We start from the raw sequence: 62,761 nt of genomic DNA, 5'->3' as shown, positions 1-62,761 counted from the left end.
CAAACAGAAATGTTTTGACTCACCAGTTTGTTTCTTCCTTTTTTTTCCTGGTAAGGTTCAGGTTTTGTACCACTGCAGAACTGCAAGAACACGTTGGCAAGTCTGGCTGGCCCAATGTGCAGACTGAGCTGTCAGGGCTGCAGCAGAGAGAAAACCTCCTGAGCAAGCCCTTCCCTGCTGCAATGAGCAGTCGGTGCCACTACCAGGGCTCAGGGAAAAATCTAACCAGGTCTGTTGAAAGCCCAGCACAGATCAGTACCAAAACCTAGGAACCTGTTGCAGGGTTATACTTTTATATTTGCTTTAAAATAAATTAGTTTCAAAGTTCATAATTAGATTATATTTAAAAATGTATTACTTACATGGAATAAATGGATTACATTAAAAATCTGATTACTGCACTTCAAAGTGGATTACTTTTCCAAAAAGTACTCACACTTGAAATCTGAACGTCCTTAAAAGAATCAGAGGCTGAAATTGTGACCAGATTACATTTTTCAACTTTTTTTTTGATTGCTCTTTAAGACCTAATCCAATTTCTTGTTTGTCTATTCCAAAATTTGCATTACATTTAAAATATTCAACATGTTTTCCCTCTGTTCTGACTGAATGGAGAGAAAAGTTAATCTTTCAGAACAAAGCTGTAATACAAGAAAAGGGAAGTTTAAAACCCTGCTGCAGCCAGACTTGAGCACAACCTTATTTTGTTCACTTTTCTTCCAGTAGAATCACATTAAACAAACTACTTGCTCTCATGGGGGATTTAATTTTCTACACTCACTAGAAACCTGTGAGACTGTGTTTGAAGATAACTGTATTTTGGATTTTAAGGACTGTAAAGGAACCCATTAAGAAATGAGCAGCTGCTGAGCTCTGTTGCTCTGCCACAGCTGACGGAAGCTCAGGCAGCGATGATGAGTTCTGGTCTGCATCTTAAATGTCACCTGAGTGTGATGGCCAAACTTGGCAAATTACCCCTTCTCTTACTGATCTTTTCAATAACAAACCCTGAAACAGATAAGCTTACATACATTTCATTTGTAAATTGTGTTAGTCTTTTATTCTTACAGGATGGCTATTTAGACCCAGATCAAGTATTAGCAGAAGAGTTGGTTTTATATCAACAATCTGAACCTTTTGAATAACTAAACCCAAACTCACCTAAAGGCTGCTCTGTTTTTCATTAAAGCTTGATTCCAACTTTTGGTATTGTGGGAAAGGAGATGAAGTTGTAGATCACTTATAAAAGGCTCCTGCTCAATGGACTGGCTAAACTAACACACGCAAAGTCACAAAAATCACAATCCAGAAAATCTGCAGGACCAAGTTCCAAACCCATTCTGGAAATGTATTAAGCATTTCAAGACGTAAAACTAAATATTAACTTTCTTACTAATGCAAGCAGAGCAATTTTATGTGCCAAATGCATACACAAAGCATATATTTATACACACTGTATGTACGGGTATGTGCAACATTAAGCAGGTACTGTGAATTTCTACAACTTACTTGTTTCTCATGATGCATGACAGCATCATCTGTAAAAGGATTATTTCTCACATACTGAACATAATTCTCATTTCATTTACCTCAAAGGGGTTTTAAAAGCAAAGGATGGGATCTTATGTTCATATCTACTTCAGAATAGTTTTCGGTATAAATACATATTACTTGTGCAAGTCAGTAGTCTTATATTGTCCACAATAACATACCTCACAGTTTAAAAACATGCCAAATACTTCCAACCTTGCATTGAGAATTCCACTCCTGGCTAGTGCTTGGAAGAGACAAGATGCTTTCAAAAGAAAGGACACCTACACGTGGTTCTCATCCCACCACCAAAACCGTGGATTTTGAATCTATCCAATAAAACTGCTAATCCCCCATCTGTAACAATGCTTTTCCAGGACTTTTACTGTCACTATCCAAAACCAGAAAAAAATGTTCTTTTGCAACCTTTTCATAATGTTGCATTTTTGGAACCCATATAGCAACCATACCAGTCCCCATATCCTTTCCATAAGCTTTGGATGTCAGGGTAAACCCTCAGGAAATAGTGAATCAAAGTATGTGTGACATAGAATACCTTTTCAGATGGGGGCGTTATCTTTCCTGTTGTCTCTTGAGAATAACATCAAATAGAAGCTGGGCTCTAAGAGGGATGGTGAGGAGGTCTCAAAGGGAAAGGCTATTGAAGTTGTCTATTAAAAATTTTATTTTTCACCCAGAATAATACAATTCAGTCAAGTACTGGCATTGGAAACTCTGCAAGCAGGCACAAATATCACATCTTGATGTTACCTGTAGTTTTTGATGCTCAAGCATTTAACAAAAAGAGATCAGAATGAGGGCAGTTATAGTAGTGAAATTTAGATAGTGCTAATGGAATGAAAGAAGTTTTGTTAAATTCCAAACAATGCTATATCCGTCCCCACTCTTTGTCTCTTAATTCATTCCTCTTGATCTTCCCAGTCACTGTCTTTGGCAGCTCTTTGACAAATTCCACCTGGATGAAATAAAGAGAGAAAGCAATGCAGCGTGTTCTACAGAGCTGGTTTTCCAAGACTCGCTCTCAGCACATGTGGAAAATGGAGAGGACTCCCATCAGTAAGAGCTGCCTGCCCCAGATCCAAGCCACACCAAAGCAGCACATTGTGCCCCTTGTGAAACCTTCTCTTTGGCTGCCTGGATGGCCAAACATCTCTACAGCTGCCTCTCAGCTCACCAAGCTGAGTACAGTAACTCACAGCAGAAGGGTGAATGCCTGCATGGTATCAGAGGTCTGAGATGAATGACAAAAAGAAGAAAAAAAGGATGTTACAGCCCCAAAGTCGTTAATGGTTCTTAGTTCTGTGAGTTCTGCACACATGAGCTAAGGCACTGCAGTAGCTCTTTTCCTGTGGTGCTGGGATTACTAAGAAACACCAAGTGTATCCTCTTGGGCTTGTGTCTATTTGTTAGTTGTGATGATCAGTAGTCAAAAACTTATTCAGGTTCAGTCATGTGCTACCCTAAAGGCACTGGCAACTGCTTGTTTGAAGGTTAAATACAAACCAGAGAATTAGGATTGTGAGTCTGACTTAGAATATGGAGATCTAACTGGGATATATAAAACCTAGAAAATTCTGAGAAATTTTAACAAGTACTTTGTGCAAATGCATGAAAACCAATGTAAACTAATGTTATTTAGGAAGTTATTGTTAATGGTATTCTGGAGCCAGTGCTCTAGATGAATCTTTACTGCTGTCTCTTTCAAGTGAATCATGAAAATCTAAATGGCAATTCTCCTGAGACTTAGGAAGGGTGCTCTGTTTTAAAGTTTCTCCTCAGAAGTATTTACCTTTCTAGGGTATTTATATGGAGCAGTAGTTTTCTTGACATGGTCCTGCAAGTCACGAGTTAAGCTCTTCAGGTCAGTGGATGAAAAGGTTGGGGACAGAACCACAAATGCTTTCACAACCTGCAAGGTAAAATCAACAAAAGCAATCTGACACCATCTGTTTTTAAGGGCTGATGTGCAGGTTACCAGCGAGCAGAGCTGCCAGAGTCACCACGGTCAGGAGAAACACAGAAACCAGCACATGGTAAGAAAGGACACAACTTCTGCATGTGTACATGCAGAAGGGAAAGTTTAAAGCATGGGTTTTGTGCCCTCATTACAAATAAGAGCCTTTGCCCTTTTTTCTCAGCGGCAGTCAAGAGAAAGGGACAATAAAAGGTGTCTCTGGAGTTGTCCCTGAAGCTAAGGGACATTTTGTTTCTCTCTGAAGTTCACGCTGAGGACAGTAAGCCCTGTTATCCCAGCACAGGACTGTGCTTCCACCACACCTGCAGCCCATGTCTAATGCTTGGGCAGGTACAGCACAACTTTGGCTGCACCAAGAGTCATAAATGACAATTTCAGTGAATAGACAAATACTTAAGAACAAGGGCAAAGTAAACATCACAGTAATGCTCTCCACAGAGGACACCTGGGGATGAAAAGAAACTCAGAAGAGCAAAGGCACATAACTGGGAAGGGATTTTGCTTGTCAGCCCCACTGGGATTATCCATGATGGAAGTAGATGTGGTGCTTAGGTTTGTTTGTGGACCTGACAGTGCTGGTTTCATGGTTGGACTCAATGATCTCAAGGGTCTTTTCCAGCCTAAACTATTCCATGATTCTAAGATGATGTTATTGCCTTAGAGTACGTTATTCAGTTAAGTAGAAAACTCTTTATATCATTATGTATTTGGACAAATGCATTGCTTCTCCCCCTCTGTTCAGCATTGTTACCTCTCCTCTGAGGGGGTCTGGGCTGCTGACAACAGCTGTTTCTACCACAGCTGGGTGCTCTATCAGGGCACTCTCTACTTCAAATGGCCCGATGCGATACCTAGGCAAGCAAAAATAAAAATGAGATTTGTCTCTTATTTTTTATCTGGAATAACCAGTACCAAATGTTTTTTAATTGTCATGTTGAAGAAAAAAGCCAAGCCAGAACAAATTGACAACCAACTATGGAAGCTTTAGGCAAAAAGGGAAAGCTGGCTGGGTTAGAAGCAGCAGCATTTCATGGTGCTCCTGTGGCAGAGGACTGCTGGGGCTGTGCATCCTTCTCCATCTGTCCTCTCTCCTTGGGGCTCTTACGCTGGAGCTCCATCCCACTGCAATTGCAGCAGCACCTGGTGCCATATTATGATATCACATCGTACAAATCTTCCATTTCAACATGTTAAAAATAAATTGTTTCAAAAGCTCTTTGAATTCAATAGAGAGTCCTTCAATTTTAGTCAGAAAATAAACTAGATAAACATCCCTCCTTTGCCAGATGGACTCTTGATTCTTTGTTGAAACACATGAGAGGTTGCAGGGGAAATGGATGCAGCATCCTCACCAAGATGATCATCATACTGTGGGTCTGTGAAAAGCTGATAATGACAGCAAGTATTCCAAAGTCAAGAGGTCAAAAGATTCCTATCACAGCACTCTGATGTCAGAAGCTCACCAGGACATTCAAGACTATACAAAGGCAGATTTAGAATGGGTGTGTGCACACTGACCCTGAAGAAATGATGATGTCATCGTCTCTGCCAATAAACTGGAAATATCCATCTTCATCCATAGTCCCTCTGTCTCCAGTGACATAAAAATCCCCACGTTCACTTTCTGCAGTTTTCTTGGGGTTATCCTTAAAGTGGTTTACAAGCAGCAGTTTAGATTTTAAACAGGCATTGACTGAACATTGTGCTGTAACACCCACAACATCAAATGCACTGGAACTTAATTTTTCAATCAAGGATGTTGATATTGCTATAAAATACAATAAAATAGGTTTAAAACAATTTCTATTCTTTAAGAAAAAATTTAAATTGATCTTAAATTATTTTCTTTCCTTTTCTAACATCTACCAGTCCAAATAATAACAAATAACAAATAATAACAAATAAACAAATTACTCTGGTAATAAATAATAAAATGGTGGAAAATGTTCAACATTTTGGACTACTATGCAATTGGAGAGATTTTGGGGAGATTGGTAGTGGTGGTGAGGAATAAAATAAAGTTCTTACTAAATATTCAGAGAAAAAACCAAGTGGCCTTATAGGTTTGCTTCTGACAGCAATTTCCCCCTGTTGTCCTGGAGGCAGGATATTGGCATTTTTGTCTATGATCTGGAATGAAAAACAGCTCTTATTTTAGTCCAATGGAAAAACAATCTCCAAACACAAATCCAACCAAACAAATAATCCCCTATGACAGAATCTAAAGAGCAGTCAACAAACCTGAACATCATATAGGGGAGCTGCCTTCCCCATTGATCCAGGTTTAATCTTCATTCCTTTAAAACCACAGCAGATTATTCCCTGCAAAAATCAAAATCAAAATCAAACCAAAGTTTTGCAGTAGAAAATCACCACATTCACACTCAATTCATTAAATGTAGTTTCTAGACTAATTCCAAAGTAAGGAATTAAGGTTCATAGGATCCTATATGTCAGTGCTGGAGAGTACAGATGAGCAAAATGATAAAACTCCCTAAAAGAATCCTGTTCCATTATCTGTGGAAAATTAATGTCCTCTACTAACTAGTCTTCTTCTCTTAGATTCAAACTCTGCCCTCTTGGCTGTCACTGTTACTTGGAATTAGCTTAAGGACATTTGTGGAGATATTACAGCACATTCCCTCCCAAAGCCCCGTGTTTCTGGCAGGTTCTGTGAGGAGAGCTGTGAGAGGGAGTTCTTGCAGAGGTTACCAGGGAAGGGGATTACTGAAACATTCACAGAAATGTGAAGGAGGAAACAGGCTGTGCTCCTACAGAACAAACCTTGCAGCAAAAAGGAATTCCAAAGACAGAATAGGCTATGGACCCTACAGATGTACCGTTTCAGTCTGGCCATACACTTCGTGGATGTCCAGCCCTGTCTGGCTCTTCCACTGCTCCATGACTTCAGGGTTGAGCGGTTCCCCTCCACTCCTGCAGTACTTCAGGCTCATGAATTTGTATCTTCACGGGGAGTTGAAAACAAGAAAGGCAATACTTAAGTCTATAGGGTGAGAGCAGGGGCAGGCAAGGGTAAAGACCACGGGAGAGCTGTTTGCTGAGAGGGTTAGTGCCATGAGGTGGGGAAATCAGGGGATCCCTGATCTTTCTGCTCCCCATACAGCAGCAATATTGGTCTGTGCTCAACACTCTACCTATGAGTAGTAGCAGTCAGGGTTAAACATGTGAAAAATAAAATTTTTGCTGAAGTCAGCTGGGATTATAAATAACCAAGTACTGATCTGCTGAGCCAGGGCCCTGGTTGCTGACCCTCTGCAACAGGCCAAGTGAGAAAGTTCAAGAGGGAAGGAAGGAACAATGGCAGGCAGTGAGAATTGGAGATGGGGGTGAGGTACAACTGCCACAACAAATAGTTCCCTCACAGTTATGCTGACATGCACTTTCTAGGATGAAGCCCTTCCCAAAGTATGGACAATTAATGTGGTAAACAAAAATTAAGACAAAGTATTTAACAGACTCTCAGTTTCATACTCACAAGTTCAGTAGCAAATAGAAAAAGTCTCAAATTTCTGAGGGAAAACATCAAGTTTCTCTGTTTGATCAAAAAACTCAGCAAAACTCAAATTTTGCTTGATGGTCTTCTCATGAAGGATATTTTAAACTGAATTATTGCCCTATTTTGGGTCAAGCAGTTAGATAGGGAGATGACTGAAGTTCAGTTAGGGTAAATTAAACAGAAGTAAATAATTTCTTGACGTACTTGGAGAGATCATTTTGCACCAGCATGCGGAACAATGTTGGAGCACCGACCAGGGCATCAATTGGGAATCTGCAGAGAGTCTAGAGGGTTAAACAACAAGATGGACCTGTGAAGCTCAGACAAGAAACTGCCTTGGGAATGTGCAGTAAACAGGTGACACAGAAAGGAGAAGTACATTTGCCCCCTGTGTGAAAGCACCACACCCTCTGTTGGGTGAGGAACCCTCCTGCAGCTGGTGCAATATTGTATATTGTATATTTGTATACAAGTTTGAATATTTGATTGGATAAATCCCATGCTAACACATCTACCTGACACCAGGACCCCACAGCTTGGGGCATGGCCAGAAAAAGGATGTCTCTGCCTACATCATGGGGAAGTTTTCACTTTAATCTTGGCCAGTGTGGGCAGAGATACACCTCGTTTTCTACATTAGTATCAACTGATACTGCTTCCACAGTCACTAGAATGAATGGCAGGCAATTAGCGCTGCTTTTGGATGATTTCCATTCACGTGCTCACCAGCTATGAGCAAAATGTATGAATGGATTGCATGTTTGTCCCCTTCTGGATACATTAAAAATGAGAGCAGGGGCTTTACTCAAGAAATACAGCATCTCAAACACTGCTATAAACACAACCCTCATGAAATCTGTGGATGCTGTCAAGAATTGGTTTTGGCACCCTTTCTGCAGATGAATACATTTCCAAGAGTTTTTCCCTTACATTTAGGATGACTGCTGATTCAGTCTGTGGTAGGTGATGTATAAAGATGCATGATCCAAAAACCCAGGGATCAAAAAAAGATGCTACTGAAGTTAGTATCCATCCTGTGTCTGCTGTGTTCCATATCATGTCAGAGGGAGTCAAATCCAACCAGTACCTGATAGAACAGAAAAAAAAAATAATGAAAAGATACTGAAAAATACCCAGAAAGAGAGTAAGAGTTATTAACTGGAAGATGGGGACACTAGGGATGATCCTAATCCCTAGAAATTTGATGGGGTTTTTACTCTGATTTCAAAGGGAGAGGGACTGGGGATGTAGACTGGTATTTCTTATTCAGAAATGTTTTACAATAGTTCTGCTGTGCAATTTCAATTATCTTATGTTCAAGCAGGTTTAAGTCTTTCATACCTTTCACTTAAAAGGGGTCTGAAACCAAGACTACCCTGGGAATGTTGAGTCATCTTTGGAGAACCTGTGGTTCCACTGGTAAAGAAGATAATCATTGGGTCTTCAATCCTGGTTTTGATGCAGTCATGGTCAGCAGATTGTTTTCTGTAAAAAGGAGAATGCAATTATGACTTCAGTGGTTGTAGTTGGTGTCAATGAGTGCTTGTGGGAACAGGTCTGCTTTGTCCTCGTGACTGCAGTGGCACTAAGTCACACTCACTGGTACAGCTCAGTGAAGTTCAGCCATCCCTCCCTGCTGCTTTTGGACACCATTAGCTTGGTTTTCAGGAGCTGGCACTGGGATGCCACCGAGTCCACTGCAGGAGCCAGTTTGTCAGTGGTAATGAGGCACGTGGCCTTTGATGCCTGGAGTCGGTACAGTATGTCTTTGGCTGATAACTGGGATGTTCCTGGAATTACGACAATTCCTGGAAGAGTGATGAAGTTAGTTTGTGTTGGCATTTTTCCTGCATCTGATTCTTTTCTAAGAACCTAAATTAACTACTCTCAAACTGACCTCGGATATGGATTTGCCCTGGTGTTCCCCAGCCAAACAGTTATATCAGATTAATGCAGATGCCTGTGCTCTCCTGTCAGGAGTGAAATGTGGACCTGTCTGGTGACTCCCATGGCTCTTCCAAGCCTTCTGGAATCGCCTTGTCTGCTGTACAAGCTCTGTCTCCCATGGCCCCTAGTGAAAATCCTTTGGGACTGCCTGGGGGCTAGGCCGCTCACTGGGTTGTTACACTACTTTTCCTTGATAAACCATATCCATTCTTGATCCTCTCAGCCAATTTGCAATGATCTTTTTACCTCACTGACCTGCTCGCATGCAAGCCACCTTGACCAGCCACCATTCTGGAATTCGTGGTAGGACCAGGATAAGCCTGTCCCCCTTCTGCAGTCCACAGTCTTTAGTCAGCACATTGGCCACTTTCCGGGACAGGAACCCCAGCTCCTCAAAGCTCCACTTCACTTCTTCTCCTTTGCCATTTATCCACCAGAAAGCAGGGTTTGATGGCCTCTTTCCAGCCTAAAAAACACAGGGATTCAAACACAAAACATTTTCTTCTGAAAGACCATGAAATAATAACTCACAGACATCTGTAAATTATGGAAGAGCTGAGTATTTGACAACTGGCATATAAGCAATTATTTTTCTCCTGTCCTTAAAGGATCAAGATTTGCTATTCATCAAGCTCAAGTATTCCCAATAGATTCTTCTTTTCTGAACCTAAAATGTTTACCAGCCTAATTGTCTCCAGACCCAAGTCCTAGTCTGGATCCTATTTCAGTTTAAGCCTTACACTGTGCATTAGTGCTCCTCCAAAATAACAATAAATAAAGCAAGCAAGAATGAGCTTTTGTATAATTTCCTAATGCAAATATGGTTTGGCAGCTGGTTGCTTTTATAAAGAAAAAAACCTGACTTATTCCAAATGAAATTTAAAATTAAAGTATTTCATTGGCACAACAAAAGATCACCTACCTTTTCAATCTCAGACCACTTGTCCAGTACATCACTTGCGAAGTTGAAGTACTTTGGTATTTCCTGTTTGCCCTGTCTGATGGACTCATACTGGGAATGTACATCAGAGGAAAGCAGCCTGGGATGTCCATGGAAAGTCCTATTAGGAGGCTTCAGAGTCCACAAGAGTTTTAGACTCTGTAATTTAAACAACAACTTCATGGCAGAAGATTATGTATGTAGGTGCTGTAGACGATATAAGAAAATCAGCAGAATTGTTGCTATGAATCCTGCAACAACAAACAACAAAAACCAAACAAAAAATAAAAATAATATTGAGATTAACCAAAGATAATCTAGGTATGAATTAATGAGTTTTTCATTAAAGTCACTTAAGCCAGACAGAGCCAGACTGATGATTTTAACCTGCTAATTACATGTTAAGTTCCCTATCCTGCTTTCTAAAATTTTTAATTTTTTAATTAATTGCCTACAACCCTCCATAGGAAAACACAAAAACATCAGATGTTATTGTTTGCATTAGAAGAACATTCCTGCTTCATACATTCAGTACCTAATTCTCTATTCCTTTTTCTTTCTGGGTTTTTCCAAACTCCTTCCAGCAAGAATCTCATTGCTTTAGCTGCAGCAGTTGCTGACTGATCCATTCACCACATCAGTCCCAAGAACCTTCACTTCACTACGTAGCCCCCGAATTTGATAGAGACATTTCTCCTCATTTTCCTGACCTGGCTGCTGTGGGCAGGAGAGGCTGAGAGCTGCTGGGGGAGATCCTCTTCATTCACTTCACTCACCTGTCAGGACGTTTCCCATACGAGGCCCTGTAAAGATCAGTTGTCCCCTGGAGATGTGAAAGCCGGGCACTCCTTCATAAGTGTTTTGGAGTGAAACCCTTCTGGCTTTATTGCTCACTTCTTCTGGAGTGACGAGAACAGAATGTGCCACAATACAGAGCAAGGAGCAGAACTCTTTCAGTGGCATAACCTTTTTCTTGTAATCATTTACACCACTGGTAGCTGTGCATAATTTGCAGTTAACCTAAAGCACTTTGGGTCTTCTTTTGCCTCGACTTTAGCCATTTAAGTAGATCACAAATTTATCAAGATGAAGAGAAGCATTAAAAAGAAATGTCTTTTTCCTTCCACTCTGAAAGAGTTTGAGAATGTTACAGTGGTAGTTTTTGAAAAGAATATATCAATGCACTGCTGATACCCACCACAGGACAAAGACTATTTTTATTAATTTCTCATTTATTTGTATGTATCTAAGAGTTATAGTTACCTTTTTTTTTTTTTTTTTTTTGTAAGGAAAGTATTTATACAAATTGCAGTTAAAAAAATTTGACCTTTGTATGCACTTGGGACTGTCCTTTCTCATATTCCATACTTTGAATTACTTGCACTTCTTCCTGAAAATTTGTAGGTCGATGGCAAAAGTGGTTCCAATACCACATACCCTCAAACCATATGAGTGTTTTATCCTTTTTCTGCCATAGATTGATTTTCCCAATGTTTCCAAGAGTTCTGGGTCATAAACACATGCCACATTTGATGTGTTATGGTTGGTACAGGTGAGGGAATATTTCTCTCCTTGCCTTCCAGATCACTCTTGCTCTTTTATATGCTTGCCCACTCTTTGCTCCTTAGAACCTTTCTCTGGATTTTCCCAGTTGCTGTCTTTGGCAGACCCTGAACAAACTCCACCTGAAAGGCAAAAATAAATTCTGGTTAAATTCCCAGCTGAAGGAAAGACACGCTTTCATTATGGCTGGGGGTGAAAGGATGGGAAGCTGCACAGCCAGGGCTGGGATGATGAAATATTGACTGAAGGCCTTGCCTGTTTGAGGTGCTGTGAAAACCCCAGTACTCCATGAAAGAAAGACTGGACACTCATAAAGTAAAATTTCATGACCATTGCCTCCCTCTGGGTCCTTTCTAGCACACACAGACAACCCAAGGCTACAGCTGCAACAGACCCCGTCATCTGCTTCTATTCCATCTAACTCTGCCTGGAGTGTTTGTCAGAACGCAGTCGAGAAGCAGCTGAGGCAGGGCAAAAAATGCTCAGTTTCTGGTCCAGTTAGAGAACCTGTGGTTTTGGGCTGTACTTACCTTCCTTGGATACTTGTAAGGTGCAGTCACCTTCTTGACATGCTGCTGGAGCTCGTGAGTTAATTTTTCTGGATCATGTGATACAAAAGCAGGAGCTAAAACAATGAAGGCTTTGACCACCTGTGCCACAAAAAGGAAGGGATTCCATTAACTTCCAGAGGTGGGAATAAAGGGGTACATTTGTCATGTAAAGTGAGTGTCAAAATAGAGAATGCCCAAATTGGGTCTTTTTCTTTAATTTCTCTTTTCATTGGCTGGTTATTACAGAATGCTGTGCTATGAAGGACTGATTATAGAGCAGAGGATGTTTTCCATATTTCCATCTTTATTTTCCCCTTAACTTTATATCCTACTGAAGCTGAAAAGCTCATCCCTGTTTCTCAAAGAAATGTTGCAAAGTTCGAAAATATAAAACAAAAATGAAACACTCTGGATGTCATTGGTGCAGTGCACTAAGGGATGAAACAAGAAATAATCAAAATTTCCTTGCTTAGAGAAAAACATGTCATGATTAGTCTGGAAAGCCAAACTATTTTTCCACATAAAACCTGCAAACAAGGAAATAGTTCTGATATTCTAAGATCTATTAAGATGTGGATTGAAAAAACTTTAGCCCACTTACTTTCAAAAATCTGCAACATACTGAATTTCAAGGAAGCCTAGTACATACAGGGATACTGATGCTTAGAATAAAGGGCATTTCTTACTACATCTTTGCTCTATTTTCTTTTACCTCCCCTCGAACTGGGTCGGGGCTGCTGACAACAGCCACCTCGGAGACTGCTGGGTGCTGCAGCAACGCACTCTCCACCTCAAAGGGGCCGATGCGGTACCTGGGAGAGCACGAGCAGAGGTCAGCCCCAGCAGGATGGGCCAGTCCATTGGTGTTGGCAGGCTGTGGTTTATGAGGCAAATCTAGAAGCAGATGCCTTACCCAGCAGAGTTAATGATATCATCAGCTCTTCCAACAAACCAGACATACCCCTCTTCATCCATAACGCCTCTGTCCCCCGTGACATAAAAATCTCCACGCATAGAGGCAGCAGTTTGCTCTGGATTATCCTGGCAACAACCAAACATTTCAAGAGAAGTTTCTGATTCTTAGTGAGACATAACACATTTACTTTGCAGTGGTGCTAAAAATTATCAAAATAAGTTATTAAGGTGTTCTTGAAATGAGTATGTTCAATACTGTTTTATATTTCCTGGTGAAAAACCCAGAGCCATGTTAATTAGCAGTTTGATGGCTGAAGTATGTGACAGGTGGAAAAGAGAGCTACACACTAAAGAGTGTATGTAGAAATTTCTGTTCTAGAGGGAAAAGGTCGTGCTCTATCAAAATGCCCATCCATCAGAGCAAATATGTAACCCATTCTGTTCAGGGAAGTGATTTATCATTGCAGGGGGTTGCCAAAATAACCTCCTATCAAAAGTAACTTTTTACCCTTAACTGTCAGGACCAAAACTCAGATGAGGTGACCTGCAGAAAAAACTTCTTTATTTGCCTTGACCTATAGGACCTCCACATCCTGTTTAACCTCTTGGTTACACAGAAAAACCACTGACAACAGAAGACAGTGAAAGCCTGAAATTACAGTATTGAACCTAAAGAAGATTTTTATCACAGAGTGAGCAATTACATTTTACAAGTTGTTGTTTGATGATGCTACAAGTATCCCAATATTATGGGGGTTCAAAAGAGGATTAAAAACATGGATAGGTCCCCTAAAGCTTGTTCAATATGAGAGTGTAACTGCAGGGGAGAATATCTTTAGGTTACTTAATTCTACTGTTTTCTTAAGAATGTCCTGCGCCTCAGCACCACCACGCACTGACCAGGATCAAAGTCGTCAAGCAACCCAGTGAGACCTTCTGAGGAGCCTGCATGAAATTCTGCTCCTGGCAGAGCCTTGCCCTGGGTCTCTCCCAGGTCTCTCAGCAGACACAGGCACAGCAGGTCGGGCTCACCAAGTACTGGGAGAACAGACAGAAGGGTCGTGTGGGTTGCACTCGGACAGCAATGGTGCCCTCTTCTCCTGCAGGCACAACAGCCCCATGGTCATCCACGATCTGCAGCAAGGACAGACACAGCAGCAGTGCTTTGATCAGCCCAGAGGAGCATCTGCTCCAGCTCAGTGCAGGGCACAGAAGGGCTGCAGACAGCCCTGCCTTACTCTTCTACCCACAGCTGCCACATTTCCACGTACCTGCACATCATAAGGGGGAACAGCTTTTCCCAAAGAGCCAGGTTTAATTTTCATTCCTTTCATATTGGCACAGATTGCCACCTGCAGAATAGATTTTTGGGGTTTTTTTAAATTGTTGCAACATCTTGTGAATGCTATTATTGTTTGCATTAGGCACCTTCCCATGACTTTGTTGTGACAAGGGCTGAATCAGGACCTGCACTGGGGTTTTTGAGAACATCAGAGAGGGATTGAGAGGCATTTCAGGTCAGACCTGTGTGAGGTTGGTTTTGCTGAGTCAGAGCCAGTGGGTTCTCCTGCAAACACTTGACTCTGCAAGACAGCAGATGTGAAATTATTACAGACCTTACTTCAATAATGGGACGATTAATTTGGGACCATTTCAAGAGCAAGATGAGAGAAGGCCTGAGATCTGATCCTTAATAGTTTTGTTAATGTTCACTTACAGAGAAGTCTGGGATGTGAGCTGGTTTAATATTTGCCATTAAAACCTTGGAAAGGCAAATTGATAGCTGGAGCAAATTATTTTTTAAGTTTTCTTTTGAAGGAAAGATGACAACTTATTTGATCTGAAGTGTCTCTGGAATGGTTTTTGCAGGGGTCTAAAACATCAAAATATGCAGATTGCTGATTCTGGAACTATATAACTATAATTATACAAAGTATTATATTTTTAATCATGTAAGTGATTCTCACCTTTTCCATTGATTTATCAAGGACATTGTGGCTCTGGTATTGTTACCTGTGAATGGGTATATTGCAAGAATTAATGCACACGTACTGTTTCAGTCTGGCCATAACCTTCATGGATATCCAGCCCTGTCTGGATTTTCCACTTTGCAAACACTTCGGGATTCAGTGCTTCCCCTCCAGTTACACAGTGCTTCAGACTCAGGAACTTGTAGCTCGAGAGGAACAGAAAATGAAATAATTGTCTTAGCTCCTAAAATGAGCAGTGAATGGCCCTCACTGAACAGCCTCCCTTGGCTTTCCAAGTAAGTACCCCTAAAACTGAAGGTAAGGCTGAATAGGTACAGAGAGGCTGAGCTCTGCTAAACCTGGGTTGGCTTTTGTCAGGTTGAAAGACCCATGTGACAAGAATAAGTACCTTACCAAAGATGTGAAAACTCCCTGCAAACCACTTCTCACAAGCTGGGTATTTTACAGAGTAACAAACTGGGGAGAACAGCTGCCAAATAACTCTCAGGATGTGAAGCTCCTCTAACTGCTCCCTTCATTCTCAAGCATGTGACAACAACTCCACCACACTCCAGTAGCTCCCTGATCCAATGCTGCCCAGTTGATTTAAATTGAACTGGGAACCCTAAGTTCAGAGGAAGTGACAACTTAAAAATGTCTCCTTTTTTCCCCTCTGTGCTGTCTATTCAAAGACCCAGTCCTGAAGCCCAGGTGGCCTACCTGGGCTAGCCCTAGTCATTCTCACCTTTCAGAACACAGCCTTCTTTTCTGAGAGCTGGTTTTGCTAATTAGATTGCCTTTAACAGAAAAAGAAATTAAGGAACCTGAGGAACTAAACCTCCAGGGCTGTCCCAGCATTGTGCCCCAGCCTCCCTCCCCTCCCCTCCCTGCAGTACCTGCTCACATCGTGTTGGACCAGCATGCAGAAGGCAGTGGGAGCTGTGCAGAAGGTGGTGATGGGATATCTGGAGAGAGTCTAGAAAAACAGGGAGTTATTCTGTTGGAAATGAAAGTGTGATGGTGGCTCTGACCTTGTGAATGTGCAGGTGATTAATACAATGTATGTGCTCAAATGTCTGCAAGACGAAAACCATAAAAATGCTGCACCAGTCAGTCCAACCCCTGTAGAAAATACGGAACTTTCTGTCCAACAAAAGCCACACATATAAGTGAAAGACCACTGAGAGCAGTAGTTCAAATTGATTTTCTTTGTGCTTTCCAAGGTGTGTCCCAGGCTCAAGCCTAATTGGTCATAGGGAACTAGACTAGAGCTTTTCCAGTATTATTCTTGGGAAATTCAGGGTCTCTACCCCATACAAGAGGCCAGCGTTGAGGAGAATTGTCCAGCTGACTGGTTTTTGAGAAATAGCTGGAAGGAGGAATAGGCATTCTGGTATCTTTGGATTGCTTGGGATATGGGGATTACTCACCTCTGCAATAACTTCTGGTTTAAACTGTGGCATATTGTGTACAAAGACACAGGATCCACAGATCCAAGGTGCAAACACACTGCCCCAAGCCGATTTTGCCCAGCCAGTATCCGAGGTATTCCACATTATGTCTGAAGGAGTCAAGTTCATCCAATACCTGATGAAGAAGCAGAGATGAAAAAATTTCCAGGGAAAGCAAATCAGTACCAAGCCACAGATTTAACCCGAAGTGTAACTTTTAAGATTCAATGACATGGCCCAAGGTTGCTTTGGTTCTCAGGGCAGGTTGGCCCAACATGAAAGCACTTGACTTCCTCTGGTGCAGCTGTAGGGACACTTTCCTTATTGTTCCTCTGCTTTCAGCCTGTGAGTGACACAACTCTGCTCATGATGAGGTCAACTGGGCCTTCACGAAGCTTTTAATAACACAGGTTTCACCCTGAGAGGGGAAAGATGAGGAAAGCACAAATCCTACAGTCACAAATTGCCCACATTCACTGGAGCTTTATGGTCATATGTTCCATTTAATGGTGATCACGTCACTTAATGAGGACCCTGGGAGGAACTGCAAGGTGATACCTGCCAGAGATTGTGAATCCAATCCCGTAACTGCTGTGGGACTGCACCACCATTTTTGGGAAGCCCGTAGTTCCACTGGTGAAATAGATCAGCATTGGCTCTTGACTCCTCATCTTGACACATTCATGGTCAGCAGATGCAACCCTTCAGAGGAAATGGTATATTCTGGTCAGTACACACAGTTTTCCAGCAGGGAATCAGTATTTTTATTGTTTAGGAGTTCAACAGGAAAGTTGCCCCAAATTATATTATCTTACTAAAGAAATAGTTGCATTTCATATCACAGGGAAGAGTTAGCGAACACACTGCCTGTCACAAGTACACTGTGAATCATAAGGCTGAGGAGCAAGAAGAAGCTGAAAAATCTGAACTTATCTCCCAAAACCTGGGCTGGATGAACCTGTACTTAATGCAGTGTAATCACAATGCAGCAGGTTGACAGAGAAATGTAAGTCCTTTGTATTTTGAAAATGAACCTCAAAACTCAGCAATGTCACCTGCCTGGTACAGCTCCCTTCACCTCACAGGGATGATGGTGAAAGAGCTGGATACTCACGCAAGGAGTTCTTTGAGGTTCAGCCACCCAGCCCTGCTCCCTCTGCCTACAATGAGTTTACTTCTCAGGAACTGGCTGCCAGGCAGGACAGATTCCAGTGCAGGTGCCAGGGTGTCACTGGTAATGATGCACTTGGCCTTTGAAGCCTGGAGTCGGTATGAGATGTCTTTGGCCGTTAATTGGGATGTTCCTGGAATAAAGACAATTCCTGGAAAAGAGCAAGAAGCAATTGAGGAAACTCATCATTTCCCAAAAATACCTGATCGTGTCTCTCTGTTGATGCTGATTTGATCCATCATGGATGTTTGGCTGCTTAAAAGCAGAGCAAAATAGATATATTCAATTATTAATGACACTAACTCTGTAAGTTCCTCCATTATACATTCAGTTCCCTTACAATGTATATGGTCAAGCCTGACCTCAGGCTGCAGCCACTGGAGCCTCTCTGGCTTCACCTGAGGATGCCTCTTGACTGGACCCTGTCTGGCACTGTGGTTCCTGGGTGAGTGCTGCCAATCCTGCCTTTAGGCAAAAGCTGAATTGTGCAGGTCACAGCAACATATCCCTGCCTGCATTTTCTTCACACTGATCTAACATGTGGCTTGTAGGCTCTGTTTGCTCTGTCTCTGCACCCCAGGGGTGGGTGAGTCGCTCACCTGCTCGCATGCAGGCTACGTTCAGGAGCCACCACTCGGGAACACGAGGCAGAACTGCCATAACTCTGTCTCCTCTCTGCAGAGCACAGGCCTCACAAAGGACATTGGCTGCCTTCCTCGAGAGAGAGCCCAGCTCTTCAAAGCTCCACTTCACCTCCTCTCCCTCATCACTGACCCACCAAAAAGCTGGATTTGCTGGTTTTCTTCCATCCTGCAGCACATCAGAAGACATTAAACCATGAAGACAAACCTTAAAAGATTTCACTTCAATACAAAATAACTCCCAACTAAGCAAATCATCCCTGGCAATCATTCTCTCAGAGTGACACATGTATTTCTGATGAACAAAATGAAATGGTACTTTCCACTCTGCAGCTAATACTGCCCAGTACCCATGAGGAAAAATGATTTGTATCATCTGAGATTTGTTCCACTGTGTCCTCATTTTGACTGGGATAGAGTCAATTTTCTTACTGAGTTCTGGTAAAGTGCTGTGGTCTATGGATTTAGGATGAGTATAATGTTGATAACACACTGATACTTTAGTTGTTGCTAAGCAGTGCTTACTCTGAGTCAAGGACTTTCCAGTTTCCCACACTCTGCCAGCCAGGATGTGCACAAGAAGCACCTAGACAGGACAGCTGACCTGAACTGCCCAAAGGGATATTCCAGACCACAGAAGGTCCTGCTCAGTTTATAACCTAGGGGGAAGTTGGCTGGGAGGTGTTTGGGGATGGGCTGGGCATTGATCAATGGGCAGTGAGCTACTACTACTACTATGATTATTATTATAATATTTCAGTTCTTAAACTGTTCTTTCCTCAACCCCTGAGTTTTACCTTTATTTTCTCCTGATTCTCCTCCCCATCCCACTGGGGAGTGTGGGAGTGAGATCCAGGGGCTCTGTGGTTCTTAGTTGCCAGCTGGGGTTAACAACACAATGTCTATAAGGTAAAAGACAAATACTACCTTTTCCAGCCGTGCCCACTCATCTAAGACATCACTTGCAAAGTTGAAATATTCTGGCAGTTCTTTTTTACACTGGTTTATAGATTCATAGTAGGAAACAATCTGAGATGTAAGAAGCCTGTTGTTTCCGTGGAATGATCTGCAAGGTGACCCGAGAATCTGCAAACACTGAGGAATCCAGGATTTAATAAATGTTCTCATGATAAATGATGTTTTATCAGACAGTGAGGGGAAGAATCAGGTGCACACCTAAGGAATCAGTCACCTGGAATGAAAGAAAACACATTTAAACCAATCCAGTTATTGGATGCTGTCTCATGTATGACGTTGGATAAATGAATGCAAACCAGCTTGAATAAATAGGTTGATTGCACACATCCTCATTTTATATCATGTTACCTGTATTTTTATGATATGAGTATTTAACATCACAGTATGCAGAAGGAATAAGCACAGTCATCTTGAGGTTAAGAAAATCAGCAGAGTTGTTGCTATGAATCCTGCAAAAACAGCGACAACAAGAACCAACAAATCAAACAAATCTCAGCATTTTCCAGACAATCCAGTTATGAGTGATTCATTGAAGTCACTTAGGCCCACTGCCAGACTGATGGTTCAAATGGTCCAAATAAATGTGAAGTTCCCCATCCTGCTTTCTGGTATTTTTTACCTTCTGTGTTTTAAGGTCTTAATGTCCTGTACTGATCTGTCACCTTGTCTGTATCTCAGCTGATCCTTGCATAGCTTTGATGTGTTCTTTGGGGCTGTTAATTGCCCACAACTTTCCTTCCTCAAACACAACATCAGCTGTAAATAATCCTTAATCACTTAGGAAGATGTTTCTCATTTCTTAGTCTGCTCTAATTCTCTGATTTAGCTGTAACTTGCATTTTTCAGAGCATTACAATGACAATATCTGCACAATAGCCTATGAAGGAAAGAGGAGGGACAGAACACTTAGGAAGAGTTTTCAAGATGAGAAATTATATTCAAGACTGACAAGATGAAACACATTTGAAGTTTAGGATTCCCTAGTGCTCTATGAAAACATCTGCCAAGTTTAGCTGTGAGAGCCTTCAATTTTTTAGCACTTTTTCATCTGCAAATGTAGAGGTGAAAATGAAGACAGAAAACAGAGGAAAAGACCCAGTAATGGCAATTCAGTCCTCTGAATGCCTGCAAGAATCAGAAATGATTATTCCTGATTTAATACCATTTGCTTCTGCTCAGTGATCATCAACACGAGGAATTCGGATAAATAACATTTTCCTGACCTGGCTGCTGTGGGCAGGAGAGGCTGAGAGCTGCTGGGGGAGATCCTCTTCATTCACTTCACTCACCTGTCAGGACGTTTCCCATACGAGGCCCTGTAAAGATCAGCTGTCCCCTGGAGATGTGAAAGCCGGGCACTCCTTCATAAGTGTTTTGGAGTGAAACCCTTCTGGCTTTATTGCTCACTTCTTCTGGAGTGACGAGAACAGAATGTGCCACAATACAGAGCAAGGAACAGAACTCTTTCTGTGGCATAACCTTCTTCTTGTAATCATTTACACCACTGGTAATTGTGCATAATTTGCAGTTAACCTAAAGCACTTTTCCTCCAGTCTAACCATTTACTTAAATCACAAATTCATCAAGATGAAGAGAAGCATTAAAAAGAAATGTCTTTTTCCTTCCACTCTGAAAGAGTTTGAGAATGTTACAGTGGTAGTTTTTGGATGTTAATTAATGGCTGATACCCACCTCAGGACAAACATCTTTTTGTTAATTTCTCATTTATTTGTAATTTTCAAAGTCTTGTAGTTTCACCCATTTTTTTTTTAGGGAAGCTGTTAATACAAATTGCAGCAAAAAAAGTCTGACCTTTGTATGCACCTGAGTCTGTCTTTCTGTCTCCCATTCCACACTTTGAATTACTTGCACTTCCTTCCTTCTGAAAATTTATAGGTCGATAGCAAAAGCGTTTCCAATACCACATGTCCTCAAGAGTGTTTTCTCCTTTTTCTTCCATAGTTTGTTTTTCCTGATGTTCTCGTACTGCTCTGGGTCATGACAACTCTGTGTCATGTGTTATGGCTGATACATGATGGAAATTTTCTCTCCTCATTTTCCAGATCATTCTTGCCCTTGTCGTACTCTTGCCCACTCTTTGCTCTTTAGAGCCTTTCTCTGGATTTTCCCAGTTGCTGTCTTTGGCAGATCCTGAACAAACTCCACCTGAAAGGCAAAAATGCTCCCTGTAGCCAAATGAATTGTGGTTAATTTTCCAGGTGCAACAAAAGATTGCAAAAACACTTTTAGCGTGGCTGGGGATGAACAGATGGGAAGCTGCACAGCCAGGGCTGGTGTGGTGGAATTCCTTACTACACCTTGTAGGTACTGCACAGACCAGACTTGCAGGGAGAAGTACCACAATCTCTAGGAGCTGAGTGCTTCAGCTTTCAGGACAGGGAGTTACTGGTGTCTTTCCTAGTGTGAAGAGATGGATTCCAATCCACTGATGCCAGCAGGAATTTCCCTTTTGTTTTGGCTGAGTGCCAGAGGAGAGCTCTAGGTAGAGACTGGTTGGAGTTGAATGCCTTGTCCTTTTGATCTGCTGGAAAACCCCAGTACTCCATGAAAGAAAGACTGGACACTCATAAAGTAAAATTTCATGACCATTGCCTCCCTCTGGGTCCTTTCTAGCACACACAGACAACCCAAGGCTACAGCTGCAACAGACCCCGTCATCTGCTTCTATTCCATCTAACTCTGCCTGGAGTGTTTGTCAGAACGCAGTCGAGAAGCAGCTGAGGCAGGGCAAAAAATGCTCAGTTTCTGGTCCAGTTAGAGAACCTGTGGTTTTGGGCTGTACTTACCTTCCTTGGATACTTGTAAGGTGCAGTCACCTTCTTGACATGCTGCTGGAGCTCGTGAGTTAATTTTTCTGGATCATGTGATACAAAAGCAGGAGCTAAAACAATGAAGGCTTTGACCACCTGTGCCACAAAAAGGAAGGGATTCCATTAACTTCCAGAGGTGGGAATAAAGGGGTACATTTGTCATGTAAAGTGAGTGTCAAAATAGAGAATGCCCAAATTGGGTCTTTTTCTTTAATTTCTCTTTTCATTGGCTGGTTATTACAGAATGCTGTGTTGTGAAGGACCCATTCTGCAGCAGGGAATGTTTTGGTATTTTCCACTTTTTTTCTTAACTTTATACACTATTAAACTTTCGAAAAGTTCTAGTACAGAAAATAAAGAGAGATTAAAATCTCATCCCAGTTGCTCAAAGAAATGTTGTAAGGTTGGAAAATATAAAACAAAAATGAAACACTGGATATCATTGCCACCATAGGCTTAGTGGTAAATGAGAAATAATCAAAATTTCCTTGCTTAGAGAAAAAACATGTCATGATTAGCCTGAAAAAACAAATTTTTTCCCCACATCAAAACCTGCAAAGAAATAATTCTGAAACTGTAAGATCTGTCAAGATACGGATTTAAAAAACTTTAGCCCACTTAATTTCAAAAATCTGCAACATACTGAATTCCAAGGAAGCCTAGTACATACAGGGATACTGATGCTTAGAATAAAGGGCATTTCTTACTACATCTTTGCTCTATTTTCTTTTACCTCCCCTCGAACTGGGTCGGGGCTGCTGACAACAGCCACCTCGGAGACTGCTGGGTGCTGCAGCAACGCACTCTCCACCTCAAAGGGGCCGATGCGGTACCTGGGAGAGCACGAGCAGAGGTCAGCCCCAGCAGGATGGGCCAGTCCATTGGTGTTGGCAGGCTGTGGTTTATGAGGCAAATCTAGAAGCAGATGCCTTACCCAGCAGAGTTAATGATATCATCAGCTCTTCCAACAAACCAGACATACCCCTCTTCATCCATAACGCCTCTGTCCCCCGTGACATAAAAATCTCCACGCATAGAGGCAGCAGTTTTCTCTGGATTATCCTGGCAACAACCAAACATTTCAAGAGAAGTTTCTGATTCTTAGTGAGACATAACACATTTACTTTGCAGTGGTGCTAAAAAAAACCAATAGAAGGGTCTACAACTGAGTATGTTCAATACTGTTTTATATTTTCAGCTAAATAAAAGAGCCACATTTAGCAGCTTTGTTGTGGAAATATATGATATGTGGACAAAAGTACCTTTTATGTAGAGATTTCTGTTCTAGAGAGAAAAGGCCATGCTCTATCAAAATGCCCGTTCACCACAGCAAATGACTAAAATATGTAACCCACTCTGTTCAGGGAAATGATTTACCATTGCAGGGGGTTGCCAAAATAACTTCCAGCCAAAGGAAAGTTTTTACTCTTAACTGTCAGGACCAAGACACAAATGAGGTGACCTGCAGGAAAAACACTGTCTGACCTTTAGGACCTATATATCCAGTGTAACCTCTTGGTTAGACAGGAAAAACACTTTGACAAGAGAAGACATAGTGAAAAACGCAAGTTATAGTATTGAACCTAAAGAAGATTTCTATCACATAGTGAGATGCTACTTTGTGCAAGTTGTTGCATGAGAATGCTACAAGTATACAAATATTATGGGGATTCAGAAGAGGATTAAAAACATAGCTGGGTTCCCCAAAGCCTATTGAATATGACAGCTCCAACACAGGGGAGAATATCTTTAATTTTGCCTGTTTTCCTAAGAATGCCCTGCACCTCAGCACCACTGCAGATGAACAGTTGCTTAAGATGGACCTTTGACCTGAACCAAAATGTCTTTTTCTGGTGTGTTTTCCTAAGCTGGTTCTGCTTTCAGTGGGTAGAGCATCCCCTTTTGAGTAGTGGTGTTTGATTAAGGGTGTCACTACCTCAGAGCTGTATGATCATCTACACGTGAGGGCCGTGTGCTGTGACTTGTGTTTGTGCTGCTGCTCTTGTGCCCGTGGTCTGTGTGACAGGCACCTGTGCAAAGGTTCCTCTGACTCCAGTGCCTGCTGGAGTGGGGGTACCTCTGACAGGGGTATGAAGCAACAAAATACCTGTGCCTTGGAAAGCCTCCTGGAGCTTCTGATGTGTAAGAGTAGAATTTATGGGCTTTCTTCATTAATGTTTAACCAAAGATAGGAATGGAATAGAGGGAAAAGAGTGGTGCTCTGAACTTGAAGCCCATGGCAACTGCCTGGTACATATCTGGAACAGGGGATCCCCTGGTTCACATGGCATTTTGAAGCTACACTCTGTCAGTCAGTCTGTCCTGGAACTATGCACTGACCAGGATCAAAGTCGTCAAGCAACCCAGTGAGACCTTCTGAGGAGCCTGCATGAAATTCTGCTCCTGGCAGAGCCTTGCCCTGGGTCTCTCCCAGGTCTCTCAGCAGACACAGGCACAGCAGGTCGGGCTCACCAAGTACTGGGAGAACAGACAGAAGGGTCGTGTGGGTTGCACTCGGACAGCAATGGTGCCCTCTTCTCCTGCAGGCACAACAGCCCCATGGTCATCCACGATCTGCAGCAAGGACAGACACAGCAGCAGTGCTTTGATCAGCCCAGAGGAGCATCTGCTCCAGCTCAGTGCAGGGCACAGAAGGGCTGCAGACAGCCCTGCCTTACTCTTCTACCCACAGCTGCCACATTTCCACGTACCTGCACATCATAAGGGGGAACAGCTTTTCCCAAAGAGCCAGGTTTAATTTTCATTCCTTTCATATTGGCACAGATTGTCACCTGCAGAGTAGATTTAAAAAAAAAAAATTAAAATTGTTGCAACATCTTGTGAATGCTATTATTGTTTGCATTAGGCACCTTCCCATGACTTTGTTGTGACAAGGGCTGAATCAGAACCTGCACTGGGGTTTTTGAGAACATCAGTCTGGGGTGTGAGCTGCTTTAATATTTTTCATTAAAACCTCAGACAGGAAAAATTGATACCCAGAGAAAATACTCTTTTTTATTTTTGCTTTTGAAGCAAAGATGGTGAAGGGTTCTACTACCAGTAATTACATTTATTGCAAACGTACTGTTTCAGTCTGGCCATAACCTTCATGGATATCCAGCCCTGTTTGGATTTTCCACTTTGCCAACACTTCGGGATTCAGTGCTTCCCCTCCAGTTACACAGTGCTTCAGACTCGGGAACTTGTAGCTTGAGAGGAACAGAAAATGAAATAATTGTCTTAGCTCCTAAAATGAGCAGTAGGTAGACTTAACTGAACAGCCTCTCTTGGCTTTCCAAGTAAGTACACCTAACACTTCACAAGCTCCTTTGGAAATGAGTCATCATCCTGTTATGCACACCTGGACTAGACTCCTAGATTGCTTGAGCTGCCACTGAAGATGATATTGGTTTATCTCTGTGTCACTAGAAATAGGTTTCTCCGCTGGAAAATGTGTGAGCAAAAGCGTTTCCTTGAGAGAGCTGACATAAAAGGAGAAATCTGAACAAGCACATCAAATGTGTGTGGAAAGCTGAGTTATGTGCCAACAGCCAAGATCAGATTTAACTCAGGGAATTTTCTAGAGCAAAAGGAAGGCTGAATAGGTACAGAGAGGCTGAGCTCTGCTAAACCTGGGTTGGCTTTTGTCAGGTTGAAAGACCCATGTGACAAGAATAAGTACCTTACCAAAGATGTGAAAACTCCCTGCAAACCACTTCTCACAAGCTGGGTATTTTACAGAGTAACAAACTGGGGAGAACAGCTGCCAAATAACTCTCAGGATGTGAAGCTCCTCTAACTGCTCCCTTCATTCTCAAGCATGTGACAACAACTCCACCACACTCCAGTAGCTCCCTGATCCAATGCTGCCCAGCTGATTTAAATTGAACTGGGAACCCTAAGTTCAGAGGAAGTGACAACTTAAAAATGTCTCCTTTTTTCCCCTCTGTGCTGTCTATTCAAAGACCCAGTCCTGAAGCCCAGTGGCCTACCTGGGCTAGCCCTAGTCATTCTCACCTTTCAGAACACAGCCTTCTTTTCTGAGAGCAGGTTTTGCTAATTAGATTGCCTTTAACAGAAAAAGAAATTAAGGAACCTGAGGGAACTACTCCAGTAGCTCCCTGATCCAATGCTGCCCAGCTGATTTAAATTGAACTGGGAACCCTAAGTTCAGAGGAAGTGACAACTTAAAAATGTCTCCTTTTTCCCCTCTGTGCTGTCTATTCAAAGACCCAGTCCTGAAGCCCAGTGGCCTACCTGGGCTAGCCCTAGTCATTCTCACCTTTCAGAACACAGCCTTCTTTTCTGAGAGCTGGTTTTGCTAATTAGATTGCCTTTAACAGAAAAAGAAATTAAGGAACCTGAGGAACTAAACCTCCAGAGCTGTGCCAGCATTGTGCCCCAGCCTCCCTCCCCTCCCCTCCCTGCAGTACCTGCTCACATCGTGTTGGACCAGCATGCAGAAGGCAGTGGGAGCTGTGCAGAAGGTGGTGATGGGATATCTGGAGAGAGTCTAGAAAAACAGGGAGTTATTCTGTTGGAAATGAAAGTGTGATGGTGGCTCTGACCTTGTGAATGTGCAGGTGATTAACAAAAGAGGCCAGTGTTGATGGGAATCAATCAGCTAACTGGTTTTGTGCAGTGCCTGAGGGGAGGAATAGGCACTCTGGCAACTCACTGAAAATTCAGGATAACAGAGCCTTAATTCAGGTTCATGCCATACTCTGATTACTGGCCCATGCTCAGCCTGACCCCCAAGCAGCTGGAAGTCCATACCTGAAGTGAGCTTTAAGCTCAATATTGGACAACACAGCAGTGACCCCAAGATCTTTATATCCTGCATCTTTCTCCAGTTGTGCTCTACACTGGAGCCATGCCACATGGCCTAATCAGGAGGGGAAACACTTGTTCCTTGAGCTGAATGGACATCAAATGGAGGGATGATTCCTTGGGATGTGGGAAGTACTATCCCTGCTGCTACTGAGTAGTGGCACCCATGGATGAGAGCCAGTTTGTTTCCTTCATTTATGTAAAATGGAAGCAAACATCACAGTATAAAATGTTAAGCTTACCTCTGCAATAACCTCTGGTTTAAACTGTGGCATATTGTGTACAAAGACACAGGATCCACAGATCCAAGGTGCAAAAAGACTGCTCCAAGCTGCTTTTACCCAGCCAGTATCAGAGGTATTCCACATTATATCTGAAGGAGTCAAGTTCATCCAATACCTGATGAAAAAGCAGAGATGAAAAAATGCTACAGAGAATGTGAGATACTCGGGCCCAGGTCACAGCAGCGTTCAAGGAAAGGGCAGGAGGCTTCCATTAGAAGATGTGATTAGAGCAAGTGGGGCTCTGTAGAAAGTTTGAGAGATTTGAAGAGTCTTAAACATTCTCTTATTTCCCTTCATTCCCTCCTGCTTAATATTTTGAGCATTTATTTTTCTTGTGAGCAATGCAAGACATCTTTGTCTCGAGCTGCAGAATCTGGATCTAGAGCAGAACCCAAACAGATCATTTGGAGCAGCCTTTTCCCACCTGGTGCAGTTGAGACATCAGCTGTCACAGCTCATTTCTCTAGGAAACTAAACAAGTTACTTCTCTGGACCCTTGACCACCAGCTTTCAACTCGGAATATTTTGAGAAAGGTATCCTTTAACATTCAAAATGAGGAGGATGCAAATCCTACAGTCACGAATTGCCCACATTTACTGGAGTTTGATGGTCATATGTTCCATTTAATGGTGATCACGTCACTTAATGAGGACCCTGGGAGGAACTGCAAGGTGATACCTGCCAGAGATTGTGAATCCAATCCCGTAACTGCTGTGGGACTGCACCACCATTTTTGGGAAGCCCGTAGTTCCACTGGTGAAATAGATCAGCATTGGCTCTTGACTCCTCGTCTTGACACATTCATGGTCAGCAGATGCAACCCTTCAGAGGAAATGGTATATTCTGGTCAGTACACACAGTTTTCCAGCAGGGAATCAGTATTTTTATTGTTTAGGAGTTCAACAGGAAAGCTGCCCCAAACTGAATGATCTCACTGAGTAAGTGGTAACACAGGTAAGAACAGTTAGAGAAAACATTTTCCTTGTAACGATGATGCCCTGTATGCCATAACATTTAAAATATGAGCACCTGCAGAATATTCCAGACTTTGTCTGCCACTGTTTATCAAGGGCACTCCAGGTGCTGATTATGGAACAGCAGGCAGAAATCAGTGTCTGCTTCAACACAAACCAACCCCCAACCTGAAATCAATAACTGAGGTTATTATGCCAAGTACATTGGTCTTTTTACTAATAGTGTATCATTTATGTTCAAGAGACTGATGAACAATTCAGATCCTCTGAGGTGCCAGGATAATAAAGGGAAAAAAGAACTGAGCACCAAGAGCTAGCAATTGGTATTTTCCCATTTAATCAAGAGCCATTAGAATGGGCTCTAGCAGGCATGCTCATAACAATTGTTTAGAACTCTGCTTGTCTTGTGATCACAGTAGAAGCAGAGAGCTTCTAAAAGCTGGCAGGCTGCTAAGTGAGGAGAAGGTGAAGGACCTGAACTTAGCTCCCAAAACCTGGGTTGGACAAACCTCTACCAGTGTAATCACAATGCAGCAGGTTGACAGAGAAATGTAAGTCCTTTGTATTTTGAAAATGAACCTCAAAACTCAGCAATGTCACCTGCCTGGTACAGCTCCCTTCACCCCACAGGGATGATGGTGAAAGAGCTGGATACTCACGCAAGGAGTTCTTTGAGGTTCAGCCACCCAGCCCTGCTCCCTCTGCCTACAATGAGTTTACTTCTCAGGAACTGGCTGCCAGGCAGGACAGATTCCAGTGCAGGTGCCAGGGTGTCACTGGTAATGATGCACTTGGCCTTTGAAGCCTGGAGTCGGTATGAGATGTCTTTGGCCGTTAATTGGGATGTTCCTGGAATAAAGACAATTCCTGGAAAAGAGCAAGAAGCAATTGAGGAAACTCATCATTTCCCAAAAATACCTGATCGTGTCTCTCTGTTGATGCTGATTTGATCCATCATGGATGTTTGGCAGCTTAAAAGCAGAGCAAAATAGATATATTCAATTATTAATGACACTAACTCTGTAAGTTCCTCCATTATACATTCAGTTCCCTTACAATGTATGTGGTCAAGCCTGACCTCAGGCTGCAGCCACTGGAGCCTCTCTGGCTTCACCTGAGGATGCCTCTTGACTGGACCCTGTCTGGCACTGTGGTTCCTGGGTGAGTGCTGCCAATCCTGCCTTTAGGCAAAAGCTGAATTGTGCAGGTCACAGCAACATATCCCTGCCTGCATTTTCTTCACACTGATCTAACATGTGGCTTGTAGGCTCTGTTTGCTCTGTCTCTGCACCCCAGGGGTGGGTGAGTCACTCACCTGCTCGCATGCAGGCTACGTTCAGGAGCCACCACTCGGGAACACGAGGCAGAACTGCCATAACTCTGTCTCCTCTCTGCAGAGCACAGGCCTCACAAAGGACATTGGCTGCCTTCCTCGAGAGAGAGCCCAGCTCTTCAAAGCTCCACTTCACCTCCTCTCCCTCATCACTGACCCACCAAAAAGCTGGATTTGCTGGTTTTCTTCCATCCTGCAGCACATCAGAAGACATTAAACCATGAAGACAAACCTTAAAAGATTTCACTTCAATACAAATCATCTTTGGCAATCACTCTGCTAGAGTGAAACCCATCTTTCTGACAAACAAAATAAAATGGTGCTAACACTATCGAGTATCCATCAGTAAAACTGAATCATCTGAGATTTGTTCCACTGTGTCCTGGTTTTGACTGGCACTGAGTAAGCACTGCTTAGCAACAACTAAGTCGAGGACTTTCCAGTTTCTCACACTCTGCCAACAAGGAGGTGCATGAGAATCTGGAAGGGTTCAAGACAGCTGACCTGAGCTGTCCAAAGGGATACTCCACACCACAGAAAGCCTTGCTCAGTTTATTACCTGGTGAGAAGTTGGGTGAGGGGTGCCAGTTGCTGTTTGGGGACAGGATGGGTGTCAATCAGTGGGCACTGGGCAGTTGTGTTGTACATCATTTGTCTTGTCTGAGTTTTCTTTGTTGCGCTCTCTTTTTGTTGTCTCCCTTTTCATCACTACTATTGCTACTGATACTACTACAATGGTGATAATTATAATTAATATTCTTCTTATTATTGTATTTTATTTTATTTTATTTCAATTCTTAAACTGTTCTTTCCTCAACCCCTGAGTTTTACCTTTATTTTCTCCTGATTCTCCTCCCCATCCCACTGGGGAGTGTGGGAGTGAGATCCAGGGGCTCTGTGGTTCTTAGTTGCCAGCTGGGGTTAACAACACAATGTCTATAAGGTAAAAGACAAATACTACCTTTTCCAGCCGTGCCCACTCATCTAAGACATCACTTGCAAAGTTGAAATATTCTGGCAGTTCTTTTTTACACTGGTTTATAGATTCATAGTAGGAAACAATCTGAGATGTAAGAAGCCTGTTGTTTCCGTGGAATGATCTGCAAGGTGACCCGAGAATCCGCAAACACTGAGGAATCCAGGATTTAATAAATGTTCTCATGATAAATGATGTTTTATCAGACAGTGAGGGGAAGAATCAGGTGCACACCTAAGGAATCAGTCACCTGGAATGAAAGAAAACACATTTAAAAGCAGTTAGTTATTGGATGCTGTCTAGTTTGTGATGCTGGATGAATTAATGCAAACCAGCTTGAATAAATAGGTTGTTTGAACACATCCTTGTTTTCCCTATTATTTTATGTTCCTCCTTTTCTTGTAAAGAGATTGAGCACTGCTTTTTCATTAGAATATTTGTCCTCTACTTTGTCAGCTGATGAATGACTCTCATATCTCCTCTCTAAAATTTCACTTGCCAGTCCTTTTTTCAATATCTTTGTCTTGATTCCTGTAAGTTTTATGTTACTTTGCGTGCTTACAGAAATAAAATGCCACTAGTTTTGAAGTGTTTTAGGAGACTACCACCTTGACTTACAACAGTCTCTAATTATGTTATGCCTTAAACCTGCACTAGATGGCGAGTCACACTGAATTTATGCACCAATAAAACTGATGAATCTCTGATTTATTTTTTTATGAGTTCTCTTTTCTTTGAGGGCATGAAATAAACACAAAATAAACAGTAGGTGAGCAAAGGTGAAATGCCAAAGACTTCCATTTGCTTTGCACTTCAGCTGAAGTGTGCAACTTGGGAAAAGATACATGTAAAATAAACGTGCAAAGAAAGTGCCAACAGTTCCAGTCTTTCCCACACAGCATACAGTACATGTGGAAGAGACAGAATGGAGGATGCCACAGGTATTTGAAGCCCAACCCTGAAAGTCAAGAAAACTGGATTTTCACTCACAGGTGCTGAATCATCAGATAAACTTGTTTTCAGTGTAATGAAGTCCTTAAGGATGTACCCATATTTCTAAGGGAATTTTCCCCCAGTTCAATGGAATCAGCTTTGCTTTTAAACTTTTCTGTGCCATGATGCTGTCCTTATTGAACAGCCAGCACTACATACCTGTCTCACAGGGATACTTTCACCTTTGCATTGTATATTGCAAGTGTAGTTGTAGTGAGAGCTTCCAGTGCTCAATGCCAATAAATAACAGTAACTGGCATCACTCTGAAATCCCTGTGTTTGTGAGGCAAACCAGAGAAACTGAGACAGAAGGTGCACGTGTGAGGCACATCTCAATGGCTCTTGACCACATATTTTACAGGCTGTGAGGGGTAACTAAGCAGAAGTCCCTAGAATATTATTTATCCTGAATCCAGTGTTTCCTGTTGACTGGACTGTGACTTCTGCAGAGGGCAGATTTTCCAGAGCTCTCAAACTATAAAGCACAAAAGGAAAGCCAGCACTAGTTAGCACTGATGAAGTAATGCACAGAGTGTGACCTTACCTGCTCTATGTCTGAAAGAAAACATTGTTCACCAGCTCAGATCCACTAAATCCCACTCCTTTCCTCATTGCAAATCTGTCCTGGCAGGATGGACTGTTGTATCATCCCCTTTTTTCTGCAGTTTCCTTTCAGGACATAGAGGTTAGAAGCCCTTTCCATGATGGAGCCTACTTCCTGGTAGGAGATTTCCAGGAGGGTTTAAAGTCGACTGCAGTTTGTTTCAGGGGCAGACAGGGGAAAACCAGCTCTCTCAGCAAATGGTTTTGTCATCCTGCCTTTGTTCTGGGAGCCTTAGGCTGTGTTCTGATCTTAAACACTGCCTGCTCAGCTCAAACAGGCCTTGTTAGTTTTAACCTGCAGTTCTGAAAGATGCTTTTTAACCTCACTGGCATGTTGCTTGAAAGACGTCTTTGGAAAGCAGTCTGTTATGAAGAGAAAGAGACCACAAAGTCAAATGGGAGACTCTTATCTTTCTGCTTCTTTTTCTCCTTTGGTACCCGATTGCTGAATCTGTATTTATGTGTGATCTTATCTTGCAAGCAGCCTGAATACACAGCTCCTGATTTCGTTAGGCACCCTGCACAAGTACTAATATAACACCTCTCAAGGTGCATTGCAACTCAAAGCTTTTGAGACTGATAGAGGAGAGTTTGCCCCACTCACACCAGGCACGAAAACAGACTAAATTGCAGCAATATGTGCCCCAAGATCCTTCACCCACAGAAAGTGGAGGCTACCACATCAGCCCCCATTACAAACACTCCCTTTTAGTGGTGGCCTCCTGGATAAAAAGTCTGCTAAAGGCACGAGGAGCGAAGCAGCACTTGCTACTCCTCAAGAAGAACAAAGAGTCATTATTGGAGGAATTTCTTCTTGGTTCTACTAATCCAGACCCAGCTGTTGTCAACTAACCTGCGTCCTCTGTGCCACAGAAACAACCAGTGGAATACCTGATCTCTACCTGCTACAGGGGTAAAGTTCACAAATTGCAACACAGTTTAAGGGTCAAAGATGTTTCTGCTACAACTACAGACTGGCAGATATTTACAGAAATAGTAATTCCTTAGTAAATGAAGGAATTCCAAAATCTCAACGTTTCTGTAAGTCCTTTTTTTAAATGTTCTGGAAAGACTGTCTAGGGAGGCCTCACAGCTCACATGCATGGGTGACAGCTATCCTAAGGATGACATGGTACATTTAAAAGTCCCTTCAATTTATTGCACAGAAAATTGTGCTACCACTGAAAACCAATGGTGAAATTTTCTGGTTTAACCCACGAAGTACTATCTTACTTGAGCTACAACTTGGCACTTGAGTGGAGGGGGAGCCTCACAGACAAGGCCTCCAAGACTTACAGGCACTGAAATTCCCTATGCAAAGAAATGAGAGTTTTCCCCTGACTTCAGCACACTCTCAGTCAGATCCCCAATCAGTAGCTCCGTAAGTGCAAGAGACAAGCAAACATTAGGCAGGGGAGCAGCCCTCAAATACTGTCCCAGGTACCTCACCTGCTGCTTGGTGTGCAGCCCTGACAAGAGAAGGGTGTCTAATCACACAAGTGCACTCTGAATCCACTGGTGCTTCCAGTGGTAGGCAAGTGTTTCCTCCTGTGCTCTTTCACCTTCTCCCTGGGGTGTTTATTTCCAGAAACAGTAAACTTCCCCATAGATACTTTTTTTCCCCCACAAGCACTAGTAAAAGTGGGGAAGTACTTAACTAATTTAATCTTCCCATGGAAAGTGCAGTTGGTTCCACTGGTGGTAGACTGTTATCAACCTTATCAGCCTCTTGGTTTGGCTGATACAGCTGCAGACATTTGAGCAGCAAACCCTACTGCTTAATGCTCCTTTGCTTCTTTCTTTCTCAGTATCTGGGTAAAGGCAGGACAAGATGAAGACACATCCTTTTTTCCTTCTTCTCTTGTTGTTTCTCACAGGCTTCCTGGCAGCAGACAGCATAAGCCCAAATGAAGCAAAGCTGAAGAAAGCCAAGCTCCCCAAAATAAAAAAGGAGAACCATGTCCTCTTGCTGAAATCGAGCAACTTTGACAGAGCATTGAAGGAAACCAAATACCTCCTGGTGAAGTTCTGTGAGTATCAATTTCCACTCTCTTACCCTGGTGGCTCTGCAGAGAATGACTGATGTTGGGACACTCAGGAGGGCTTGTTTTACCATTCCTTTGCCCCCCAGCAGTCCTTGTTTGTTTTGGTTTCCTCCATGTATCTATTTCTGATTGTAACTACAAAAGTTTATTCTTTTTTGGGGCAGTTAAACACCAGTCTGCTACTTAAGACATAAGACAGTGATGAGCTGGCATTCTTTGCTTTCACTGCCTGGTTTTGCAAGTATGTGTTTCACAGCAGTGATGGGTAAAACATATTAAAAAAACCCCCAACCAAACAAAAATTAACCAGAGAGTGCTTTTCTCCTTCTTACATTTTCATCAGCACTTTGTATGAGATTTTTTGGATGGCATCTCTCCTCTGGGAGTCTTTGGGTTTTAGGGATTGTCTTTCTACAACATTTTGATGTCTGTAATTGCATTATATTGTTCTTTTTCCCTGAAATGAGCACTTGGTTAGGTAGAGGCAGGTTTGTGGTCCTTGTTTTAGGTTCACGTTTATTCCTCCTGGGGAGAAAACTGGTGGGGTTTTTGAGTAACTAACTTTGTTGTCAGGTCTGGCCTACAAGTACATCACAAGGGCAAAAGCCAAGAGGTGGATTCTTGTGATGTTACCCATCTAAAAGTTCAGATGCTGCATAATTTCCCATGCCACAAACAGGGATCTGCACTGGCCAGCAGCTTGCTGGTAGCAGAAACCCTTTGATCTGCATAAGGCTAATATAATATAATATAATATAATATAATATCTTTAATTATAATAATATGAAAATATAACAACACATACAATATAATATTATGGCAATAAATAAAAAGTGATAATAACCTAAATAAAGAATATAATAAAGACATAGATGACAAAGATAATAATAATATTATTAATAATAATAGTAATAATAATGATTATGATGTACTGTAGGTCAAGCTGAAATGAAAATACTTGTATTTTTCCAACAACAAGACCCAAAATACACTAACAGACTCCTGAAACTAAAAATATGTTTGGATCATACCAAACACTTCATTAATCCTGAAACAATGTTATAAAACTTCAAGTATTTTTAAACTTTCAGAATAATCACATAAGAAAATTATTTGAAACATATTGTTTAAAATTTTTAAATACTTCTGAAAGTTTTGAACTTTGGGAAGATTTTATTTACTAATTGTGGAGGATTTAAAGCTATTTGCCACATTCAGTCCGCAGTTGTGAACGGTTTTATCTCTCTGAAGATGCATAATTTTGGTGAAAAAATAGTTTATCAGAAAAACCTTGGTCATTCTGTATTCTCAGCTTTGTAAGAGCTGTTTCAAAGCACAGGATCTAAATGGCCAGGCCAGAGCAGAGTTTGTAGCCAAACCTTCTTAGTACTGGAAGAGATTATCAACAGTGAGATATTGCAACACACCTCAGGATTGCAAACCAAATATGAACGGAAAACAGATGTGAAAGAATTCATAAAGAGAGAGGAGATGGAGAAAGAGTTGTTCAGAATACAGTAGCCCAGGGACTGGGGCACTCAAAGGATGTGGGAGTCTAAATCAGGCTTTCTTCCCCCTTCTCCAGAGCAGAGTCTTGGACCTCTCTGACATCCCACCACCCTCACCACTGGCTTCTCCAGAAGGGAAGGACAGACACACTCTTCCATTCCCCACTGCATCTTCCAAAATGCAGAGATGAAGCTCTGCTCCCCAAACACACCTTGCTCCAGTGATCCTCATCGCTTGCTGGTTTGGATCAAAGGCCAACAAGTCTATCTGAAGGGCTTACTGAAAACTCATGGACTGCCTTTCCCCCACAAACCATAACGGCATCTACAGTCCCCAGAAAGAGTTTTGGAATCACTCCCAAGAGTGATGAGCTCCACAGCACAGATACATGATCTGGAAATCACTGACCTCAGTCTCTATAGCTCCCTTTGGAGACATGCCACTGAACAGCCTCTGGGGCAGTGAAAAACTATCCTGCAGTGAGGCACTGCCCTGGGGTGTGGGAAACCTGACTCCACAATGCTGAATGAGCTGAATCATTTGCTGTAATAATTTCATTGCCACAGCATAAGGAGACTAAAGATGGGACTGGCACACAAAAGCTATAAAGCCCTAATCTTTTATATCCCACTCTTTAAAATTCTATCTAAATGAACAACCTGTGTTAACAAGGAACTATTAAAGAAACTAAGATAATGTGAGAGAAAACAATATTGCCCAGATCACTCAGGAAATCTGTGGGGCTGCCAGGAATTAGCTTCTGACATTCAGAATGAATGCAGGACCTGAGATCTTTTTCCTCCTTACTCATCAGCAATCACAGAGACATAGGGAGTGGGAAGGAATCCCAGGCTTCCCAGAAGGTGGGACTTCTTCTGGTGCTGTACCGACACCAGAAATGTTTGAGCTACAAACTTTGATTCAAGACTGTGCCTTGGACCACCTATCAGTTCTAAGAAAGCCCCAATGCTTTCCCTGTTGCATAACATTATTTACTTACCAGTCCCACAATAGTTGTCAGGTGAGGTCTGCTTTGATGTCTTCTGCCCAGTGACGCCCAAGTCCTTTTAATACCTGTCAGTTCCACCCTCCCAGAGTCCCAGGTCTGCCTTCCTTCAGGAAGGGTTACTATAAATACATGCTGACTTTCGGCCAGGCAGTGTACAGATCCCTCTGGAGCTGGGCAAAGTTCACAGGGCAAGTACCCAGTGGGGAAACCAAGCATTGACCTGGAAATCCTCTTCCTCCCCCATCCCAGCTGTTTTGTGCCACAAGACATGTCTGAAAAGGATGCAAGCATCACCCAGCAATGTGTGAGCCCTGCCCAGCTGAGCTGTGTGCCCTGCACACGCTAGGAGCACCCCATCTCAGCACTCACTTGAAAGTGCTCTTCTGCTGCAGGCTGTGGCATGTCCCTATCCATGTTAAACTGATCTAAATTCCACACAAATGCTTATGAGCACAGGGAATTCAGAGCACTTGTTGCCAGCAGAAGGCAGACCTTAGATCAGTGCTGCCTGCATGGGAGAGTTTCACTGTTTACACTACACACTGCCTGAATATGAGTCCCTGTGTTGACTTCCACTGCAGGGAAAAGCAAACAAACACCATAAAAGGTCTCAAGCACTCTAACAAATATGCCTATCACAGAGAGAATCAACTTTGTACACTCATGCACAGGAATGTTAAAAACACTGCTTTCAAAGCACAGGCTAACACCATTTCCTCCAACTTATCAGGAGAGCTCAGGAAAAGACACAGGCCCCAGTGAATGCTGTATTCCACAGGCTTCTGAGAATGCTTGCTGCTGTTCTTTGCACTGAAAAGTTTCCAGTTCCTAGATAAACATGGGGATAGCCTAAGGACAAGCACATGAGTGGTGCAGACCTTGTGCTGCTGCTTTGTGTGCTAAGCACGCTCTCATTTGTGAAAAGGTGAAGTTTACCTTCTCTAGCAGAACATTTGTACATCTAGTGAGCCACTGGGTCAGGCACAGTGTTCCTGCAACCTGTGACTGACAGCCTATGCTGAGATAATGACATTTAATAGGCAAGATGAGGGTTACTCTTGAAGACAAACATCTCCTTTCTAAGGCACGAAAGCTGAAGGTGATATTATTGGAAAAAAAATTGCAGTTACCAGCTGCAGAATTACTGACTAGCATGGGTCCCTCATGTAGGTGTCTCTCAACCTGCCTATTTCAGTGAATGCTTTGAATAACCCAAGCTTAGAATAAACCCTGATGTTTGCATAGCAGAAGAGCTCAAATGAACTACAAACCTCAGTTAAAAAGTAGAGAGGTCAGCACAGGAGGTTATGGCCATATCTCACTCTAGAAAAGAATGAGAGAATTCAAGGTTACACAAGCAAGCTTGCAACTGCAGCAAGATTAACATCCTTCCACTCTGATAAGTTAAACATGAATCTATCCTTCATCTCCAGACTCTTCTACAGAGAAGATTATATATCTGTAGTGCAACTGCAAAAGCTGCCTGCACAGAAGATGAGAAATGGGACTGCTGAAATGGTTTTGTGACCATGTCAGAAACTAACAGCCAGGAAATTGTACGTGGCAGGAGAACAGACACATTCACAATGACTGCAGCCATCCCTAAACCATCGATGTAGACAGCAGAGTGAGATCGGAGGCCACCAGCAATTAGCTAAAGGAAAAGTAACTTGTTGTGCTTCCATGTATACCCACTTCAAGAATACTTTAGGGTCATTAAACACATTAATGTGTCAGCAAAACATTTATCTGTCCACATTTCAATGTATTTTAGCTCAGTAAACTGCACCGTGAAAAAGAAACAGCAGCTTACTCAGGTTGTTGATGTACTGAAGAGATAAGAGTCAAAATACAGGATTTCTGGTTCTCTTCCCACTTTTAATTTTCCAACCCTTAATTTCTCCTTGTTTTTATTTACAACACAGCTAAAACTACAGATAATGGAAACATTCTCCCATGTTAATACGATGCTGTTCTTGAGCTGGCAGCCTTTGAAGGGCCTCTTGCTTCTGGCAGATGTGGCACAGCACACTGGTTTGCACAGGTGTCCCACCACCCACACATGCCTTCCCTGGTGACCTTGTCACCAGCTCTCTTGCCTCTTATCCCTGTCTGCTCTTGTACCCTGATGATGCTCCTTGAGTCTGGAGCCTGTGATGCCACATTAGCCCCAGCAGCTGCTTCCTCATCCCACTGCCTGGAGTGATCGGTGTCAATAAAAATCTAAACCAGAGGAAACGAAACAAACCTCAAGAAAAGGCTCCAAATAAAAGGAGCGATGATTTCCTGCAACACTCAAACAACTTGAAAAATAAAGCACCTGGGAGGCAAACAGAGAATGAGTGGAATGAAAAGGAATTGATGGAGAGCTGAAGAGGAGTCTAATCACTCAGGAAAGCAGGGGAAAGGTGCATGATGGATGTTTCCACATGATTTCTGGGTAGTCAAGGAGACAGTTTTTATCTGTGTGATGAAGAAGCCTGTTCACTCACTGAACTTGTGTCTCACAGTTAGCAGGTGAATGGTACTTAAAGTTCTCCTGGTCTCTGACTGCAGATTACTTTTTACAGAATGGAGTCATGTAGTGGCATGGAGCCACTAACTCTGCCAACTCTCATTATCTAAGCATGCTACTTACATTCCTAGTTACCTGCAACTCTGACTACCCAGGTCATTCAGTGATAAGGGATGATTCTTAAAACATCTGTTTGGAATTGAAATATTTCAGAGAAAAATGGATCCTACACCCTCTTCTACCCAGGCAATCTACCCAGATATCTTGTGTCTGAGACCAGTATTTCTTTTTTATTTGTGAAACTTCAGCTTCTGTGTCTGGGCTTCACCAACAGTTTCTTCTGCTCCTTCCCATTTCACTGTGCAAAAAGCATTTAAGCCTCCACTTTCCCAGCTGTGGTAAAACAGCTGTGCAACCTTAGGTTATTAGGAGAAAAATCATTATACTGAAATTGCCTCTGGTGTGAAACACTGACTTGGAATTAGCTGAAAGCTGCTGGATCCTGATTTGCTGTGGGGTTTCCTGCTCCTTACTCCAACTGCACTCTGTCCAGAGCCATACACCCTTCCTCTTGGCAAGCCCAGCCATTGTTCTGGGCTAGCCCTGCCACCTGCAGTCACTGTGTATCAGCACTCTCAAACTGCATCGCAAATACTCCATGTCTTATTGAATAGTCCACCTTTGCAATCAGTTTAAGCAAAAATAGTTCATAAAGGCTCAACACACAGTGTCCCTAGAAGCAGCATAGGGTAGACATGCAATTTTATAGGGTAGGCATGCAATTTCTTACATTGATGGCTCAGCATTGCTGGTTTGCTGCAGTTGCCTCTAGAGCATCTTGAGGTACAACTGGAGACATCTTGGTTTCTTTCTTTTTCTTTCTTTCTTTCTTTCTTTCTTTCTTTGGTGCTAGGAGATAACACATTACAATCCTGTTGAGGGAAAGGTTCATAAGAATATTGTTATACATTGGAAATAGGAAATTAAAGTTTGGGTAAAATTTCTTTGAAAAATCATAATAAATTTATTTGATGAAACACTGATTTTACAGGCAGTTAGAACACAATTCGGATTTGGACTGCTGTCTTAAGGCTCATTTACTTTATTTAGAAAAGCACCTTCTCTTCATCACATGGTATCTGGTTATCCCCTGAGCAGACACTGAGTTTTGTTGTACTAACAGGAACCCTTGGCAAATTAGCAGCTGGAGCAGCTGTTCCAGTGCAGGGGTTCTATGAGCCTCTCCAAAATGGGTTTGTATGTCACTGAATGTGGAAGGGCCTATCACTTTAATATTCTGAGAAAATAGCATTATTTGATGCTAATCTTCACACTTGCTGTAACAGTAAGGTGGAAGAAAATGATTGATGGCTGGGAATCAGAGCAAGGATAACAGTGAATAATGCAAGGCATGTAACTCAGCACTGAGTTAGATTATGGAGTTATCTTTCATTTATTAGAACTCCTACAGAAATGTCCATTTATTTTTTTGGTTATAACCACATTGTGCAATCACCAGGTATGCTGTAGAGAAGGGCTTCTGTAATTTAGTGAAAGAACAAAAGACATTTGTTTGGTTAGAGTTGTGCTTTGGTGCATATGTGCGTGTGCTTGTGCAATTGTATATCTGAACACGTGTATACACAAAGCCACTCGTACACACACAAAAGAACAAACACCATTTTATGAAACCAAATTTAACTGCATGTTTTTCATCTGTTCCCATTTGCAAAATATATCGAAGAAACAAAAAATTTTATGTGCATAATCTAAAGAAAAAGGTTTTGTTCTTTATAATAAAAGAAATTTAACAAGACAGGGTATCTCAATTTCAACCAAAATTTGGGGTTTTTTTTCAACCCAAGTTGCAAAACTGTAAAGCTCCAGGCCTTTATCTCTTACCTGACTTTGAATGCAGAGCAGTTTGTGTGCCTAGGTTCCTTCTCTTGTCCTTTTTTTCATGTTAATACAACTTTACAGCTCCAGGGCCCAGCCTGGGGTGGCCGCTCTCCTTGCACCAAGCACACAGCTGCCGTTGGAGCTGGAGAAGGGCTGGCACCCAGCACAGCACACAGGAACACACTGCCAGCCTTTAAAACACCAGCTCTGCTCCTCTCTCTCCCTCCTCAGTATCTTTTCTGGAAAAGTACTTTCTGCATTACAAAAGTTTGCCTCAGTGAAGTGCTTACAAAAATGGGATCTTATCAAAGAGTCCTAATGTGAGCAATACTTAACTCTATCCTTCACCTCTCTAACTCATGCCCAGCATTGTCAGCCAAGCCACTTTTTAATTGCTCATTGTACTTTCCCAACAGAAGACTATTGTAATGTTGCTGGTTGTTCATCGTGACTGGTTCAAGATCATATGGAGTGGTGAAAAACCAGCATCAATATAAAGAAGTAAATATAATCTCTCATTTATTTCTGAGTCATAGAAGACCTTATTCAAACCCTCCAGCTACCACTTGACACAACAACCTCCACTGAAAGCTTCATGCTGTGGCTTATGTAACCCATTTGCTCTCAATTGGCCTTTTCCAGATGTTACTTTATCTCAATCATCTCAGAATTTGTCTGAAGAATTTGCTGAGGCTGCACGGCAGCTTAAAAAAGAAGCTCCAAGAATCCAGTTTGGCAAAATGGATGTGACACACCAACATGACTTGAGAAAAGAATTTAATATTCAAGCCTTTCCTACTGTGAAATTTTTTGTGAATGGCAGCAGGGAAGATCCCACAGACTGCAAAGGTAAACTGTCTCATGCACTGATAAGATAATGATAGTAATGACAGGATGTACCTATCTATTACACTGCTGAGAAGAAAAATACAGATGCTCAGATAAAAAATACACAAGGTGGAGAGCTGGTTTTGCCCACGGTTTTAAATATGCAATTGCCTCTGTACCAATACAGGAACTTGAATCTCAATTCATCTTCCAAGGGTGTAACTGAATATCTTCTCTATTAAGTTCACACAGCCAAATTAATTACTGGTGTTATTCCACCGAGTACAGAATTGCCCCAACAAGACAACTCACTCCTAATTACTACAGTAAACATTAATGAGTTATGCCAAACAAGAACTGGGTCCCAAAACTGCTCCATTACTCTTCTGGTCCACTGCAATTCCCACGGGCAGCGTGCCTACAGAAGCAGGCTGGAGCAACACTACATCTGACAATGAATTGGGAATTCACAGGGTCCTTAGCATACAGGTAGGCTTCCTAAGCTAAGGAAAATAATTTTGCTATTTAGCCATCAGAGGGAGCTCATATGTGGCTTAGAATAAAACATGGAATAATTTGAAGTATTTTACAGAAAGATACTAAGCAAAGACAACAGCAGACTTTAGCAATCCCAGAAACCCAGGTCTTACGAGATGTTTTCGTTCACTTACAGTGTATACAAGAAAGGGTTTTTTTCATAAAATGAACTTTTACAGAGGTGATAAAAATTGCATGACTTGCAATCTGTTAGCATACTCTGAGCACATACAGGTGAGTCACAAGTTTAATACAACAATAAAAAAAAGGAACCCAGAGTTTGCCTCCTGAGCCTGTACACAACCAAGTGCTAAGATATCTTTAACTGCTGAGCCCCCTGTGGCTCCTGCTGAAACCTGATCTTCAGTATTTTTAGCAACTTGCTCCTCCTCACTATTGAATTTCTTACCAAGTTCCCACCATCCAGACTTGTGCAAACAGCAGCCTCTGCACAAATGCCACTGACAGCGTGACATGCCGTACTGAACTTTTATCAGAGGTGCTGTCACCTGAAAGCAAAAGCCCTTACCTTCAGTCTCTGATTAAATCTACAGCACTGACAAGAAAACCTCTCTTAAACTGGTAAAGGTGGCAGATTTTCTGGTGTGAGCCAGTGAGTACAGAGTATTGCAACAGCACACACATAGCTGCCCTCCAGCAGAGCTGCTGCTTCAGGCACGCTTTCCAGCAAGATGCAGGAATTAGGAAACCGGCTGCTGCTCTGTGCTTTGTAGCAGGCAGATAGCACCAGTGGTTTGGAATACATGTACCACCAATAATGGCTTAAATTACATTTTGTTCACTGGTAAATGCTTATGTGCAACACTGAGTAAAACCTCACGTAGCATGTTTGACTTTTAAACCACTGAGCATTGGCAACTGGAAATGTGCACTGGCCACCCAGTGGCTTCTCACACAGGACTTGGTACATACAAAAGAAACTGCAGACCTTGCTTAAATCAATAAATTAATTCAACTCTTTAGGGAAGATGGAATTTTTGAATGGTTGCCCTGGCAATGGACATAACATGAAAGCCAAATCTAGGCTTTGTAAATCATCATTTACGACTGCATGGTCAGAATTTGGCCAGTACACAGGCTGATTAAAGGAACTCAATAGAAAGATTAATCAAATGGAAAGTAGGTTTAGGGGCTATAGCACTGACATAAGTGACAAGACCTCCATTCTGCATTTAGACAGCAGAAGTCAAGCACTCTGTGGCCACTAGATACTGCTCTGTGCTTTGTTCTGCAGCCTCTACACTCCAGAGCAGATGTCTGCCTGCTTCACTTTAAAGAAATGGTATTTTAAACTATTTGCAGTGCTGTCTGCTGCAAAACTGATGGCAGTGAAATGGTCTGACTCAATTTTGATCTTGTCATTCTGCTAAAATGCACAGTGCCAGGACTTGCATCTCTGATAATCCACTTGTACTATACATTTTGACTCTAGCACTTAACTTCTTCTCTTTCATGTATGATTTTAATTAACCTTTACTCTGATCCAAGAAGGCTGTCTGTCATACAGAGATGAAAGGGCCGAGATTTTAATCGCCTAAACCTCAATTTTGTACCTCAAATTCCTCTGAAAACATCATAGTTTAAGAGCATAATTTTAAAAGAGACTCAATATTCTAAAACTCCTGAAAGCTTAGGAGAATTTACCAAATAAACACACTGACTATAATCTCAGTAAAACTGGTAGTAGTAATTTGGAAACCAAAAGATGGAACAATCCAGAACTAAATGACAACTTTTACACTTCAGCTTTGTTTCTTATGTCTAAACTGAAGTGATGCTATAGCCCCACAGAGGAATTTTAACATGTCTCTGTGCCTATCAGATCCCTCCTGCAGCACCAAAGGAACAATTTTGACACCTAATATAATTGAACAAACAGTTCAATAAAATCTGCAACTGGTTTGAAGTCATTCTGGATTAAACCTCAGGTCGATAGCACTTTATGGCTCACTGTGATTTTGGGACACATGAAATCTTGCAGGACAGGTTTTCTGCCTGAATTTCCTCATCTCTATTCTCCAGGTGTGATTAATCATTTAACTGGACTCAAAACCATTTGCAGAGGTCTCAGAAAACACTGTACTGATCCACTGTTGGTCTTCTGGAGTCACAGTAGTTTAAATGGTGACTAGAACCTGAGGTTGAATTTGGATATCTCAAGCCCCCTCTGAACCAGCTTTGACCTCAGTCCTAAGAAGTCCAAGTCCATTTGTATTCAGCATCCCTCTGCACCTCCACTGCCTTTGTCCTGATTGCACAGAAATTTCTGTCATTCCTTTTGACTTTCATTTTAACTCTCTTTTCCTTCCACAGGAGTCAGAAAAGCCTCAACCTTTATTACATGGGTGAAAAGAAGAACAGGACCTAGCACTGTTTTAATCAACTCTACTGATCAGGCTGAAGCCATCATAAAAGCTGATGATTTGGCAGTGATTGGCTTCTTTAGGGTAATTATCTGGAAAGCTCAAAAGGCTGGTTTCTGTTCCAAATTTGGGATATACTTCTTGCTATCACCACCAAATCCCACACATCCAAACTAGAACTCACCAGAAAAAACCAGACTCTCAGTTTTCTCTACTTTTAAAAAACCATTATCTGCCTCTATCTGTTTTTTCACACTTCCAGACAAGCGGCCCAGGCAGATACAAGAAAATCTTACACCACAGCACATTTCCTTAATCAGTAGCTGGGCACAGAGACCCTGAGAACAGCTCCTGAGAGCACGATCCTTCAGCAGTGCTTGCACAGCCCTGGTTGGTCACAGCAGTGTCTCCTGCAGCCTCAGAGAAAGGGCTTCTGCTAAACCATCCCAAGTTTGGCCAGTGTGAAGAAGGCCAAAAAGTCATAAAATATTACCACTGTAAATGATCCAACACATGTAGTCCTTTCTCAAGCAAATTCTGCCACTTTTCAGAGCAGAATAAGGTTCTTAGGATTTGGGACGAATGCTAGTGAACAATAGTCAAGATATGCTGTCAGAGTCAGTAAAACAGGAACAGCTTTTTCCTGCTTTTCAATTGTGTCCTTGAAATCTTTCATATCTGGAAATTCAATCAAGGATTTTCTCTAACGAAACAGATTTTTATTCTGGTATCTCTCTGCCCAGTTAAAAGCACAATGTCTGGACTCACACCTGAACTGATAATATCCCAAATGTGCTGGCTGCAGTACATAGTCCAAGTTTTGTGGATGTGGAAAACAGGATTCATTACCAAAATGCCCCATGGTAACGGAGCCGGTGAGCACATACAACATTAACAGGACAAACTGTGAAAGTGCTCAGTGCCCAGAACCTTGCTTTGCAGCAATCTGCTTGCAGCCGTTCAGGGAGGAAGGCAGTGTTCCAGTGCTGGGAGAAATTGAGAAGCTCTTTCTATGACAGAGATGCCAGAGAGTTCCCTGAACCACGCTGATAGCAGGTACTGCCTGCAGATGTGTTTCACTGGACACTGATTTCGCTCGGCGGCTGAAATGACAACAGATGAGCATGAGCTAGGGCATGTCAGAAATTTAATGGGTGGAAGCCAACAAAACAGTGTCCAAGCAAATAAAGAACCGTATTTGGCCTTCTATTACTCACAGATTGCTCACAAATATGAGTGCCAGGATGTGTTGGAAGGTCTCAGCATATAAATTACTATTCATCTAGCATGAAATAATTGTCTGATTAAATCAAATCTGGAAGTGCTGTTGCCCTTCATCCTGCTAATTTGCTCTTATTTTGAGGGTGGACAGCACAGTGACTATTTGGTAGATGCAGGAGTCAAGGTCCCTGCCTTGAGGAGCACTCAGTCCAAAGCCCCAAAGGTGTCAGTCAGCTCCTCTCTTGTGTAATCCCTCACCTCCTGCCGGCTGTGCAGGGCGAGCAGCTGGTGGCACGATCCCTCCTGTCTGCAGAAGGCTTTGCAGAGTGGCAGTGCCAGGGGAGGGCAGGGAGGACACAGGGGACCCCACACCATCCCTGCTGACCCAGGCCAGCCAACACAAGCTGGAAAGGGGAGCACAGCAGATGTGTCACAGCACTCCCAGGATCTCCCCTTAGAGGTAATCCTGGCAAGCAATACCCACTTTACAATTACACTCTGCTCTTTGCTTCACAAGCCTTTAGGGGCCTGCTTCACCTGGAGCTCTAACTCCTGCACATCTTAGCAGGATGTAGGGCACAGTCTTAATAAATACTCTTTCTGGGACTAGGAACTTCACAATGACAGTGTGGAAGTTTTCTGTGAGACAGCAAGAGATGTGCCAGAGATGCCTTTTGGGATGACAGCCAGTGAGGACGTCTGTGCTAACTACGGCGTCCAAAGGAACTCTCTTGTTGTGTTTAAGAAGGTAGGAGTACAAAAGTCTAGCAGGCAAGGTGCTGTGACAGCTGTGGGCTATGGAAATGCAGTTTGGGAAATTTTCAGGTTAAATAATTTCCTGGTGGTAATTCAAACAGCTTAACACACAAAAAATAATGCATTTACAGACAAGAGAGACAAGTAGGAGGCAAAACCAGCAACCTTTAGACAAGTGATATTTTCAGCCTGCCTGCCTACATCCAGACTCCTAATTTATGCTTAAATATTTGGATATAATAGCTTTACTTTCCAACCTGCATTCTAATCAACCTTTGCTGCCACGTTCAGTAAGATTTGCAGACATTCACCTCTTTTCTTGTGTGTTGATTTTGACCAGGAATCTTCTTCTAGTCCACAACAGAAGAAGTGGCCAACAACAAACCTAAAACTACACAGGGTAGCAGCAGTATTTAGACTAGGAAGTAGTCAGACCAATGATTTCCTGAGCGAGCACATCTCACAGATAGTGTGTATAGAGGTGGGAAAGATCTTTCAGTATGTTAAGATTACTGAACAAATTAAAACTGTCAGCTGTACCTTGAATTTTAGCTATAATCTTGTTCTGCAATCTAGCTGTGACATTCATTTTACAAGTTACAGAACTTCAGCTGCTGAGGATCATAAAACCCTCACTTTTAAAGCCTGTCATTTTGCTCCTATAGTTGATAAGGCCACCAACCTCACAAACTTCACTATTTGTCCAGGGAAAACCTGTGCATAATGAAGTGCTTGAAGATGGAAGACAGAACAAACTGGGTCTAACGAGGCTAATCAAAACCTTTACCTTGGATTTGGTCACTGAATATAATATCGAGGTATGTGCATTTCTCTGCATTAACAAAAACTACAGGAGAAAGACAGAAATCCATGCAGAAAAAGACCAAGGGAGCTATTCTGCACCTTAGGGACTGAGGCTTTGCTTGTTAGGCAAGGCCATCCTTAAACACATCTAGAAACACCAGCAGAACCCAACACGCAGCTCTTGGTCCAGCCCAGGCCAAATGATGCTTCCCTCTGGCAAGATGCTGTTTCCTGGAGGAGATGAGGAGTGGCTGGTGGAACAGTGAACTCTGAGCATGCAAACACCTCCCTCCTATGGAGCCAACACCAAGGCCTAAGGCTGCTTCTGCAGCAAAAAAGTGGGGTGGGACCCAGCTGGGCCTCCCTGGGTAACACCAACTTTTACTTTTTCCAACTTTTACACTAATTCTTCTGTGTGTGTTACACAGGATATCAGACTAGAAGATCACAGCCCCTTCTGACTGTAAAAACCTGTGAATAATCACGAGGTTTTTCCTGGAACTGAAAAAACCACTCAGCAGCTGCTGATTCTTCTTACTTTATCTACTTTAAAACAGTGAAACAAAATCCGATGGTTATGGAAATGATTGGGAACTGAGTCTTAAAAAGTAAAATCTGCAATAGCAGAACCTAGGGATACTGATATGCTGAGCCTCTGATTCACTGTTCTGCTTACAAAGAGTGGAACAGATGTTGAGTCTTTTGTTTCCCAGACATCTGTGAAGATTTTCGATGTCCCTGTTGAAAATCACATCCTGCTGTTCACCCCAACAAACTCGGAGACATTCAATGAGATTTATGAAAACTACAAGTCTGCTGCTGTAGAATTCAGAGGAAAGGTTTGTAACACTGAATCCAGATTTGCAAATAGGAATGCCAAAAGATCAGTGGAAAACCACCCAGCAACATGACTGGTAAAAGTACACTGCTGTCAGTCCCTCTTCTAAGTCCACCAAACAATTTAAAAACAGTTTCAGTAACTAGTGTTTGAATTTGTTAAGGACAAGCTGAAAGATAAACTACACTTGGAAACGATTCTTTAAAACACAAAGACCGCGAAGAGGAGCACTAATTCCAGCTGCTCCAAATAAACCTCTTTCTGGTTTTACAAATATGACTTTCTGGGAGCAACTTCCAACCAAAGGGAGTTTTAGCAAGGTTCTGGCAACTTCTGGCACTACCAGGAAATACCATGAGGATCTCAGAGTGTTGCCTGAACCAAGGGCTGGAGCCAGCTACAAAACCTGAGGAATGCTGCAAGTCATGTGCATAGCCTTGCCTGCAGCCACGTGTTTGCATGTATAGAGACAGTTACAGGCAGTCATACACACAAGTATTTCGGTTTCCCACGGTGCTGCTCCTGCTCCAGGTACATGAGACACTGAAGAATAGTAAGTCATCTTGTGATAAAATATCACCTATTGGTAAATACATACGGATTGCAGGTGTTTCAGCTCTTCTGTTAAGATTTACGAAGAAGAGCAATAAGCACTTTGAGGGGTAAATTAGAAGTGTTACTAAAAGACGTGGCAGCAAACCACTCTGGAAGGACAGAGAGAAAATCTTCAGTACTTTTGGCTGCTTTAGCATTTGTTATTAGCTAGGATCAAGGTGTAATAAAGGCCACAGAGCTGCTGGGTTTTGGTCTGAGACCAAAAATGGTTCTACACAGTTCCTTGAATTAAGGGTTAGATCCTACTTCACTGCCAAGCTCCGTAGTCCATTTCTCCAAAATGGCAAAACCAAAGCTGGAAGGCTCAACCAGATGCATGATTCTCTCTTTATCATCAGATATTGTTTGTTTTGGTGGATACCAACGAAGCAAGGAATGGACGGATTTTTGAGTATTTTCGCGTCAGGGACATCGATGTTCCTGCTGTGAGAATCCTAAATCTGACCAGTGATGCCAAGTACAAAATGCCCGCAGATGAGGTGACTGTGGAGAGCCTAAAAGCATTTTGCCAGAGCTACCTAAGTGGAAAAGCAAAGGTATGTCCATTGCTAATGGGACACCTCTCTACTACACCAGCTGAAACATAACAAATTGACAAAGCACCCCCTTTTTGAATTAGAACAGCGTCCTGTTGGGATCATGGGTTTGTTATTCTACTGTCACCCTAATGCATCCATCCACGCCTGTTGACAGAGCATTCCTCTGTATTTAACAACTGAGGTGGACTACAAAGTTTCCCAGTCCTCCAGTGTAAATACTGGATTGATAATTTATGGCCCAGTATTTTAACTGATGCCAGCTGTTGTACTCCAGTGCTTTAAAAACTCCCTGTGCGTCAATCTTTCCAATACTATAATGGAGATATTTCCCTCCCTTTGCTGGGAGAGATGCAAACAACGATTGCAAGAGATTTTAAGGTTATAAAAAAATCCAGTAAATAGAAAATTGACAGTTTCAGAGGGGATTAAGATTTGGTATTTGTTTTATGTGAGTTTAGCAAAGTGGATTTCCCAGGGGGATCATTCCCAATGGTAAATACAGCATTTGTTGCCATAATGAGGCATCATCACACTCCTGTGGAAAATACATTAAAACATTTTGCTTATTCAGTGCTCCTCTGGATGATTTACAGGGAGAAAAGATAAAGCAGTCAGTCTGAGAGCAGGCAGAATTTAAGAAACTTGAGCAGGTAGATCCTGTATTCAGGGCCGGAGGGGAGCAGAAGGATGGGAGCAGTGGGGATGTGGCCTCTTTCTTACCAAGATCTGCTTGAGTGGCACAGTCCCACCAAGGACAGCTGCCATGGGCCATGTGTGCCTTTCTGCTGCTGTGCCGTGGTGTTAGAGAAGAGAAATTCCCAGCTACTGCACTGTAAATTGTAGGAGTCATATGGGGACTGTGACTGGTGGTGGAGGCAGAGATTTAAGCAGCAATGCACACTTTCTGGTGTGTTTTATATCACTTCTGAGAGCCCACAATACATAAACTTTCCACTAGTCCAACTCCTGAACACTGGGCAACAAGAATTCAGGAGAGGAATACAAATGTGTTCCAAAGGATCATTTTCAGACAGTCTGCTACAGAGTCTGTATTCAACAGAGGGACAAGTAATTCTGAGCACCAGCTACCCAGGGCTGTGAGCTCCCAGCTCCTGCTGAAGGGAGAGAAGGTGGAACCATGTGATGGCTGACCAGGATGTAATGATATAAAAGAGTTATCAGACAGTAACAGAGCACATTAGGTAATGTCCCATCAGTCTCACATTAACTTGAGCCGGAGTACAGTTCCTCAATGCTCCCTGCACTTTCACAGCAATGTTTCTGTTTCTGCCCAGCAACATCTTTCTAGTGAAGAAATTCCAGAAGACTGGGACAAGATGCCTGTCAAAGTGCTTGTTGGGAAGAATTTCAACAGTATCATCTTCAATAAGACCATGACTGTGTTTGTTATGTTTTGTAAGTGTTGTGATTAAATTCAGGTTTTAAGCTGCTTTAAAAGCTTAAAAGCTGGTCAATTGGAAGGAAAAAAAGAAAGCTCATGCCTATATACCAAACTAATCTTTACACTTTACAGAATCTGAGCTCGATTAATTTTTATTGTTTGTGGAAAGAATTGAAGAAAAATTTGTGTCATATCTATGGAAAGGCTGTGATACCTTTGCTGACTTAGTGTTGCACTGAGTAGCACTGGATCCCTTCAGTAAATATTTGCCAAGGCCATATCAAATCTCCCTGTTGAAAGACAGCACAACACTGGAACCTCATGGTGTACGATGGAAATGTGTTGTCTTCCAAGGGCAGAGGGAGAGTTCAGTGAGATTGTCTGGTAATAATACTCCAGGATTAAATCCCAGATAGGAATTGTGGTTCAGGAAATTGATTTAGGAAATCCTTTTTTCCTCCTCTGTCTGCAAGGGAAGTGGCTTCCTTACAGGACTCTTTCCAGGAAGAAACCTCTGCCCTATCCTTGTACCAGCCAGCAGGGATTCGGTTGAGCCTTAATTACTTCAGTAAAGCAAACATGCAGCATTAACAGAAATACAGACAACTAGCTCTACTGTCCTGAATTCCAGAAATTCATAAGGGTAGTACATTCCTGCCACCCTCCTTGCTGGCTGCAGCTGTGTCACTCACATGAGTAATTTTTACATTTCAGTATCATGAACAAACTGAATGATCTAAGCAAGAATTGAACCAAGTCCTCTGGAAATGAGAGGCTGGAAAAGGGAATGTACTGTATTCAGTAAAGCACTCCTGAAATTTTAGTTCTGTATAAACCAAGTGTGAGCACTGCTCTCCTGCTGAAGGGCTGCAACTGTGTTGTGAGCTATTTAAGGGGATGCTGGGCTCTCAGCCGTTTGCCTTTCTGGTAACCTGCATCAGTGCAGTGCTCAGAGTCAAAACAGCACCATAACTCAGACTCCTCTTTCTAGAGCCAGCATAGCATGGTTTATGAACACAGTTAATTTTAGTGTGCAGGAAGTATTTTGTACACTTTGGACAACACGAAATGATGGAGACTTACTGGGGTTGCACTGGTTTGTTGGAGTGAAAACTCCTCTGGACTCAGGCCCAGAGGGAAGCCAAAGCACAGGGACTGAATTAAAACCTTTGGACAAGCTGAGGTACGTGAAGTCACACCAAAGTGAAATAGAAATACAGATTTTTTAACTTTTAGTAGAAATATATGCTAAGTGCCTTAAACATTAAAAAGCTGCAGCAGAGACCTTAAACACAGTTCTTGCTGCAGCAGTGTTACCTTTTCACAGAAATCTTTACTTTAGACAAAATATAGATAGAATTACACTGTTCACATTTTTTAGATAGAGTGTTCACATAAACAATAACAACTGATAGAAACTGCATACACAAATCTGTGTAAAACCTGTGTAACACTGGTGTAAGGCTTACGACTGTTAGAATTAGACCAGGATAGGTTAAGGAAAGAAAAACTAGAATCGTGTGTTAATCTTATTGGTCAACTAACAAATATAATCTACACTTCTGTAAGAAAAAATATAGAGTGTATAGTGTATAGTATACAGTGTATAGTGTATAGAGCATACAGAGTATAGAGCATATAGAGTATATGGAGCATATAGAGTATATGAAGCATATAGAATACACAGAAGAAGCGGATTTTGCCTGCTGTTTGCTGTTGCTGCTTGCCTTTATCATGTAACCCCCTTTGAACTCTGCCTTCAAGAAAGCTGTGAGACTATGAAATAAAGAACTCAGCAGAACAGCAGCCTCCTCTGCTCTCTTACCCTGGTCCGAGAAGGAAGGGTACCCTGTCAAAAGCTCAACACTGGTTATCTGGCACACCTCTCCAGCAAAGCTGTCCAAGTGCTGTGTGCTGGCTACAGTCATAGGAGGCTAAAGAGAGCTAAGGCAGCACTGCTATCAGAAAAGTGCTAGTGAATAACTAGTTATCACTACATGGAGATGTGAAATTCATGAGGGGCAAATGGTTTCTAGCAGAGAGTGACAACAAATGAAACCCCAAACCCTGTTAACCTAAAGGGCTAAATAGGTCCCTGCGATTGCACCACCACATGCTCTTCTGCTCTTCTCTGTCCTTCTAATTTTACTTTTAAATTTGCAGATGCCCCTTGGTCCCATGAGTGCAGAAAACTCCTGCTGATCTGGGAGAAGCTGGGAGAGCAATACCAAAGTCGCAAGGACGTAATGATTGCGAAGATCGATGTCACAGCAAACGACATCCTGGCCGTGGCGCTGGCTCGCTACCCGTTCTTCACTCTCTTTCCTGCTGGCTCGGATTACCAGGTGAGAAGCTGTTGGGGGACATTGTGGGGGCACAGCTGCCCACCAAGGCAGGGGTCTGTGCTTGCACACGTGCACAGGTCTCACAGGGAGAAAGGGGTCCCTTAGCTAAGAAAGATTTGGTCCTTTTCTGCTCAGCACTGGCCTCTGAGTAGACATTGAACCTGAAGTAGAGGAGAAGCCCTTCTATTGTCTCATCCTGTGGCAAGAGCTCAGGTAGCATTTACTGACTTGGGCTACAAGTCCCTAGGGCCTCACATTCTGCTGTTCAACAATCTCCAATCTGCCTGTTGGGTTCTAGCAACAGTCTCAGCTTGGAGTGAATTCACAGATACCTCCTAATGACTGCAGTGCTTTTTTACTTCAAAGAGATGTTCTGTCAAAGAACCATTTGTGCTAGTTGTTTCCAGAGCATGTATGACAATTGTCTCTAAAGTGTTAATACTGTTCTTGTTATTTTCCTCTATATTTTCACAAAACCCAAATCAAAACCTTTCTTCTGTACATTTAAGCCAGTAATTTTACTCCATTATGGTATCCCAGCCTCCACTGGGAATAAATATTTGTTGTCAAGACCAATGATTTTTGCAAGATGCTACCTAATGAATCAGCTATTTACACAATAATTGGAAAAGGCTGCTGAAAGTCAAAGCAAAGAAAAATATTAAATAGCGACATTCTCCATCTATGTACATTATCTAATTAAAAAGAAAATATCTCTGAAGTAAAAAAAAATTAAGATACCGCTATAATTAAGGCATTACTAAGCTTTTCATTTTTCTGCTTAGTACTAAACTTAAATTAAATTCTAAGGCATTTACCCATGTCCTCATTTAATCTTTGAGAGATTTTCCTCTTGGATGTGCATGCACAACTTCTGATGAATTGGACTGCAGTCCTGCACACTCACAGAGCGTTTAGTCTTCAAGCAGAAGAGCAGAAACCCATTAAATGCTCTTAATAAATGTCAGTTTGCAAAAAAACCAAATAAACAAACAAAAAAGCCCCAAACTAGTAAAAGATTTCCATTAACTATTAAGGGATTGTTTCATACTTAAAAAACTCTCTGGGATTAAAGAGTGTTTGAAATCTCAAGTCCTTCTTTGCGCACCATGTTTTTGCACTACTTCCCTGAAATGCAGAGATTTTGTCTTTTACTTGACTTGTCTGCTTCTATGGGTTAAGTGAGAAAAAGAACATCTACGTACTCTTATGCACTGATTACTGTAGTGAGAAGTGTTGACACACATCCCCAGTAACCAGTGCAGCAATCAGCTTTACAGGTCTGGCTTTACAGGTCTTCAGGCTCTGAGAAGCTGCTGTCCCAGCCATCATCAGAGCCAATAAAAATCAAGACTCATCTGAGAATGTTAATTGCCACTGGAGAAATAAAATAATCTTTCTCAAGAAACTTAAACTTACAAACATAGAAACCATAAAAAAAGTAGTTTCAAAGCTGCCACATTTTCATTAAAATGGAATGGAAATACCAAACTTCTAATATACGAAAAGTGTACAATTTTAGTGAACTCACCAGTCTGGAGTTGTTTTGTTTACAGTCCTTTGAACTCAAATCAGGTGTAAGAGTAACCAGCATTATTGGTCTGAGTGGGAGTGAGCTTAACCCAAATGAGAATAGGCATCCACCTATTTCCAAACACACTCAGATAACAGCAGATAGTTCCCAATGTCATGTTCATGATCTCCTACAACTTTTTGCTAAAAAACTTGTGCAAAACCCTTTTATACTTCCAGAGAGCAAAGGATTTTTGGAGAGGAATCTTTAAAACACAATATGGCGCCTAGATCCACTCAGAAAATTTTAAAGTTCTAAACTGAAACTTCTTTCATTGAACTTCCTCAGAAGAAAATCCTCAGTAAATCCCCAACTTAAGGTGAAGTATAAGAAAATTAATGTCACTGCTCATATTCATCCTGTTCTTTCAAGCTGTGCAACAGCTGGACAATGTATTCAAAACTATTCCAGAATCTGAATTTCCATCGAAAGGTTTAGACAGCTTTGAATAGCACGGCTGGACACTTAAAAGACTCTGCTCTTCAGAATATCTTGCCAATGCTTATTGTTAAACACAAAAACCCCCACTGATGTCAGTAGTTGGCAGGATCCCAAGCTGGTACCACAAAATAACGGTTATAATTTTTATACAAATCCTTTCCTTCTTAGACATCTATTTCTTCTTTACACTCAAGTTTCAGGTGATGCTGGAACCTGCTGTGCCTCTGCCCTTGCTTTGTAAACTGCGCACAAAAGTCTAGAGTTTGGTCAGTCTAAAGAATCCTCCACCCGATTTTGCCATTATTTCCAAAATGTTGTGTACCGTTACATACTTAACTTTAAATCTTTTTCAGGAAGTGGCCTATACTGGGGAATATACATTGGAAGCATTTTCTGAATTCTTAGAAGAAAAAGGCAAGACGAAAGCAGAACCAGGAGAGAACGTAGGTATTTTATCCAGACACTGCCAGATCTGCTGTGCAATCCAGGCATGTTCCCAGCTTGTGGAGACATTCCTGGACCGGCTGCAGCACAGCCACAGTCCTGGGCCCCTGCTTGTGGCAGTGCTGGGGTGGTCCTTACTGGTCTGTAGCTGGTTCCATCCCCACAGCAGCTGCAGTCGTGTACCACAGCCTGGCAGGCACACACCCACTCACATCCTTGTTTTTGTCACACAAAGCCCTCTTCTCCCAGTGCTCGTGCTACAGCTGAGTCACTGCACCAACACTGGCAGAAAGCAGCGCTCGGCAGAAAGGAGCCGGCACCCTGACAGGTGTGAGCAACACTTGCTCACCATTTTAGCTGGAAAAAGCAAAGCCCCAGCTAAGTGTCAGCTGTAGCTGGAGTGGTTCAAATGCCCATTGCCCACCTCGTTCTGCTGCATTCAGTGCAGCTTCTCTTTGCTGTAAAACAAGGACACAGCTGAGAGCAGATGATGTCCCTTCTCTGAGCTATCTGGTTGTGATTCTTGCCCAGTTCCTCGACCCTTTCTTCTCCACTGTAAATCAGACCAGAGAAGTGTTTGCTGTCCCACATCTGCCTGTTATTTAATCACAGACACTTCACTGCAAAAATACACATGGTAAGTGAACAATGGGATCTCCACACAGAGAACTACGAGCAGCAGAAAAAATCCTGACCCGTAAATGGAGACACTGTCCATCCAGGATAAGGATCCTGGGCTCTTCCTGCCCAGAAATGAAGTGGAACCACCGGCTAGCAGTAGTTATTAACACTCTTTTCAGCTAGCAGGAAAACTGCCTGTGGGTGGAGAAACAGTTTTGAGTTTTCAGACTTATTTCCACCAGAGGCTTTGATTTTTTCCTGCAGTCAGTGGTTAAATATGTTGTTACTGATGGAGAGAGATGACTAAACTTGTACTGGGACACAGACGGCTGCAGAGCAGGATCAGACATCTGCCTTTCCCCAGTCATTGCACAATTCTGCTTTCCAGTACCCAAAGCCTACGCTTGATGGCTGCCTCTTGCATGTTCCTCAGTGCTGTGTTTCAAGCAGATCTGTTGAGTTCTACACACAGTCTTTTACATGCAAAATTTGAGCTGTGTATATTCTGTTGTCTCTTCTTCATGCTTTATTTCACATTAAAGAATAAGTAAAAAAGTCAGCTTAGAAAATACCACTCAAAAACATGCTCTGTGTAGCAAAAGGGGTTAGTAATTGACATTTTCTCATCTGTTCACTTTTTCCACCCTTACCTGACACCCACCAAATTTTCCCAGAACATTGCAGTATTAGGACATTTGCAGTACAGTGCTTGATATGAACTCCCCTGCTGAAGTAATTCTTCATCCTCACCTCAGGGCATTCACAAACACACAAACAAGATAAATAGGGCAGTTTCTTTTGACATTGCCAAAGAAAGACGGCCTTGAGCCCACCAGCACACATGGTATTCTAAGTTCTTATTAAATCTTCACACAAAGCTTCATGTAAGCTCTGCCATAAAGGTGAAAAGGTTTGAAAAGCACACTTTAGCAACAGCTGCACTATTTCTGACCTCATTAACAAGACCTCAAGTTCCTTGGTTGAAAAGATGAGACCCTGCGTTTCAACTAATCTTAAAATGTTTTTGGTTTGTTTTTTTTTTTTTTTTAAGAATTACTGGAGCAATTGTCTTTGTGAACATCTGTAATCAGCAATTTTCCTTTTGCATTTCCTTTTTTTGAAAGGATCCTTCAGGAGGAATCAAAGAGGATTTCAGTCAAAAGGAAGCTGTAATAACAGAGAAAGAACTTTAATAGTACAGAGACAGAGAAACATTCTGAGGATTGTGGGGAATCCTTCCTGGAAGGAGCTCACTGGAAGAATGAATCATCTCAAGTGAACACAGAGCTGAATAAAAAAATAAAAGTAAAGAATTCAGCATCCATGGCTCTTTATGTGCAACCTCTCTTCTGAATCCCATTTAATTCCTCATTTTACTGGGATCAGTTCTCAAGGGTTCTTAAAAGATTGTCAATTTTGCTTAAACAATGGCTTTATTATTAATAAAACTGCTCTTCTTTAGAAAGGTGGGTATGCCATGGCAAACAGATCAAGATATAAAACTATTCTTTCTGAACAAGGTCTGCAACAGGATTGCAACTGATTGCTCTCCAATTTACCCTAAAACAACCCTCTTGTTTTCTAAGGAGCTTAACTGCTCCCAGAAAAAAGGGTCTGACACTGCAAAGAGTATTCCTAGAGTGATCTTCAGAAGAAGTAATTGAAGCTAGGGGTTGTGTCCAAAGGGGCAGCAAGGCACAGTTCGTTATTTCTTTTTATTATCAAGCAGTAAAAAAATGCAGAAATTGAGATATAATTTAATTTCAGTTAGAAAAATACTGTAGCTAACTCACAAAGTCATAAATATGACTCACATTTTAGTTACGTGAGGTCCCTTAACCACATGTTAAAGAAGGTAAACAGGTGAAACTGCTGGACAATAGTAATTTTGAACAACTATTAAACACAGAAGCTATAATCTCTTAATTAGTTTCCTTCCAGAAAAATAGAGCAAGCAACATTCAGCACCACCCTGTATCTGGCAGATGGGTTTACCATTCAAGATAATGAAAAAAAAAAATTTCACTGCATCTACCCACTGTACACAAGGCTCAATCCTGAAACCATCTATCCTATTATGAGGTGCAAGATTACATTTTAATGAAAACATGTGCCATCTCAGCACATGGTGTTCTCATTTCTGCTCCAGCCACTTTCAGATGTGGTGTCAAGACAAGGGGCCAAGTGCAGACTCACGTGCCATGCCCTGACACAACAAGAGTTGCAAATCTACTTCATAAAGCATCTGGCAAAAGCCTGCCTGAAAGAAAGGCTTGGTCAAAAGTCTGCCTTGTTACTGGCTGAGTTCCTCCAGGTCTTGACCACGGCAGAAGGTGCCCTTGGTGCCAAACCAGTGGCCTGGCACATTGTCTCATTTTCCCTCTGACCCAAGACAATTACAGAATATTTTCCTGGAACAAAAATTTAGAATTTTCACAAGGAGAATTGAGCCCTAAGTGTCTGAAATGAAATCACTTCCTCAAGCTTTGCTAAGTCAAGCACTACTTCTTTTATTTTAGCCTAAACATGAAGTGAATCTGTTTAATTTTAAAGAGTACGTCATTATAACCATGATCAGACATTCTAAATATTACTTAAAACCATAAAACAATTTTTAAAAAAATCAATATCTATTAGCCAAACTTGTTTCTGTAAATGAACACCAATATTTTGAATGCCCCACTCACATGAATAACCTCCTCATGCACATAAATAAGCCCTATCAATTAAGACTGACAGGACTAACTAAAGAGATGTGAATGCATACCAGCAGTGGAGCTGCTTTAATCTGCACTGTCAGGATGATTTGGTTATCAACATGGAGCAGCAGAAGCAATACTACTAGCTAGGAATCTTATTTATTAAAACAAACAAACAAACAAAAGAAACAAACAATCAAAAACCCCAAAACAAAAAAAACCCCAACAACAAAACAAACAAACAAACAAACAACAACAAAAAAACCCCAAAAAAGGTGAAGCATCACAAAGATTAATACAAAAATGGAATAAGCTTGAACCATCCCCAAGAAATGCTGACTTGTTTTTCTATTCAACGCCAGCTTATTCTGGCTTAAAATACAAGCTTTGAGCAGCTTGCAGATAGAAATTCATCTCAATAAGTTCTTTTCTTAAATCCTGGGAATGAAAATTGTTGTTCAGAATTGACAATCATTCACAGATGCTCAGACGAACAGGAAAAAAATAATCAATCCTAATGAGAACTATAAAAATTCTTTTCCTCTCTACAACAGATTAATCCTAGCTTAATTTCCCTGGAATTACCTTTAGCTGGCATTAGCACAACAACAATACATTAAAAGAGATTAATAGGAACAAAAACAAATGCACTGACTGTTCAAAAAAACCAACCCTGATGTGTGGCAGTGGCATAATTGGTATAAATATAAAGGTCTGGCTTGGAGGTCAAAAACTCGGTGTTGGTGGAAATAGATGTGTGCTATATGATGGGATAACCAGAAAGAGGGGTCTAAAGCCAGTATTCCAGGCACTTCATTCAGAGAATTGTGTTGTCCAACTGGTTAGGAAGTTTGACACGCTTGTCTTCCCTTTCTCTCACACTCCTGACAGCAAAGAGAGGAGAGTTTGCTGCAAGGCCACAGCGATTTAGTGCCAATATATTAACAAAAAAGAACAGCTCACACATTTATAAAAACGTGCTCTTGTGTTAACTCAAGTGGAGTTTGACCAGTGGAAGTTACTCAGCTCAGATGTTTGAAAACCATGCTTGGTAAAGCCAGTGGTGACAGGGGGAAGGAGCCTGGGTTCGTTTAAAATTTTGCTGTGGGAAATGCTTTAAACCCATTTGCCCCCTGCGCTTGTGCCCACTGTTGTGGCATCAGGAGTCTCACACAAGCTGTCAGTCATTCACTCAAGCTTGTGTCCAGCTCAGAGTGCTTCCAGGAGCATTTCACTGCTCACGTTTCACTCTTGATTCACCTCATTTGAGAGATGACACGACTGAAGGGCCAAGCCAAACGCAGCTCTGCCGCTGCTCTTGGAGGAGGCAGCTGCTGCTCGCGGTGCAGTCCTGCACCAGCGGGATCACACATAGCCCAGGGTGTCCTCAGGTTGCAGTTTCTGAGAATCACCTTGGAAATATTTGCTTTCTGTGAAACATTGACAGAGCCAAAGCTGTGCCGGCGCTGCTGCCCACCCCTCTTGCTGCTGAACAAACATGCAGCGGCTGCCTTTTCACCAGAGCCTGCCAGCTACTCCACACCAGGTCCTGGGTGGGGAATTTACTGCACAGGGACCCTCACTACTCACACACAGGACCCACATCACCACTCAAACACCACACAGTGAACACAAACAGCTCAAGAATCATTTTCTCCCCCTCCCCAGGAAGAAACACCATGCTGTATTTCATTTGAGCCCTCCTGGGCAAATGCATGTTACCAATAACTGCAACCAGTGAATAATAAATATTAATAAAGCCTTTAATTGGAATCCTGTTGAAAAGCACTTTCTCCAGCACAGCTGGCAAGAGCCCCCTTGAACAAATGCTGCCTTCTTGCCAAATACAACATAGCTAGTCATAATTAGAGAGCAGAGGCTAAGGTCATATGTGAGCACCACTGCTGAAGCCTGAGCTTTACAAAGCATCTATTTTATAGACTGAAGTAATTTGGCAATTCTGCCCAAATTTTCCTCCTCTGGCCTTGTCATTTTTGAGAAGATGCTGGTTATTTCTGAGCACACACACCACATGCTAACAGAGTCCTGAGCTAAAACAGCACCCTGGGGCAGCATTCCCTGCAGCCTCTGTGCACCAGGACGCATCACCGATGGTTGCCAAAAACCAGCTCTTTTAGACCAGAAACAGACTAAAGGGTTCATAAAAACTCGTAACTATCACTTCCCTTCACGGAGTTTGACACGGCTGGGTCTCTGCCTGCCCTGCCTCACTCTCCTTGTCTCCAAAGCACTGCTATTTGCTGAGTCACAAAGAAAACCAACCCTCTCCCACGTGCCCTGATCCTTTCCTTAACCAGCTCTTTGCCAAACTCCAGCAGCTTCCACAGACCAAGGTACCCGCCCAGAAATCACTTTTGCTTGGAAGAGTCTGAGCACATTGCAAAAACCTGTCCCACTGTTTTAGCCTGGCTGCACAGCATCAGGTGCCTGTGGGAATACTTGGTTTAAGGGTGGCAATTACAGTCTTTGTAAGAGCCAAGTGTGGGCTGTAACAGCTTTCTAACTGGCATTAAATACATGGTCTACTCTAAACTATTTCTGTTCTAGTCCTTAATAATTTCTCATGTATTCCTTTATTAAGACTCCTTGAAAGAAAGGACTGGACACCTTTTCATGTTCACTTAATTGGCAATCTTTGCTGTAATTTTTTCTGTGTGTTTTTCTACTTGAAACCCTTCGACTAAGATGCTGGTCGGCATAAGAATTCTTAGGACAATTTCCTCAGAGAGCACACTGGTGTGGAAATGTGAAGGATGTGCTCCCTTAGCAACCAGAGGACTTCATAAAAGACAAGGAAGATGGTCTTCTATGGAGCAGTCATTGGTGAAAGTGAACTCCAATTTGCAATACATGAAAAGAACATCCCTTTGGATAAATGAATCTCTTCATTTTGAAGTTTTGCAACATGAAATTTTCTCTTCCAAATCATAGCCGCTGTTTTTTTGGTTCTTTTCTCAACTGAACAAATTCTCATTTATAATGGGAACATGCAAAACACATCCCCAAATACGTTTATTCTTCTACAGCCTTCTTCCTACCAATTTACCCAAGCCTGGTACGAGACTATGTTTCAATCATACGGCCACAGATGTGAAATAAGGCCGTGTGACTTAGGAAAATCACCCTGGCAAACAGCAGGAGCTTAAGGAAATAACCGTACGAGACTTGGGAGTGCCAGGAAAGGTGCAGCCTTTGGGCAGGCGAGGGGGGAACAAGAGCGAGCGCGGCTTCCCAGGAGCCGGATCCCGATTCCAGCAGAATTCCCACGGCTCCGCCGGGCAGCGCGGGCGCCCTGCCCCGGGTCAGGACCCGGGACACATCCTGAGCCCGGGAACGGCACTGGGAGCACCAAGGGACGGCGTGTCTGGGAGAGAAAACACCGCCTGGGCCACGCCATGGGTGTCAGAGGCACGTCCGTGTGCCCCCATGGAGGGAGGGAATGAAGATCTCCCAGATCCTTCGCACCTGTTTGTAACACACACACGCAGCTCTGGGGCGGCCAGAAAGACCAGCAGAGTGCTGGGGCATCTGGAGCACCAGGGCAGCTTCAAACAACACAATTAACCAGGGACTTGCACCTAATTAACGCCGACATCAAGCTATTTAGAACAGGTGCAACTTTGGCCAAGCTGGTCTGACAGATCTGAAACCAAGAAAAAAGTTCAATCTGGAAAGTAAAGCTGAAAATATCTTGATTTCAGTCCAAAGCCATACCATGCCC

At 42.3% G+C, this 62,761-nt stretch overlaps 4 protein-coding genes across 12 annotated transcripts; 1 reads left to right on the top strand and 3 right to left on the bottom strand.

The window, feature by feature from the left end:
- Positions 1-2,191: 2,191 nt before the first annotated feature.
- LOC125334343 (acyl-coenzyme A synthetase ACSM4, mitochondrial-like) lies at positions 2,192-10,796 on the bottom strand. Of its 2 annotated transcripts, XM_048321128.1 has the most exons (14): positions 10,707-10,796; positions 9,913-10,181; positions 9,246-9,456; positions 8,644-8,851; positions 8,385-8,528; positions 7,974-8,130; positions 7,248-7,327; positions 6,367-6,490; positions 5,768-5,848; positions 5,555-5,656; positions 5,045-5,172; positions 4,278-4,377; positions 3,341-3,460; positions 2,192-2,506 (listed from the first exon to the last, which is right to left on the bottom strand). In XM_048321128.1, the coding sequence occupies exons 2-14, from the start codon at positions 10,111-10,113 to the stop codon at positions 2,420-2,422; spliced, it is 1,743 nt and encodes a 580-aa protein (XP_048177085.1). In that variant the 5' UTR covers positions 10,114-10,181; positions 10,707-10,796; the 3' UTR covers positions 2,192-2,419. The 2 variants fall into 2 exon arrangements, with proteins under 2 accessions (XP_048177085.1, XP_048177086.1); XM_048321129.1 differs by lacking the exons at positions 2,192-2,506; positions 4,278-4,377 and having other exon boundaries at positions 3,368-3,460.
- On the bottom strand, positions 10,197-39,978 carry LOC125334342 (acyl-coenzyme A synthetase ACSM4, mitochondrial-like). 6 transcript variants are annotated; one of them, XM_048321122.1, is made up of 15 exons: positions 36,550-36,717; positions 30,385-30,649; positions 29,406-29,616; positions 28,750-28,957; positions 27,795-27,938; positions 27,074-27,230; positions 26,435-26,514; positions 25,087-25,210; positions 24,713-24,793; positions 24,474-24,575; positions 22,936-23,063; positions 22,735-22,834; positions 21,978-22,097; positions 20,394-21,336; positions 10,197-10,640 (listed from the first exon to the last, which is right to left on the bottom strand). In XM_048321122.1, the coding sequence occupies exons 2-14, from the start codon at positions 30,583-30,585 to the stop codon at positions 21,235-21,237; spliced, it is 1,758 nt and encodes a 585-aa protein (XP_048177079.1). In that variant the 5' UTR covers positions 30,586-30,649; positions 36,550-36,717; the 3' UTR covers positions 10,197-10,640; positions 20,394-21,234. The 6 variants fall into 6 exon arrangements, with proteins under 6 accessions (XP_048177079.1, XP_048177080.1, XP_048177081.1 ...); XM_048321123.1 differs by lacking the exon at positions 10,197-10,640 and adding an exon at positions 10,887-10,950 and having other exon boundaries at positions 20,704-21,336; XM_048321124.1 differs by lacking the exons at positions 10,197-10,640; positions 36,550-36,717 and adding an exon at positions 39,864-39,978 and having other exon boundaries at positions 21,234-21,336.
- LOC125334341 (acyl-coenzyme A synthetase ACSM3, mitochondrial-like) lies at positions 10,887-19,607 on the bottom strand. Of its 2 annotated transcripts, XM_048321121.1 has the most exons (14): positions 19,519-19,607; positions 19,120-19,384; positions 18,151-18,361; positions 17,495-17,702; positions 16,939-17,082; positions 16,360-16,516; positions 15,826-15,905; positions 15,012-15,135; positions 14,231-14,311; positions 13,992-14,093; positions 12,958-13,085; positions 12,757-12,856; positions 12,024-12,143; positions 10,887-11,615 (listed from the first exon to the last, which is right to left on the bottom strand). In XM_048321121.1, exons 2-14 carry the CDS (start codon positions 19,318-19,320, stop codon positions 11,529-11,531), a joined length of 1,743 nt encoding a protein of 580 aa, XP_048177078.1. In that variant the 5' UTR covers positions 19,321-19,384; positions 19,519-19,607; the 3' UTR covers positions 10,887-11,528. The 2 variants fall into 2 exon arrangements, with proteins under 2 accessions (XP_048177078.1, XP_048177077.1); XM_048321120.1 differs by lacking the exon at positions 19,519-19,607 and having other exon boundaries at positions 18,151-19,212.
- On the top strand, positions 33,740-57,637 carry PDILT (protein disulfide isomerase like, testis expressed). 2 transcript variants are annotated; one of them, XM_048321130.1, is made up of 11 exons: positions 33,740-34,025; positions 41,615-41,821; positions 44,672-44,805; positions 46,553-46,690; positions 47,406-47,516; positions 48,216-48,341; positions 49,294-49,491; positions 50,790-50,910; positions 53,060-53,241; positions 55,609-55,698; positions 57,445-57,637. In XM_048321130.1, the coding sequence occupies exons 1-11, from the start codon at positions 33,827-33,829 to the stop codon at positions 57,511-57,513; spliced, it is 1,575 nt and encodes a 524-aa protein (XP_048177087.1). In that variant the 5' UTR covers positions 33,740-33,826; the 3' UTR covers positions 57,514-57,637. The 2 variants fall into 2 exon arrangements, with proteins under 2 accessions (XP_048177087.1, XP_048177088.1); XM_048321131.1 differs by lacking the exon at positions 48,216-48,341.
- The last annotated feature ends 5,124 nt before the right edge of the window (positions 57,638-62,761 follow it).

The sequence above is a fragment of the Corvus hawaiiensis genome, chromosome 16 (assembly GCF_020740725.1).
Source record: "Corvus hawaiiensis isolate bCorHaw1 chromosome 16, bCorHaw1.pri.cur, whole genome shotgun sequence".
Classification (NCBI taxonomy): domain Eukaryota; kingdom Metazoa; phylum Chordata; class Aves; order Passeriformes; family Corvidae; genus Corvus; species Corvus hawaiiensis.
The sequence above is the reverse complement of the archived record's forward strand: the minus strand, read 5'-3'. Positions and strand labels throughout refer to the sequence as shown.

What these genes read in the sequence shown, in the direction of transcription:
- LOC125334342 (XM_048321124.1), bottom strand. Translation starts at nt 30,585, where the DNA reads ATGAGAACATTTATTAAATCCTGGATTCCTCAGTGTTTGCGGATTCTC. An exon ending in AGTGGGCACGGCTGGAAAAG is followed by an intron (nt 29,617 to 30,384) that starts GTAGTATTTGTC and finishes GATGTGCTGCAG; the next exon opens with GATGGAAGAAAACCAGCAAA. An exon ending in CGTAGCCTGCATGCGAGCAG is followed by an intron (nt 28,958 to 29,405) that starts GTGAGTGACTCA and finishes GCTCTTTTCCAG; the next exon opens with GAATTGTCTTTATTCCAGGA.
- PDILT (XM_048321130.1), top strand. Translation starts at nt 33,827, where the DNA reads ATGAAGACACATCCTTTTTTCCTTCTTCTCTTGTTGTTTCTCACAGGC. An exon ending in CTCTTGTTGTGTTTAAGAAG is followed by an intron (nt 46,691 to 47,405) that starts GTAGGAGTACAA and finishes CTATTTGTCCAG; the next exon opens with GGAAAACCTGTGCATAATGA. An exon ending in GACTGTGTTTGTTATGTTTT is followed by an intron (nt 50,911 to 53,059) that starts GTAAGTGTTGTG and finishes TTAAATTTGCAG; the next exon opens with ATGCCCCTTGGTCCCATGAG.
- LOC125334343 (XM_048321128.1), bottom strand. Translation starts at nt 10,113, where the DNA reads ATGAAGTTGTTGTTTAAATTACAGAGTCTAAAACTCTTGTGGACTCTG. An exon ending in AGTGGTCTGAGATTGAAAAG is followed by an intron (nt 9,457 to 9,912) that starts GTAGGTGATCTT and finishes TGTGTTTTTTAG; the next exon opens with GCTGGAAAGAGGCCATCAAA. An exon ending in TGTATGGCCAGACTGAAACG is followed by an intron (nt 5,849 to 6,366) that starts GTACATCTGTAG and finishes TGATTTTTGCAG; the next exon opens with GGAATAATCTGCTGTGGTTT.
- LOC125334341 (XM_048321120.1), bottom strand. Translation starts at nt 18,595, where the DNA reads ATGAGGACACAGTGGAACAAATCTCAGATGATACAAATCATTTTTCCT. An exon ending in CGTAGCCTGCATGCGAGCAG is followed by an intron (nt 17,703 to 18,150) that starts GTGAGCGACTCA and finishes GCTCTTTTCCAG; the next exon opens with GAATTGTCTTTATTCCAGGA. An exon ending in GATATCATTAACTCTGCTGG is followed by an intron (nt 12,857 to 12,957) that starts GTAAGGCATCTG and finishes GTGCTCTCCCAG; the next exon opens with GTACCGCATCGGCCCCTTTG.